This window comes from Prionailurus viverrinus, chromosome B4, assembly GCF_022837055.1.
Source record: "Prionailurus viverrinus isolate Anna chromosome B4, UM_Priviv_1.0, whole genome shotgun sequence".
In the NCBI taxonomy this organism is placed as follows: Eukaryota; Metazoa; Chordata; class Mammalia; order Carnivora; family Felidae; genus Prionailurus; species Prionailurus viverrinus.
In genome coordinates, this window is record NC_062567.1 from 43,715,745 (window position 1) to 43,781,244 (window position 65,500).

A 65,500-nucleotide genomic window follows, 5' to 3' on the forward strand; every position below is an offset into this window, starting at 1 on the left:
TCATCCCCGGCTCATTAGGTTTCCCGGAGTTTCTTGTCCCAGGGAAGACAAGAAAAGGGGAAGAAATCCCCGAAGACACGAGAGACACGTTCTTTCTGATTTGACTCCCTCCTGGACCTGACGGCTTTTTCTGGCCATCACCAACCTCACCTGGAGGCATGGTGATTCAGGGTCCTAAAATGCCTCAGCTGCCACTAGCCACACGGGGCTTCTGAGCACTTGCAATGTGGTTATTCCAAACTCCCAAGTGCTAAGGGTGATATATACACTGAAGTTTTGAAGACCTAGCTTGAAACAAAAGAGTGTAAGTTAGCTTACTGAGATTTTTGTAAAAGCTTGATTATACTGAAATGATGTTTGGGATCTATTGGGTTAAATTATTAAAATCAATCCCCCCTTTTTACTACTTATTTTAGACACAGAGAGTGAGCACAAGCCGTGGGGGTGGGGGAGAGGGGCAGAGGGAAAGAATCTTAAGCAGGCTCCACACTCCATGCGAGCCTGACAGGGGGCTGGATCTCACTACATACTGCGAGATCAGGACTTGAGCCAAAGTTAAGAGTTGGATACTGAGCTGACTGAGCCATCCAGGTGTTCCCCCCTTTTTACTTATTTTAATATGGCTTCTAGAAAATTTTTTATTTTGTATTTATTTTTACTTATTATTTTTACAAACCTTTGTGTGGAGGGTTGACTTTCGGTAGATTGCAGCAATGAAGCTTCTCTGCGTATGAAACCTTGACCCAGAAGCAGGTCCTCCAGGAACGGATTAGCACCAGATTCTTCACGAACGTGGGAGGGGGCAGCCCCTTTTGTGGCTGAGCCCCATTTCCCTGGACTAGGGGCTCTTCACACCTTGGCTGCTAGAAAATTTAACTACATATGTGGCTTGCATTTGTCACTTGAATGGTAGATCTGTTGGATAAGGCTGGTCTAGTCCAACTTCCTCCTTAAACACAAGAAGACAGAGATCCCGAGAGAAGGTCTCACTTAGCAAATGGTACACAAGAAAATACACTGTCATTTCCACCAGGCTCTCAGTTGCCCCTTCCCCTGCCCCCACACCCTGTGAGTCTGGGGAGAGGAGTGGGTGGCCCTTGCAGCCCCCTGGGCTACAGGTCTCAAGGAAAATGTTCCAAGACTCAAGACATTGGCTGTGGATTCTTGGGAGTGAAATTAAACCGAATAAAGTCACATTTTAAAAGCCCATTAGACCCTGGTAACTTGGGGTGTGAGGACAAAGCTGGGGAGCCCTAGGCCTTCCTGTTAATTCACATGCATAGTAACCAGGAGTGCCAATGGGCACCTTAAAAGCACAGAACTTCCCCCTCCCCCAAGGCTTTGGGGTAGAGCCTTGCCCGAGCCTTGACACTGAGGGGTAGCCACTCCAGGATTGTTTGACAAGTAAACAAAGACAAGTTTCAGTAGGATTGGCTTGATAATGGAAGAGGAGTGGGCAGCGAGGGAGGCGGAACCAGACACCAAAGGCAAATTCCTTTATTTCATAATTTTATCTGGCGTCCCCATTCTCATCAACCTGCCTGGTCAAGGCTTTTAGAGAGGTAGTTAGGGAAGTACAGAGATAGTGAGGTCTCCACCCCGGGACGGCACTAACGCTGCTCATCTGAGGACAGTTCGACAGGTGGAGTTTGCGGAGCTGACTCCGGACCCCCGAGGAATCTTCCTTGGTGTCGACCTGGCTTTGGCTGGGGCGCCAGAGAGAGCGGTCACCTCCTTGCCCCGCCTGGCTTCCCATCCTGCACTGATGGGGGAGAGTGATAGGCTAAGCTAAGACGAAAGGTGAGGAAATCGAACTTCTCCCGCACCACGGCAGGAAGGGCCACCTGGAGGTCAGCTCTCCTTCCTATTTAACACACGCGCGCGCGCGCACGCGCCGGCCGTGGGACCCAGGAGCTAACCCAGGCGCCACGCCCTGGCTGGCCCAGGCCCTTGTCGTCGGAGGGGGTGCCCGGCGGGGAGGGCGGGTGTGGCTCTCCCCCACCCCCGCCCCGGACGTGACAGCTTGCGGGACGATAACGAGAGGTCCCCTCTGGCCACTTTTCCCCCTGGGCCTTGGGACCTGCCCGTGAGCGCGTCCCGCAGCACTTTGGATGCGCTAGGCGGGGCCCGGGTGGTTCCTCCTGTCCCCCCCCCCCCCCCCCCCCCACTTCAAGGGTGACTGTGCCGCTGACGTCAGGCGACTTTTGGTTCATACCCTGGCACGGGGACTTTATTTTCATAACAGCATGCAGTGCCGCGGAACTGGAATAGGCGTGTCCTCTCCCCCTGACCCTCTCCCGCCCCGTGTCCCTCTGCTCACCCCCTCGCTTGTTCCCTCCCTCCGGCGACGGCTGCCTTTATAACCGCTCAGCGCTGCGAGGGCGGGATAGCTGCCTGCGGGCTTCTCCAGCAGCTAGAGGTTCCTGTGCCGCCTCCGACGCGCGCGAAACAAGCAGCCCAAGTTCACGCGCCACGGCCAGGGCAGAAGGGTGAGTGAGGCGCGCGCGGCTCGGGGCGCCCTCTGCCTCCAGATTTAAATCCTTGGGGGAGTGCGGCTTTGGGAGGGGTGGGATACAAGAAAAGAGAACCTGGTAATGGACTACAGCTGGCTGTGAGAAAAAGAAATCCCAAGAATGGAATTTCTCTAGTTTGGTTAACTGAACTCAGAATCCCCGCCCTGAGGTTCTCAGGCTGAGAAAGAGGCATAGAGCAAAAAAATAGTCGGGATAATATTTGTGCTCAGACACGTTTACAAACTCCTAGCAGGTGGAATCCTGGCTGGGCACGTGAGCAGCTTGGGGATCACACTTAGGGAAGAGAAAAGGAGACCGATTTTAGAGGATGGGATTGGGGGTGGAGAGGGTTGGGAGTTGGGGGTGGAGGGAGGTAGGAGGAGGGACATAGTGACAGTTGCTACTTCACTCAGGTACTGAAAAGTTTTGATTTGTGTTCTCCTTGCACAACAAGCAGACCCTTGTGAATTTTGGGAAGCCGATCGTTGAAGCCACCCCTTCTCTTGATGAGAGTGTCAGGCTGTCAGTCCCACAGCTCTCCTTCCCTGGCTGTCCTTTGAGTTGCTCAGGAACCTTGGGGCTGATGGAAGTTGAATATCCAGTAACAGCCCACTTTCTGGCAACAACTAGATAGGACCCAGGTATGGCCCCAAAGCTGTCCAAGATACTCCCTTAAACATCTACTGGGGGAAGGGTGTGTGTGTGTGTGTGTAGTGGTGGTGGTGGGGGGGGGGGGTGGGGGTAACATAGGGCTAGTAATAGAGAAAGCCTGCTTAGGACCAAAGAATTGGAAGGCTTTTCTGTTCCTGGCTTCTTTCCAGGCTGATTTTCTCTTTAGAGGGTTTGTAAAGGCCACACCTGTTGAAGGGTTCAATTGAATCAGACACCAATGTGGGCTCACTCCTGAAGGGCAATCCTTGAACCACTTCAGATACATTGGGCTGGGACCCATGGGAGGGGTGAGAATGGGGGACAGATCTCCCCGCTCCAGGTCTGTGCGCTGGCTATCACTAGGAGAGGGATGGAATGACAGAAAGGAACAGTCAGCAGCGGCGTTACCTGGGAAGCAGAAAGGCTCCTCTGAGGATATGGCCAGATGTGTGCTCAGAGGGCAGATAGGAATGAGCGTGACATTTCTGGGAATTGCGCTCAGTCTTGAGTCAGAAGACTGATTCCTCATCCAGGCTCTGCGGGAACCTGCAGCTGTGAGGAGGCCAGGGCCTGGGCCTTGAGTTCCTCCTAAGGGGTCTAGGCAAGGCCCCCATCTCCCTCCCATGGCTGAGATTCTAGCCCCTCTGTATCTGCATGTGTCCCTTTGGGAATCTTCTTTGGAGTTTGCTTCTTAGTATTCCACTACTTAGTGAAAATTGAAGATGAATTTTGACTGTGATTTCATTCTTCTCATTTTGGAAGTTTGCCTTCAGGTCCAGTTCTGTTTAAAACCCAGACTGAGCTGAGGAAATGGACAGGAAATGATGTGCTGGTATATTAGGACCTTAAGAAACAATGAATTGTATAGTATTTTAATCTGAGGGATCTCAGATTTTCTGAGCAGTTTGGTGTCTTTGTTTCTACTTTTATTTCTGTATTTATTGCTTTGTGGTCAGAATACATAATCTGTATGTTTCTTATTTTAGAATTTCAGATTCTTTTGTGGTTTAAAACATGCTGTTTTTGTAAATATTTCATGACCATTTCAACAGAAGCAATCATATAGAAAGGGGTTGGTAAACTAGTTCCATGGCCAAACACAGCTCACTGCCTCTTTTTGCAAATAAAGTTTTATTGGAACACAGCTATACTCATTTTTCTATGCATTATGTATGGCTGCTTTCAGCCCTGCAAACCCTAAACTACTTATTATTTGGATCTTTGCAGAAAATGTTTGCTGATCACAGATACAGACAATCGGAATTATATGATTAACAATGGAGATCTAATAAGAACATAGAGACTATTTCAATTAAAGTGTCCATAGAACATTTATAAAAAGTTATTGTATTATTACTCTTCTATTTCATCTGCTAATGACTGATAAAGAATATGATAGTCTCCTAGAAATATTCAAATCTCCTATAACTATAGTATTTCTTTTAATTTCTCCTTGTATTTCCAGTAGCTTTTGTTTTATGTATTTTGGTGCTATGTTATTTAGTGCATAAAAGTTTATGATAGTTGTATCTTCAATGTGGAGTATCCTTAATGATTATAAAGTAGGCTTTTTGGTTCCTACAATGTCTTTTTGCCTTAACTAAACTTTGTGTGATATTAATACTTCAACTCTTACTTAATTTTCTTACCTTCAGCAAGCTATTTAATTATGTACTTTCTTACCTTCAGCAAGCTATTTAATTATGTACTTGATGCATAATACCTGCTAAAGAAACACTATTTCTTATTGCTTATTTTTGTGTTTATTTACATTTTGCCTTTGTTTTTTCTTTTTTCAAAATGAAAAAGTTACCATTTACATTTATTGTAATAATTGTTGCTTGCTATTGCCATATAATTTTTGGCCACATGGTCTGCTCTCTCAATCTTTTCCCATATTAGGTAGTCTATATTGTATCTTTAGATCGAGTAGGGTGCTAAGTGAGTGATCATGCCATTCTTAGGGCTTAGAAATACAGGCTTCTAAGGAAGGATGAGAAGTTTAGCTTGGGACTTGTTGGATTGAACACGAATATGTTATTTTTATATATAAAATATTTAGAAGAAGGCATCTTTGAGAGCTATGAGCTGGTATACCAGTATGGACTTTACTTTATCCACCTATTTTCTGGAAATTTTATTTCTTAAAATCCTGGGCCTAAAATATTTGGAAGTTTCACTCAAAATATTATTTTCTTTTAAAGATTTCTAGTATTTTATATTCCAGCAATTTATTTCACAGAAATCTAAAGTTCATATGCTTTGTTTAGAATGGAGGGAGATGGCATGGAATGTCTCCAGGGAACTACCCGAAAGTAAAGAAACTGGGATATACACTGTAGTTATGCTTGTTTAGATCTGCCTAAGGTGGTAAGGTAACTTATTTTTTCTCAGTTACTACAAAAGGAACTCAATTCAGTGATGTTATTCAGAGGTTATTCATAAGCTGATGCCATAATCACTTTTATGTCATCAGAATTAGGATGACTACCCAGAACAGGGGATCCTGGAGATTTCCCTGTAGACACTTTCCATTTGTAACTAATCCTTCATCATGGGCGGAGACATTCCCTTGGGACTCCACCCTTGTCTTAGAATTCAGCCTAGATAAAAAGATGAGGATAAGCATCAGCTTGTATTCATCTTCCAAAATTCTTCTTCCCCATTAACTCACACTTGCCAATAAATAACTTGCTTTGAGTAGATATTCAGTGGCCAGTCTTAGTCCAAAACATTTGCTCAGCAACCCCTGTGCAGAGCATATAGTGAGGAGAATACCAACAAATAGAAAGTTTGCTGTTTCCTTTAAAAAGCTTGTTATCTGATAGTTGAGTCAGCATTGATATTAATGTGTTGTATAAAACATATATGTGGAAAAACTTGAGTACCAAGAAATACTTAATCGCAAAAACTATGATGGGAGTTTAGAATACATTTAGAATGAGATGGGACTAATAATTTTTAAAATTATTATTATTAAATTATTATTACCTCAAGATAGGGGTAAGTTTTGAGTTATATTTCAAAGCAATATGGTAAATGGATTGTGAAGAGGAGGGGAAGGGTCTTTCTGGTTGGGAGAACAAATGCACGTGCTGAGGCAAAAAGCAGGACTTTGTCACAATCCCCTTCTGGATAGAAATACTCTTGGAAGATTGGTTTGCCTTGCATGGAGGTGGGGAGGGGAGTTAGGAAGGGTCGGGAGGACCAGTTGGAGAAAAGCCATGAAGCTCTGGAACTGAATCTGTTATAACAGACAAAAAGGAGCTAATATGTTAATTCAAAGATCCCTTCCCAGGCCTTCCCTTCTTTGTTCCCCTTACAGACCACTTTGTTTTTTTTTTTTTTTTTTTTTTTTGAAGCTGCTCCTTGGCTTCTGGGAAACCAGTCCACTCAGGCTTATTATGATGATTGTTTTTTTACCAACCCCTGATCGTTAGAAAAAAAAAATTTTTTTTTTAAATTTTAGAGAGAGAATGAGCAGGGGAGAGGGACAGAGGGAGAGAGAATCTTAAGCAGGCTCCACGCTCAGCACAGAGCCCCATGCAGGGCTCCATCCCACAACCCTGGGATTGTGACCTGAGTGGAAATCAACCGAGCGCTCAACCAACTGAACCACGCAGGCGCCCCAATCCCTGATCAAGTTTTTTTTTTTTAACGTTTATTTATTTTTGGGACAGAGAGAGACAGAGCATGAACGGGGGAGGGGCAGAGAGAGAGGGAGACACAGAATCGGAAACAGGCTCCAGGCTCTGAGCCATCAGCCCAGAGCCTGACGCGGGGCTCGAACTCACGGACCGCAAGATCGTGACCTGGCTGAAGTCGGACGCTTAACCGACTGCGCCACCCAGGCGCCCTGACCTGATCAAGTTTTAAACCATCTTTTGTTGACCTCTGTGTTGGTGAGATGGTGTTCCCCTGGTTCTGCCCTTGGCCCCCTACCCACCGTACTTGTTCCCAGTGTGATCTTGTTCTCCTCCCAAGGCTTCAGATACCTCCTCTAGGCCCACTCTGTACTTACAGCCCAAACCTCTCCGGAGCCTCAGACTTGCATGTCTAAGTGCAGAGGGGGTCAGCACAACCAGGTCCTGGAGCCTGGCTTCTACGCGCCATGAGATCTTGGGCAAGTTATTTTAATTTCTCTGTGCCTCAACTGCAGAAAGGGGACGTAATAATAGGGTTGTTGTGAGAAGGCAGGAATGTGTGGCCTGGAGTAAACTCTCAGGAGGACTTTGTGTTGTCCTTTCTGGATGCCTCCAGTTGCACGTTCCATATTCATCTTAGATTCCACACGACCACGCTTGGCATCGGTCCTCACCCGCCTGCATTTCTAGGCTCCACGCAGTTGCCTAAGCCAGAAATCTGGGAATTAACCTACCTTCCTAAAAGTCTCCCACTCTTTGCTGCTTATCTTTCATGCTTCACCTCCCTGGTCTCTGTAGCATTAAAAAAAAAAAAAAGAAACCCGTTAGGTAGAATGGATCACTGTTTTCCATGTGCACTTAGCATTCTCTGCACAGCCCGTGACTCCTTTTTTGTATGTCACCGTGACTCTGTTGGGTCTCCCAGGGGCAGTAGACATACTTTTGGTCTGTGTGACTTAACACAGTACCTAACACATTTATTTTTAGGCATTTATTTTTTTAAAAAAATGTTTAGTGTTTACTTTTCAGAGAGAGAAAGGGAGAGGGTAAGCGAGCAGGGGAGGGGCAGAGAGAGAAGGAGACACAGAATCCGAAGCAGGCTCCAGGTTCTGAGCTGTCAGCACAGAGCCCGACGTGGGGCTCGAACTCACGAACTGTAAGATCATGACCTGAGACAAAGTGGGACCCTTGACCAACTGAGCCACCCAGGCGCCCCACAGAGTGGGCATTTAAATGCGTGTTGATCAAGTGTAGTATTGCTCACTGTGGAGACTTCTCAGAGCCGGTTTAAGTGGAGAGAGGCAGGAGTTGGGGGGCAAAGCTTCAGAGTTCAACACTGTGATTTCGAGATGAAATGAAAAATTACATTATGATTAAGGCCACTCATAAAGGGATAGTCTTCTCAGCTCTGTGAAACTGGGCACAGTAACTTCTAAGAGTCTGTCTTCTCACCTATAAAATGGGTGTAAATGAAGCAATAAATGTGAAAACATGTAAATGAGAGAATCCATACAAAAACATAAACCCTCAACAGGGTGCCTGCCTCCGGGGAACTCAGGATGTGGCCGGACTCATTATTTTTATTCATAATTGTATTGGGACTCTTGCACTACATTGACTGAGGCAATTCAAGAAAAAGAGAGAAAATTAAAATGCTAGAAAATCACACGTTTTCCTGGCTCAGGTAGAGGGGACTCAGCTTCAACAAACACTAAAGTTATTTGGTATCATTCCCCAGGCACTGCTGAGAGGTAGGTATTGTCTTCTTCATTTTCAGATGAAAGAATGAGATATGCCTCATAAGGAGGAAGATAAGATTGGCTTTGGCTGGGCTCTGGGCCCCAGGTTATTCACGCTCAGATACGGTGGGGGTGGGGTGGAGGGGGGTGTGGCCCAGGCAACCAGCTTGGGCGACCTTCCAGGTCTGGGCATCAGGAGCTCTAGACCCCATTCTCGCCCCCCTGGGAAAAGAGGAGAGGAGTCTTGGGGAAGCTGGGGGACTCATCAATGCTGGCATTTGTTCTTGGGTCTGGCAAGAGCGGGCCCAGGTCTAAGGTCAGTATTGCTCTGCTACCTGGTGGCCTCGTCCTACAGGTGACCCTTTGCCTGGTGGCCCTCTCCTTGCTTGGCCTGCGCTCGGACCCTCAGTCACCTCCAGCCCTGTTTTGGGGTTTGGTTAGGGGTTGGCAGGGCATGTTCTTTTAATGACAGGAGGTGGGGCGAGGAGAAGAATGAGGGGGAGGGAGAAAGATTTGGGAATTGTCTAAAAGGAGTTTTCTAGAGGCATGAACAGTGAAGCTGGAGGTGGGCTCACACCATCGAGTTCAGCACCCCACCCTCATTTTTCAGAGGAGGGGAGGGAGGTTCCTGGAGATAGTGTCCACACAGAAGGCAGCTGAAACCCCTTCTCTCTGAAAGGGCGGGGTGAAGACAGGGCTTGGTCTTGAGCCCAGGAAGTGACTTCCTGCCTCCCCCTTCCTCCCTTCTCTCCCTCCCTCCTTGCCTTTCTTCCTCCCCTATCACCTCTTCCTCTTATTGTCCTTTCCTTTCTTTCTCCCTTTCCCCTCTCTTTTTTCTTTTTAACGTTTCTTTTTTTTTTTTTTTTCTTTCATGCCCTGACTCATGCCAGAAGGGTTTAGGACAGCACCAGGCGACTTCAAGGTCTGCGTGGTAGGTGTTGTTGGATTATTGGACCGTGAGTTGTTAGCTTAGTTAGCAGCTGTAATAAGTGAAGGGGGTCTCACCCTTATGACTCAAGGCCCTTTCCTGTGTCCCAGGTCAGAGGCTACATACTTTAAAACTGTACCATGTTCCTGCCAAGTACAGGGTTTAGTCATCAGGGAGTTGGGTGGGAATGTGGGACTGGATTCTAGTAAATCTCTCTCTGCTTCCTGGGAAATCTCAGGACTCATACTTTCCTGGGAGACACCTGGCGTCATTCACATAGGAGCACGGTTCCAGACATGGCCCAGAGCCCCTAGCCTCGGACCCGAAGTGTGTTTTAGACAGCCCACATGAGGAGGACAGGAGGAAGGGAGGTCGGGACTCGGGACAGTGAACGGGGAGCTAGCAAGGAAACCAGGTACGACCACCCCACCCACGCTGTCCTCTGAGCAGCCCCTCCTCTCCCAGCGGACTCCACTTCTGTCCCTGAGCACACTCGTCCATCCTACTTAGGCATTTACCATCTATCAGGTTGGAGACTGGGGAGAAACACTTAACGACTCAGTCCCTGCCATCAAAGAGCCTTTCAGTCTGGAAGAAGACACGGACTTTCCAATAGGTATTGCAGGGCTGCGTGAACAGGGCTATGGTGGGAAGCGCAAGAGGCAGGCAGGGCTGAGGACGCAGAGCCTTACACTTTTGTGCAGGATTATGGCTCTACCCCCCTGGCTGCTGATAGAGCAGCTCAGAGAGGACAGGCCTGGAGTGTGAGGGGGGGTGTCTTCTGAAGGGGTCCAGGTGGAGGGGACTGCCTTAGGGCTCAGAGGAGTGGAATATTCAAGAGCTCCTGAAGAGATGTCATCCGCAGGACATGAATGTTGGGTTTGCTAACGTGGGATGGGGATTTCTCAGGCCGTTTCCCAGCTCTGAGGTGGATCTTAAATTGGCTTTTGGTGCCTCTGCCTTGGGCTCACCGATGGGAGCCCCCTGCGCTGCCTCCTGCCCTTCTTTCTCATCTTCCACAGCCTTCTCTCCTGCCCTGCTTGCTGCAGTGGAGCGCATGTGGTCAGTGTGCAGGAATCTGAGGGTATTATGCGTAACTTGAACAGCTGGAGCAGCTCACAAGGGCAGGCCGCGTGCCTCGGTGGATTTCATCCGTGCTCAAAGCCTAGCGCATTGCCCGAGTGCTGATGGAGCCCCCCCCCCCCCCAACCTTGCCAATGGCAGGTCCCCCTTGGCTTTAAAGTCCTTACCAGACATAGGGCTCTACGGGTGTAATGTTGGAGTTAGAATTCTGGTTTGAATTCAGAATTGGATTCAGTTGACCCTGCCTTGTCCTAGCGGTGTGACTTTGGTGAGCCAGCTGAATTGTGTCTCAGTGGCTGCAGTTGGAGGACAGGGATAACGAGGGTATGAGCTATAGCAGAAGGTGGTTGTGAGGGTTAAATGGGTAGAACGCATAAGGGCATGCCTCACCCCTGCTGAGAATGAGTTAGTGGTGAGACGTCCTCTCCCTGCTCAGAGCTGTCCAAGAGTAAATGGCTCCTTGCAGCCCCCATTCGGACTTTGTAGGAGGTAGTCTTTTCTTGATGGGACCCCAAATCTCTCTGCCCTTGACTTTGGTTACAAGTGATGGCCAAATAACCCGTGGTCTCATTCCATTTTCTCTTTCTTGCTCCCGCCCTGAGGTTCCTCTCTAGCTCCCGGCGGTTTGTTTTCCCAAATGCTCATTGCTTCCCTTTCCCCCTCAAACCTTGCTTTCTAGAAGTCCTTCGTAGCTTCTCAGAACCCCGTCCTTTCCCCCAGCCACCTTCCTGGTGTCTTTTCCTCATCTGGGCCACTCCCTGGGTGACACAGGGCCTTCCCCATACAGAGCTGCTTGTTAATGAGGCAAGTGAGTTTTATTTTCCTCTGACCAAATTCAAAGTACTTAGGACACTTTAGGCCCATTGCGCAATGCCTGTCGTGCAGGGGAAGAGGTGGAGGAGGGCTAACGGAGGTGAAGTAAGGATAATTCCAAAAAAATTAGTCACTCAGATAAACACGTATTTACTAAGAAAAATTTTAAAAGGACAGTTGTGAGAGAATTGGGAAATATGAACCCTAAGTGGATATTTGATATTAAAGGGTTACTGTTAATTTTTAAAGGGTGGTTAAGTTAAAAAGGAGTTTTATCTTTTAGAGATACGTGAAGTGTTTAAGTATAAAAGGATATGATGTCTGCGGTTTGCTTAAAAACAAGCTAGTGAGGGATGCCTGGCTGGCTCAAGTCAGTAGAGCATGGGACTCTTGTTCTCAGGGTTGGGGGTTTGGGCCCCACGTTGGATGTAGAGTCTACCTTAAAATAAATGGATAAATAAATTTTTAAAAAATCTAGTGAGGGGTACCTGGGTGGCTCAGTTGGTTAAATGTCTGACTCTTGATTTTGGCTCAGGTCATGATCTCATGGTTCGGGTGTTCAAACCCCGCATTGGGCTCTGAGCTCATAGCAAAGAGCCTGCTTGGGGTTCTCTCTCTCCCCCTCTGTCTGCCCCTCTCTCAAAACAAATAAATAAACTTAAGAAAAAATCTAGGGAGTGGGTGGGGATGTGGATGAAGCAAAATTGGCCATATATTGGTAATTTGTGAAACCAAGGGATGAGTCCAAAGGGTCTCCACCATATTATTCTTTTTTTTTTGTGAGTATGCTTGAAAATTTCAGCATCTCTTTAAAAACAGTGTTTTAAAGGCACTTCAGGGACTGTTTCTCTGTCTCCTGTGCGTGATTGGGGGTGGGAGGTGGAGGCGAAGTTGGGGGACATAGGGTTTCTCCCCTCTCCACACCCATGGCCCATTGCTCTTGTTGGACTCTGGTCTGTGGATGCCAGGAGGCCCCCACACAGCATCCCCCACCCAGAAAGCTGCCACCACAAGGGAGGGGCCCGGAGCTCTAAGCTGGGGGCAGGAGGTTTCTGCCTCACTGTTCCTCTGTCCAGCACCACAGGTGCCCTTCAGGCAAACACCTCATCAGTCTCTGATAAGAGTTAGTCATCAGGCCCAAAGTCCTTCATAGTTTTCCGTGATTATGATGACTACCGTCAAGGGACGGCACTACCTTGAAGAGTGGGGAAGGGACAGTGGCGGGGCAGGGCTGGGAGGGTGAGATACCTTTCCTGCTGGATGCACCCTTCTGACTGATCTGAGAGGAGAGGAGAGGTGAGTGAGGATGAAATGCACATGGCCTCGGTCCCTTCCCTTGTGTGCACCGTGTTTGAACTCAACGGGGGTTCTTTCTCTTCCATATTCATGGTGCGGACCAGTAAGTGGGGTCTGCACCTCCTTTCTCCCTACCTCCATGGAGTGGACATTGGTATGCAAGGCAGATCAGACTTTGGGTCCTTGTGTTTCAGGAGTTGCCTATATCTAAGCTCAGTTGCCTTCCTTCTTCCTCCCATTTCGTATTCTGCACTGCCCTGAAGACCCATCCTTTGCTCTGTGCTCTGCACGGTAGGGGCGACTGTGGTATAATTTCCATGGGGTAGAGTGCAGTGACACTCAACTTCCTGAGCCATCCAGGTGCCCCCAGATTTTGTATCTTTAAGGGAAGCAGATGTTGGAATTCTGTCTACACTGAGGAAGCTGCTCATTTGCCCTGGACAGTCAGTGAACAGTGGCCTGTTCTATATCTCACTGTGCTGTTCTCTGACTTGTGGTTTGATCATGAGGACATAAAACGGAAGGAGAAGGGAGGGTTGTTGTTTTTCCATCGGGTTGATCACATAATCCCATAGAGCCATGAAGGGCCAGAGAAGTCTTGTCTATTAAGTGTGTATGGGCATGTGGTGAAGAAATTCTGAGCTGTTTTTTCTGCTACAAGGAAAGAAGCAGGATCCGGTGGATGTTTTATACCTTTCCTGCTTCCCAATGCCAGTGGCTTCCCTTCTTTCAATTCCTTTCTTCACAGGCTCTCCCTACTTGGCATTAGCAGAAGCCGAGATCTTTCACGGGTGATTTTCTGTGTGTGTGTGTGGGGGTGGGGGGGGGCGTGGTTCTCAGTGAGCCTTCTCTTCCCCTACCTCTGTCCTCTGCTCCCTGTCCCGACCATATTTCTCTTTTAGTCAGTTCAGGACTCTTCACTGTTGAGTGAGCAATCCTATCAGGAAAAGAAAAACTAAAGCCCCACCCCCCCCCAAAATCGTGCACAAATAGCGTACAACAAACCAAAAGTAATGGTGTCCTAGAAACTAATAAACAGCCAGATAATTCAGAAAAAATTTTGTTGGCAAACTTTAAAGCCTTAGCACTTTTGAATTTCAGCATCTTACTTGACATTGACTTTGGAGTTTGAGAACCATACATTTTTGGGAAATGTACAAACTCCTTCTCTCTTCCTGTATCTCAATTTATCTTCCCACTGTGCCCTGAATTCTTAGGAATTACATTTCATGAGGTTTGGGAAATCAGCTGGGTCTGAAATTGACATGAAGGTTGTGGGAGCAGAGAAGGAAGCAGACCTGGGAGGTCAAGGAGAGATATGTAGGAAGTAATCTGCTATATAGCCAGTCAACTCTGATTGTCTTTGAGTGGGTGAGCAGATTACCTGCTTTGTGGATCATCTATCCCCTGGGAGCTCCTAGCCTATATGGGGCTGAACTAAGTGGAATCAAGACCATAAACAGAACTGGTTTATGGGGCATCTGATAAGGGAGAAAAAGGGGAGGAGGTAAGAGAGAGAGAGACAGAGAGAATGACAATATCTCAGTTTGCATTTAAGGCCAACTAGAACTCACTTGAGTGGTGGTACCTGCAGTAGTAGAGAGCATAGATCCTAGAATTTGACCTATATTCAAATGCTGCTTCTGCTATTTCCTCATATATGATGTTGGGCAAGTAACTTGACCTGTCTCTGCCTCAGTTTTTTCATCTGTGATACAGGGCTTTTTTTTTTTTTTTTTTTTTTTTTTTTTACCTCCTAGAGCTGCTTTGAAATTAAACTAGTATATATGAAACGTGATTAGAAGAGTTTCGGATCCACAGTAAAAATGAGCATTAGCTATTCGTAATATGTTTCATTGGATTATCCACTGTTTTTTTTGTTTGTTTGTTTGTTTGTTTCAACGTTTATTTATTTTTGGGACAGAGAGAGACAGAGCATAAACAGGGGAGGGGCAGAGAGAGAGAGGGAGACACAGAATCGGAAGCAGGCTCCAGGCTCTGAGCCATCAGCCCAGAGCCTGACGCGGGGCTCGAACTCCGGGACCGCGAGATCGTGACCTGGCTGAAGTCGGACGCTTAACCGACTGCGCCACCCAGGCGCCCCTATCCACTGTTGTTCTGTGTCCATGTCCCTCCTTACAGATAGTTAGTAAAGAACTCTTTCTGACAGAGAAGACTCTTTCTATCGCTTTTTGGAATGAGTAGACCCATCCTTACAAACCTCAAGGAGGGGAAAAACCCTTGTAATATGTGACAGCAAAGCTGAAGTTGGGGATCCCATGGTGGTGAAGGGAATGTTTGGCCTTCGGTAGAGAAATTTACAGGAAAGAATGGGATGCTTACAAATGTCCGAAACAGAGGCAAAGGTGGAGAAAACCTTGAGACTGGCAAATTATGATTAAAGCTTTAAGCTTAGAGATTTTCATGGTCGATAATTCCTGAGAAAATACTAGCCCAAAGTATCAGGATCCCTGGCAAGGTATTTGTGACATATTTTTTTGAAGCGAGACCCTGAAATTCCTCAGCAGAGCACTGAGTCGTCTGGCATCAGGGTACATATTAATATAGTTTAATTGTGGGGAGATTTGTCTTTTCCCTCCATCAGTCTGTAGAACTTGCCATGAGAGGTGGAGAAAAGTTAGTAGCTCCATCTAACGTAGCGAGTTCAGAGGCAAAACCCCGGCCAAACATGTGAAAGTTTTCCCTAATCTTTTGGGTCCCCTGTGCCTGTCCGAGTTTGTTAGGAGACTCACCGCCCCTCCCCCCAACTTTGCGTTTATGCAGGACCAGAATGGCCACGACATCCCCTAGTGGTTGCCGCTCAAGCCTGGACGCCAAGTACCACAGACTTTGTGATACCACTCAAATCTGGGGCATTGTCCTAGAAGCAGTGGCCGCAGTGGGGGCTGTGACCTCGGTGGCCTTCATGCTCGGTCTCCTGATCCTCATCTGCAAGGTGCAGGACTCCAACAGGCGAAAAGTGCTCCCGACCCAGTTTCTCTTCCTGCTGGGTGTGCTGGGCATCTTCGGCCTCACCTTTGCTTTCATCATCCAACTCGATGGCAGTACAGGGCCCACCCGCTTCTTCCTCTTCGGCGTCCTCTTCTCCCTCTGCTTCTCCTGCCTGCTGGCTCATGCTTTCAACCTGACGAAGCTGGTGCGTGGGAGGAAGCCCCTGTCCTTGCTGGTGATGCTGGGCCTGGCCGTGGGCTTCAGCCTGGTGCAGGACGTCATCGCTATCGAGTACATCGTCCTCACCATGAACAGGACCAATGTCGCCATCTTCTCTGAGCTTTCTGCCTCTCGGCGCAATGAAGACTTTGTCCTGTTGCTCACCTATGTCCTTTTCTTGATGGTGTTGACCTTCCTCACGTCCTGCTCCGTCTTCTGTGGATCCTTCACTGGCTGGAAGAGACACGGGGTCCACGTCTTCCTCACCATGGTTCTCTCCATTGCCATCTGGGTGACGTGGATCACCCTGCTCCTGATTTCTGCCCTTGGCCCCGAGTGGGATGATACCATCCTCAGCTCAGCCTTGGTTGCCAATGGCTGGGTTTTCCTGTTGGCTTACGTTGCACCCGAGTTTCAGCTGCTCACGAAGCAACGGAACCCCATGGATTACCCTGTTGAGGATGCGTTTTGTAAACCTCAGCTCATGAAGCAGAGCTATGGTGTGGAGAACAGAGCCTACTCTCAAGAGGAAATCACTCAAGGTACAGAGCACAGCTGGGTGAGAATTCCTTGTAGGAAGATGGGAGGGAATCAGAGGATATCGGTTGTTGTTTTGTTTTGTTTTTACATTTTTATTTATTTTTGAGAGACAGAGAGAGACAGAGCACAAGTGGGGGAGGGGAAGAGAGAATGAGACACAGAATCTGAAGCAGGCTCCAGGCTCTGAGCTGTCAGCACAGAGCCCAATGCGGCGCTCGAACTCACAAACTGTGAGATCATGACCTGAGCCGAAGTCGGACGCTTAACCGCTTAACCTGAGCCACCCAGGCGCCCCAGAATCATAGGATATTGTAACTGTAAGGAACATTCACGATTATCCAGGTCATACCCCTGACAGAACAGACAGGGTCCCCAAGGCTCATCCAGCTGGTTAGAGTTCTAGTAGAACTAGAAGCTGACCTCTGGAGTCTTAATCTAGTACTTTCTACACAATACCCTGTGGGTTTCTCTGAGTCAAAATAAGTTGGAGCAAAGGAATGACTAGAAACATCCCTAGACTCCTGTAGGCGAGATTGTGTTCTTTATGAAAGATAGCTGGGTGTTCCTTCCAGAAACGTGAAGCCTTTATAGATTTGAATGCAGAAAGCCAAGCCATGATTCCTTGCGGTAGGCACAGAGCACAGAGGAGGGAGAAAGCCCTTTTACCACAAACCCGCAGAAATCTCCATAAAGTTACTGAGGGTTCTGATTTATCCTGCACAGCCACATCTTACTGCGTGTCTCTGGGCCCACGGGAGGGAAGAGATTGTATCTGACATAAAAGAATCCAATGATTTTGCTCTTGCCTGAAGTCACGAGTAACCAGGTGTTCTGTTGTTCTCACAACAGAAAGAGGCTACACCGAGAGCTAGAGACTGCCCTTGCCCTTAGGGACCTATCCGTCGGTCTGTGAGGTGTCCACTGCTCTCTGGGCCTAATCAAGAGTCCCTGAGGTTTACACCGACCTCTGGGGGGATGAGTTTGGGAGAGGAATGAGGGACCTCCAAGGCTAGGTTCTTAGGTTCAGCTGACAGTTTCCTCTGCTCTTGAAGCCTGAGGTGCACAGCTTCCTGGTGCTTCTCACGGGAGCTGTGATTCCTCTCCGGGGCGCTTGGAAGGCCAAAGGGAAACAGGGGCGGCTGGAGGGGATGTTTTAGCGCCCATCCACTCCTGTCCATTCTCACGGCTTCACTCTGTCACCGCGCTCCTGGACTCCCTGTTATCATTCCCTAACTGCAATTCCTCCCTTTCATCCTTCCTTCCATCCATTTTGTAGGCCACCCGTCCCCTTCCTCTCCCCTAAAATACTTCTCTGGCCAGCACATGTTCCTGCTCGCAGACATTGCTGGCTGTCTAAGATCCACCATGTTGACCTAGGGAGGCTTTTCCCAGCGAGAACCCAACAACCACGGAAGCTGTGCTCTCCATCCAAACAAGCCAAGTCACTCAGTGCCTTTCCCTGCCTGTGTGTCCAGGCTCCAGGCATGCCTTTGTGCCCTGTTCTTGCCCTTTTCCAGAGCACACATTGCCCAGTCTCCTTATTCACTCCTCCCACATGCTGTAGAACTTTGAAATGCTCTTATCAGAGTCTGTCTCATTTCATAGCTATTTGTGTAGCTGTCGTATATCCCTTGCTCTCCAGTGTCAGCCTCAGGCCAGGAATCCGTCTGGTTAATCCTTATATTCTCCACAGTAACACAGAGAAAGTATTTGAGGTGTTCACGGAGTAAACTGAATAGGTACACTTGGTGGGAAATCTCAGTAAACTGGAACAGGTGAATGGATTGCTTTAAATTGTATTCACGACAACTGTATGCGTTTACTCTTCTGTTCCAGAGTTTAAATCCCTCTAGTGTTCCCCAAATACCGAGGAAACAATTGCTTATAAGTTCTGCCCCCTCCCAAAGAAAGTAATAAAAATTTTTTTTCTTGCCTTGCTGGTGGTTAAGGAAGCAGGTAAATCCGTAGTGAGCTTCACTGTAGGTAACTGACAGCGCTTGGACAGCTCTGTCTGAAAAGACTGGTTTCAAGGGTGCTTTTCAAGTGGTCCTGGATTGAGGTGGGCCACCCGTGAAAGTTTTGGGAAAGGTGCTTCCCTAGTGACCCTATGTTGGTGGTTATTCATTTATTCAACCAATATTGTGCTTATTTTGTGTTTGGCCCTGGGCTTGGGACAATCTCTCCCCACATGAAACTCGCATCTGCTGGGAAGATAGATGCTTAGATAGACCGAATTGGGGTAGGCACAGGCAGAAGCATGATGTGGTGGGGGGGACCCTAACGCTGTAATCCCCCCTCCCTCTCTTTCAGGCCTTGAAGAGCTAGGTGATACACTCTATGCTCCCTACGCCACCCATTTTCAGCTGCAGGTAAATGGTTTCTTTCTCCTGTTACACCAGCAGCGTCAGCCCCCCTGGAATGTCTGTCCTTTGGGAACACGGGCTGTAGCCACTCTCATGGCCCCTGGAAGGCCGCCTTGAAAGGGTGCGGTGTCTTCCTTTCCCGTGATCTGCCTCAGGGGTTACCACAGGACCCTGGAATGCAGGGCTTCAGGGGGAGGGTTGGGAGAAGGGGAGAGAGTTAGATTCCCACCCAGATTGGAGCTCTCTGGAAATATCCGGGAATTGGAGTGGGTTTAACGATATGGTTGCTGCCTTTTCAGAATCGGACCTCCCCAAAGGACTTCTCCATTCCGCGGGCCCAGACTCGGAGTAGCCCTTACAATGACTATGAAGGAAGGAAAGGCGGCAGTTAGCTGTTCCGAAGAGTGGGGCGAACACAGCAAGTCAGCCAACCAGGGGGGTGTTCAAAGGGATGTGGGCTACACCCGGAGTCGCCTAAGGAAACCGTACAGAACCTTTGGGGACGAGCTTTCCTTCCCTTCTGGAGTTGCTGGGGGGCTAACAGGACGGCAGGTCACAGCACTCTAGGGTTTTTCCTTCGTCCCATACTTAGGATCCGTCTTTTAAGCGGGAGGGAATCTCAGGCAAACTCAGGGTGTGCCCCTCACTGTGCCCAGTCATTTCACAAGCCATGAGAGCTCTGCCCATCTGACCGCTTACTGGCACGGTTAGCCGCAGGTTCCAGCCTTTCTAACTCAAGACGGGTTTTGTGAGGACCGCTTGGCCCAGAGCAGAATGGCAAATCTGGGCAAAAACAGCCAAGGCCTGTCCCTGCTGAAATCTACACTGGAGACCAACTCACTGGCACCCTCCCTTCTCGCCTGGGTAGGAGAGGCTCAAGGTCACCCTAAACGTTCTCATCTCTGGTGCTACCACAGGACCCCTGTGGGTCCGCAGCACCAATTCACAGGTCACCATTCCCAAACATGCTGTCCATCCCCAGACTGAAGCTCCCCTGTACGCTTCACCAGAAGTCCCTCTTCTGTAGCTCGCCAGCGGGGAGAAGCCCGATTTCTCTTTGGCAGGAGAATCTGTGCACTGTTCTTGCTATAAACTCCTGGCACTGATCCTTCTCTGGGCGCCTTGCTCCTCAGCTTCTGTAAATAGCTCTGCATTGTGTTCACCACCTGTGTCCCGCAAGTGGACATTGTCCTCCAAAGGAGAGTGTTCCGTGTGTAATAAGTTATTCACTGTTCCTCACTTGGAGATGCAATAAAGATACGGTGGCAACTCTTTGACTGTGAGAGCTGCGGTGGGACCTGAAGGAGAGACGGCAGGCTCTTGTCTTCATCATGTGGAGCTCAAGACACGGAGCCGAAGTTCAAGGTTGAGTTCCGTTGGGTGAGAGGCAAGGGTGAGAGGGGGAGCCAAGAACGGCCACGGACTCTGAGGTTTTGTTCCAGGAAGGCAGAGGAATGGCAACCCTGGGATGGGCTTTGGTGGCCCCAGTAGGACCGGGAGGAGTCCTCAAGGCCAGCTTCCCGATCCACAGGAGGTTTAATTGTAGGAGGGGATGAATTCAGATCCCTGTTTGACACCATCGGTTCATAATATCCCTTGGAAAATGCATAGTGACTAACAATTATTATTTAGTTACCTCGAGAAGCAGCTCTGTGGGGTGGGGCAATAGGAAACACTCTTTGGTGAAGGAAAAAGAATAAATCCCCATATGCAGAAAAGGAATGACATTTAGAAATTCGTAGCTGAGTTTGGGAGTTATCTCCTAAGAGCCTGATGCTCCGTTTTTCATCAGAAGGAAAAACCCTGTTGGGAAGAGGTGAGGTGAGGCTGGAGAATCAGTGACACTCTGAATTAAGGATGTTTACATTCCACCAAGATTTGGTGGTTTCCCACATGGCTTTGTCCCAGCATCAGCCTAGTTTTGTATTGAAAAGGGGGAATTACAAATAATGAGATGGATCCTTCTAGACCATTCTAATCTTTCTTAAGAGGTTAATCTTTTCTCAGTGAGGTTGTTGTCAGGTGAAGACAATATAATTTCACGTGTATTATCTACCACGGTGTAGGTACTCAAGAAATACATATTCCCTTCCCTCTTTTCTTTACTCCTCTGGTGGTTAGCCCATCAACCAAGCGAAGGGGGCTGAGTGAAAGGCAAAGCCACAGAATACCCTGGATCTGCTTTCTTGTTAGGGGCAAGGATCTGCCGGGCTTTTGTAATCCCATGACGGCAGTCCTCATGTCAGCCTCTTCAAAAACAGGAGAAAACATGGAAATGGCGCCCATTGCTGGCTTCTCTCCCAAGAAATACAGAGTTTGGACAAGTAGACCATCACCTCGCCGAATCCTTCCTTGTTTCTTCCTTGTTTCTTGTAGATAACTGCTCCCCGTTCGAACAGATCTTGTCAAACCCTGTCCGTGGCTGCTACCCTGTCTTCAGGTCTTACGTGTCCAGGCCATAATTAAACTCTTCTGTTAAAATAGGGACATCACAGGAACTGGAGGTTTGGGCAGCTGACAATTACTACGATATTGGACAAGAGGGTTTCAAAGACTTCCTGTAGGTTTCCATCTTCACTGGGCTGAAATAGAAGGTGCAAATTTAGCCCAGCTTGGGCCTCGAGTGACGCCGGTTGATTGATGGCTGGGAACCAAAATGGCATCTCCTTTGAACTAAATGGGTGATAATGAAGTGAAACTCAGCAACCTTCCTCTCATCTTTCACTGTCAGAGTCTCCTCTCCACCTCTGGCGTCACGCGGAGGCTCTTCTGCCGCTGCCATACCCCATGCTTCCACTTGATGGCGGTAAAACCTCAGAGATCAGCCTCAGGGAGTGCCCGGTGCAGAGGCAGAAGGAGAGACATTCAGTGGGCTTGAGGCAAATGTGACCCATTTTAAAAGGCTTGTATGTATGAGCTGTTCGTGTCCTCCCTCCCACCATCATTAAAGGACCCATGTCCTCTGCCAGACGTTCATTGCCCGATGTGTTAGTTTTGTGAAACTCTCCAAGGTATTCTAGCAGCCCATTTGCATGCAATCTGGCATCTTTACAGATAACGGTGTCAGATGCTGTTGTTATTAATGTCGACGAATATTTATGTGGTGAGAACATTGACTTTTTGTCAGGGAATGCGTGCCAAAACAAAGAGTACAGCCTGGCCCTGGAAAGGCAGCAGTAAAGCCCATCCCTCCCGGTCCCCTGCCCCCATGCATTCTGGGTTTCCTTCCTTCATTTCTAGCCTTGTCATTATTGCTGAGAGCCGAACTGTGCCCAGCTGATCTTTTCCTTCCTGGCCCACTTCCTTCTGTTGCTATCGGGGTTTGCAGGTTTGCTGCTGTTCCAGCCCCGATCTGAAGCATGGAAGTATTTTGGAACTGGAGCGTCAGAAAAATCTTTCTCAAGTGTGGACTGCTGAAACCTGGGGTCTGGGAGATCGGCCTCTGGGTTGTAGATTGTTGGCTTTGCACATGGGATGGTCCAGCCTGTGGTCGTCTTCTAGAATCTCTTCCATCCAGGGCAGACAATGCTTTGTCCACCCCCCGCCCCCAGCCGTGGCTTCAGGACGTTCCAGGTATGCAGATGGGTCTGTGTGGCAGGGATCAGTGCCTGACCCTCACTTCTGCCACCTCCAGATCGCTAGAACTCTCTGAACCCTTCAGAATGGAACACTCCAGTGCCTACAATGTTGGCGTTTGAGGTCACAGACCTTCTTCAGTTGGGCCCCCCGGCCTTCATTTTACAGAGGAGAGAACTCAGGCCTAGTGGACTCAATACGACCGGGGCCAGATTTCGGGTTCTGTGTTTTGTCTACTGGCAACACTTGCGTGGCCAGTTTTAGATCCTTCCCCGCCCCCCCCCCCCCCACCCCAAAGTGGGTGTTTGAATAAAGAATCCAAGAAAACGGCCATGGTCACTCTGTATTTTAAGCTTCCTTCGCATTTTACTTTGCCTCCCGAATTGCCTTTTCTTCCCCTGACTTCCTGTCTAGTGTCTCCTCTCCCTTCTGCATGCAAGCCGTGGAGAGAAGGAGGGGGTGACGATGGGCATATTGTGGTTAACCCCAGGTCACTCCCCGACGAGCCCCAAGCCAAGGGAACATTTGCCTCTTGGGAAAGTAGAGTGTCAGAGGAGGACTTGTAAGACAAGACAGGATTCTTCATTTTCCCTGCCAGCATGATAATCCTTCCTCTTCCCTGACTCCCATACTGAGTCAAAACCCATCCCCAGCACCTTCCTGTTTTCCTGGTTGTATGGAGTTATCTGTCCCCTCAGGGGGCTTTGTCCCAGCCCTCTGGAGTCTTTTACTCCCGTGTAGTTCCTGAGGGCACATTTCTGAGGCAGCCCTTGAAAAACCTTTGAAAGTAACAGTTCTGTAGTTGTGACCTGACCCACGTGTCTCAAGCACCAGATCCAAGCATGACGATCTCAAGAGAAAAGAAAGTGGGGGCATCTGAGTGGCTCAGTCGGTTAAGCCTCCGACTTCGGCTCAGGTTCGTCGGTTCGAGTCCCGTGTCGGGCTCTGTGCTGACAGCTTAGAGCCTGGAACCTGCTTCAGACTCTGTGTCTCCCTCTCTCTCTCTGCCCTTCCCCTGCTCTCGCTCTGTCTCTCAAAAAATAAATAAACAGTAAAAAAATTGGAAAAGAAAAGGTGAAATTTTGATGGAATTTGGTTACTGCATGTGTACCAGCCACATCAGTTCATATTATTGTCTATCATTCCTGCGGGATTTCTATCAACTCAAAAAAAACCTCTGACAAACCCATGTAGCTTTGCCCTGAGCTCTGCGGCGTGGTAGGAGGGGACTAGCACCGTATCCTGTGATTACGTAAAACGACTTTCTCTCTCTTTCCCTAAGAAGGAATAAATCCAGATCAACGTTTTTTACCCGTAAGAAATTGAAGCGGAAAGAGCGTATATTGATTTTGGCACCATATCTTTATGAACAAGATGGAAAAAGGCAGGGGTAATGGTAATAGAGTTAGGTGCAATCATAAGGCAAACATTCAAGAAGAGATCATTTAGAGATGGAGGTCTCTAGCAGTTTCCCACAGGGCTTTGTCTTTCGATCTGTTTGGGTAACACTTTTATCAACCACCCGGTTAAAAACAAAGCATGGGTATGGGGCGCCTGGGTGGCGCAGTCGGTTAAGCGTCTGACTTCAGCCAGATCACGATCTCGTGCTCTGTGAGTTCGAGCCCCGCGTCAGGCTCTGGGCTGATGGCTCTGGGCTGATGGCTCTGGGCTGATGGCTCGGAGCCTGGAGCCTGTTTCCGATTCTGTGTCTCCCTCTCTCTCTGCCCCTCCCCCGTTCATGCTCTGTCTCTCTCTGTCTCAAAAATAAATAAACATTAAAAAAAAAAACTGTATGAGTTATTATGACCATTTATCTCCCTTTTGCTTCATACCTGCAGAAATGGAAGCCCTAAGATACATACCCACCAAGTGATAGGGCTGAGGGTCAAAGATCCTGGGCTGTCTCAGGATCTCTTACGCATAACCCCTCGCTGCCTCTGATAACGACAGCATAACAGGTGGCCGAATGGTTAGAAATTTCAGGGCTGCAGCTCCCAGAAGAGCTTCCTGCAAAGCGGTGGGTTAACTCCTGCTGGATGTATTCAAGCTCAATGACGCTCTGTTGAGGATGATACGGGGCGTCCCGTGTTGCGAGTAGGCTGGACTAGGAGGCTCAAGGAGTCTTGGAACTGTTGGGGTTTTGGAGTTTTACTTGGCATGTTGTTGTTCCTGGCATTGGATTCTAAGGACCGTGGAGGGGTTATCGGTTTTACTGTGCAGTTTTCTTCTCCCACACCTGCAACCCCAAACACTCCCTCAGCCCTCAGGGGAAAAGGAAAATGCTCTTCATTGGACACACCCTCACCTGTTAGTAAGTGTGTTATTTTTGGTTGTCATAATCCATGCCCTGGCCGGTAGTTTTATTTTACAGAACAATTCCTCGCAGCTTTGCTTTGGAATGGAAGAGACCATGCGAATACTTTGCATCTGGATTTAATAATGCTGTATTGTCATACGATGATCAATCCTGTGGACTCCTCTGCAAAGAGACTTGAACTTAGTAGAAACTAGCGTGCACCCCCTGCCTCAGGAACATGCAGTCAATGCCTGAAGTATAGCCCGATGGAGTTCTTTGCACAAAAGCTATCATTTTTTAAGTACAAAAAAACAGGTCCATGTTGTTCTTTGAGGGCGATGAATCGCATAAGAAAGAAACTCATGGTTTGTATTCTCAGCAAAATCAAAAAGGTTTGTGGGTTGTGCTTGCATAGCCTGAGCTTAGTCATCTGAGTCATAAACCCGTGAACTCGTCGAACACTTTGGGAACCAGGGAGCGGGTCAGAGGGAGCATCTGAGTGTACTTAAGTAGCTGCCAGAGGGGGAGGCAGACAAAGCTGAACTGGGGAGGGAGTGTGGGAGTGAGGGAAGGGTGGGGAGAGAAGGCCCCTAGGTAGGAAGGAAGGGTTAGAAAATCAGGGACCTGGCAAAATAAGGAAGAAAAAGGTATCATGAGGTGAAATGAAAGTTAAGGCCTTGAGAACCAGAAATCCAGGAAAACATGAAGGGACAATTCCCAGAGTGTCCTGAGCGGTCCATGCAACTGGGCAACCGCATCATAGAACGGCTTAGTAAGAGAGGTTATTTTTGTCTCTAAGTTCCCTAAGCCCTCGCATCATGAATGAGGGGGATGATGTGAGGAGAAGCAGCCTCCAAAAGGCGCGGACCCTGGCCTGCGAACAAGGTGGTTCTTTTTGTGGTTCTTTCATTTCATACTTATAAAAACCGTATGAGTTATTATGATTACTTATCTCCCTTTTGCTTCATACCTGCAGAAATGGGAGCCCTAAGGTGACATAGCGACCAAGTGATAGGGCTGAGGGTCAAAGCTGGGTGGGCTGCCTTGGGATCTCTTACACACAACCCCTTGCTGCCTCTCTGCTGTCTGCGGTAATGACAGCAGAACAGGTGGCCCAATGGTCCCATAGCCCCCTTCAAAGGCATTGGTTAGGCCTTCTGTTCCTTTCTTTTCCTGACACACCCGGTGGCTGTGACATACCAAATGGGAACCTGAAAACTTTGCCCGCCCAGGGAGCTGGTATGTATGTGTGTGTATGTGTGTGTACGTGTGTGTATGTGTGTGTGTGTGCACGTGTGTGTTGCATGTTATTTAAAGACGAAATAAGAGGATAGGAAAAAAGATCGTTCTTTTTCGTTAGAATAATTGAAAAAAATTTTATTTTAGAGAGAGAGAGAGTGCTCAAGTGGGGAAGAAGGGCAGATGGAGAGAGAGAGAGAGAGAGAGAGAGAGAGAGAATCTGAAGTAGGCTTTATGCTCAGCAGAACCCAGCTCGGGGCTTGATCCCACGACCCTGGGATCATGACTTGAGCCAAAATCAAGAGTTGGATGCTCAACTGACTGAGCCACCCAGGTGCCCCAAGAAAGATAGTTCTTTATCAATTCTGCATAAAGGATAAAAGGAGTTTTCTGGCTCTCCAAGTATCTTTTCTGGCAGTCTGTGAGAGTCTCGGAGATCCCTAGTATGGGTGCGGGGTGTCTGCACGTGTGTGACTCACCTACACAGCACATCTATGCGTGTAGCCAGAGATCAGATGTAATTGTAAGGTACAGAGTCACTTCCACAGTGAGGTGAAACCATTGTCCTTAATCTTATTCACTCTATGTATGCAAATATATCATGCCGGTAAAAAAAAATCATTCCATTCAAATCAGTAACAAAACAGAAGTTGATTGCAAAGTGGAGAAGTGATGCATGTCACCAGGTGTTGTGACCGAGGACTCATGACCCACCCCTATGTCCTGGCTTTCCACGACCTTTCTCATATGCCCTTAGGGTGGGTGATGTGACAAAGAGCATTACCTCGCTACCTATGGCCTCCCACATCCCTGCTTTTCTCAACATCTTTTCTTCCAGAAAGGCATTCCAGTCTGAAAGGCTTTCCTATATATAGTGAAGAAATTTGAGGAGATAACTTATGTATCTAGACGACGTTAATCCCACGTAGGTTTTCACGAGGTTTAGGTTTGGCCTAAACCCTTAGGCAGGACCTCTCGTTCATATTCACCTATTGGGACACCTAGGAAGTGACACGAATATTTTAAGACACACGGGGGTAAGCGGATGCTGCTGCTCATTGCCAAGACATGGCCAGTCTGGGGCTCTGGTCACCTCAAACCCTGCCCGGCTGCCCCTGGGTCTAGGGAACTGACATTTCTCCATCTTGTGATCCCTTCCAGGACTCCTTGCCTCTCTCCTGTCTGGTTTGCCAGTCCTTCTTGGGTCTGACCCTGCGAGTTAGAGTTCTCAATGGTGCCAATAATTCCCTTCAGAGACGAGTTTTTCTGTAAGTCCTTCCCTTGAGGGGCCCAGCTCTACATGCCTCCCACTCAGGTCTTGCCCCGACTCTTCCCAAATCTCCCCAAACTCTTCTTGACAGCGTTTACACCTCAGTCCAACGTGGCATCCTTTGTGAGGCCTCCTACCAGTTGAGTAATGCTGGTCTCCCACGGTAGCTGGTCTTCAGAGGACCAGCCTGTTTGTGTCCGAGTACTCAAAATTTGAAGTTATATTTACTGGCTGGCTTACCTGCTTTTCTCCTACTCTTCTGTGTGCTTCAGGAAGACAGGAACTCGTTTTGTTTCCTTCTGTATTTCCCAGGGCCCAGCACAGTGTCTGCACGTATAGGAGCATATTGTATGAACGAATACAGTTTTGGGGAGAAAAGTGTCTTTTTGCTTGTCACAGGCTAATTGGGATTATAACATCTCATTTAGAGAACACCACTGTCAAATTCCCTCTGCTCTGTTCTGGTGTCTCCATTTCTTCTGAAATAATTTTGATGGATTTCAGCTGATCAACCATGAGGTTCTTATTTTTTTTTTTATTTTTATTTTTTCATATAAGAACACTTAAATCCAGTGTGATAAAAGCTACTTACAAGCCTGAGGCTTGGAGGAAAGAAAGGAAATTCTTTAGTTTTTGGGCTGAGTGCATTTCATCACATCCAAGTTTTATTTCCCTGAGGCTTTTCTTTGTCGAGCTTGGGAAAGTGCTGTTTCCTACGAGAACCATACAAGAACCAACTTCAAATATAAACGAGAAAAGCATCCCCAAAGCAAAAATCAGAGAGCCATTTTAGATTGATCCCCCCAAAGATCAATTGCAATCTTCTTCTTCTTTTTTTTTTTCTTCAAGTGCATTACTTTTCTAAACTGACTCGAACCAAATAGATGAACAAGGACCTTCCAGCCTGTATAAACCAAACTGGAAATCGATGAGCATATGCCAGCAGGTAGGCTCAGAAAGGATTTATCTTCCTAAATTTAAGGCAGTAAGCTGCTTCTGGCAATGTTTTCTCTTAGGAGAACGGGGTGAGTGTGTCCTGGGCTGAACATGACTCTGGACAAGGGGAGGAGGGGAGGTGCAGATTGGAAGCTGAATGTTTCCAGTGACAGGACTGACTCATAAAATCTTTCCATTGATTGTGCCATATCAAGCCAATCACTTCCTGCCTTCCTGGGCCAAGTTGGGAAAGCCTGGACAGTCTTTGCTACAAGCCAGAGCAAGGAGGGAAACCTCCCTTGTCAACAGAGCGGTGCTTGCTGAACTCACACTATCTTTTTTTTTTTTAAAGTTTATTTATTTATTTTTGAGAGAGAACGGGGGGGGGGGGGAGGGGCAGAGAGAGAGAAAGAGAGAGATAGAATCCCAAGCAGGCTTCACACTGTCAGCACAGAGCCTGATGTGGGGCTCGAACTCACCAATGGGGAGATCATGACCTGAGCATAAATCAAGAGTCCGATGCTTAGCCCCTCACACTACCTTCAGAGTCACACGGGAACTTGTGAAAAATGCAGTGTCCCAGGGCCGTCTCCTGGAGGTTCTGATTTAGTAGCTCCGGGTCTGACTAGGAGAATTTATATTTGGAACAACTGTCCCAGCTGATTTGTCTGATTCTGCAGGTTTGAGGAAAGGCATTGGATAGGTAGCCACGTTCGTTCTTCTTTGGCAGATCCACCAATTTTCCAGGCAAGCCCTGGTCGCTGCCGCCTCAACCTTTGAATTCCAAGCCAGAGGAAGACTCTCAGTACGTTCATTCAGCGTGTCATGTGGTTCTGTGGACAGTACTTAGGTCCTCTCTCTGGAAGGATCTTGGTGGAGATGTCCCAGTGGTTGAGGTGGGACTGGGCTATCAGGAGACAATCCCTTTAGGGATGGAATGGCCTTTGCCAGCACTAGGACCCCACTTGGGGCCCCCTCCTTATGCTCCTGGTACAACCACACCTTCCCCCCAGTTTCCATCTTCGCCTCTAAGCTCCTTCCCAAGTCTCTCCCTGTCTCTATTAGAACTCCATGGCCTCCAGTGCATCTGCGCATTTCCATTTCAAACTCCGCTCATGCAAGACTACTCATCTCTCCTCTCCACCCCCACATGTGTTCTTCCTGGGTTACCTCTCCTACAAAACAGAATCATTATCCACCTAGTTACCCCGGCCAGGATCCCGACTTCTCCCCCTTCCTCATTCTTTGCATCTAATCCCATATATCTGTTTAAGGCAGTGGTTTGCAACCCTGGCTGCAAAACATAATCATGTGGAAAGATTTTTTAAAACATACCCATGCCTGGGCTCCACTCCCAGAAATTCTGATTTAATTGGTCTGTGGTGAGGTCAGTCCCTGGAGAGCTTTTTTTTTTTTTTTTTTTTTTTTTTAATGTTTATTTATTTATCCTGAGAGACAGAGAGTGAAGCGGGAAAGGGACAGAGAGAAAGAGAGAGAAAGAGAGAGAAGAAGAAGGGGGAGGAGGGGGAGGGCAGAGAATCCCAAGCAGGCTCCATGCAGCCAGCGTAGAGCCCAATGCAGGGCTCGAACTCACAAACTGTGAAATCATGACCTGAACCAAAATGAAGAGTCAGATGCTCAAATGGTTGAGCCACGGGGGTGTCCCAAGCCATGGAGAGCTTTTAAAACTTCCCAGGTGATTCTAATGTGTAACCAGGGTTCTCTCTCCCCCAGTTACACACTTCCTTCCACAGGAGCCAAATCTGATCAGCTGGGGGTGGGGGAGGCAGGGGGAGGAGGGTAAGGCACTTACCTTGGGCACAAAATTCAAGGGAGCACCAAGACCCGCGGTAGTCAAGGTAAATAATATGTTTGAAAATCAAAATGAAGGCAAAAAAGACCACGATAAACAACACATCAACATTTTATGAAAACAGCCTGTTGCGGTTTGTTCGTTTTACAACCCTGCGTTATTTCGCAACGGGAGCAATTGTTTCCAATCGGGCCGTGGTTCCCAGGCTTGTGTGGCTGTCCTGTCCCTCCCGTGGGTTTATGAGGGTTGACAGAGGCGTGTGAACAGATTAGACAATGGACTTAGATTTTTTTTCATTGGAGATTTTCTATTTGGTTCAAAGTACGGGAGGTATTTTGGTAAGTATAAACAGGAACGCTCATTTTGCCAGTTTCCAACGCGGCACAATACAGCATGGGCTGCTCCCTTTGGAGCTCCTCCTTCCCAGGGCTACATTCCTGCCTTTGGGATAGAAGCTCTGTGTGAGTTGACCAAGCCCAGCTCTCCAGCCCCATGTCCGGTTGCTGCCCCTGTTGTGCATTTGTGCTCTAGCGGTAACGAACGCCTCGCGGTTCTCTGGATGTGTCTGCATTTTCCTCGCAGCTACACCTTTACACGGGTATTGTTTTCTGCCCTGCAAATCTGGGTCATTGCAGTCAGCTGAGTAGTTTGTTGTTGATTTTTGTACCGCACAGAGACACCTGGCTGAGATGGTGAGCAGGGTTGGAATTTAGCCTCGTTCCGCCTACCAAGCCCTGTGTCCTGGCATGAGGCTGCCTCCCTGGGGGTTGGGGGTGGGGAGGCACCTTTTCTTTTTTTTAATTTAAAAAAAAAAATTTTTTTTTTCAACGTTTTTATTTATTTTTGGGACAGAGAGAGACAGAGCATGAACGGGGGAGGGGCAGAGAGAGAGGGAGACACAGAATCGGAAACAGGCTCCAGGCTCTGAGCCATCAGCCCAGAGCCTGACGCGGGGCTCGAACTCACCAACCGCGAGATCGTGACCTGGCTGAAGTCGGATGCCTAACCGACTGCGCCACCCAGACGCCCCTGGGGAGGCACCTTTTCTAATTCATCCACCCATAGGGGGCACATTTTTCTGGTTTGCACAAAGACTCCTTGTTGGTGGCTGCTCTGAATATCATTCCCTGTATCATCTGCCCCATGAATTCCTGCCTACCATTTAAGACAGAGCTCGAGCTTTTGACCTCCACTGTGAAGTCTTCCTTGCCCTCAGTCTCTCAGACAGAGTGACTCTGTGTTCTAAGTCACCACCTCATCCTCTGCGTGCTTTTATGATGGCAGCTTTCTCAGTGAATTGTAATTATGGGAACAACCATGGAGCCACCTGGCTGGCAGATTCGTCTGGCATATATCAGTCAAGAACAGGGTGGTTCTTCTTTAATCTAAGGATGTCTTTGAAGAGCACTAGAACAATCAGTGGTAAAGTAAAGCATCCAGACAAGTAACTCCTTTCCCTTCAGGACACCAGACAACTGGTTCATGGCTTAGTCGGAATGTGCTGGGCCAGCTAAGGCAACAAGTCCGACTCTGGGTGAGTTAATACCAAAGTCTTATTTCTTGCTTAGACTACATCTTCATCATGGAATCCAGATGGATGGAGCTTGCCACCGTGGAAGAAAAAGAATCAAACTCCCGATGGCCCTGCGCCAGCAATTAATTGCCTCTGCCTGGCTTTGACTTTGCAAATGACATTATCTCTGCTCCAACTTATTGGCCAGAATTAGTGCCATGGTTCCACCCAACCTCACAAGGGCAATCCCACCATATGCCTGGAAGGCAGGAGAGTTTGAAAAACGTTTGGCAAACAGCACTTATGACTACCGGAGTTGACACTTTCCATAGAGTTGACGGAGTTTCCTTATTTCCTAAATGCTCCTAGCATTTGTTTTGGTGTTTAGAAAAATGGGTTATCAACATCAGAACATGGTGATAACAACTGTAGCTAAAAACCAAAGCACAGTCTTTTTTGGAAATCTTTCAGTGACATCTTTGCTCATAAATAAGGATTCTCATGGGGTTTGTGTCTGTTGCAGTTTACAGCTGTAGTTCAGATTATACTGTAAAAAACAGCAGAGTGGTAGTGGCCCAAATGCACTTTTAGAAGAGATTCTTATTATCTTAGAAAGATTTATATATATATATGTGTGTGTGTGTGTGTGTGTGTGTATATATAATATGATACATATTATATAAATATATAAAAATTAAATGTATATAACTATCACATGAATATATAAAAATTAAATATATAAACATATAAACAAATGTATATATAAATACATAATTGAAATAAATTGCCTCATCCATCCAATTGATCAAACGAGATAGCGGATGTGAAAACCGTTTGTAAAGTGCTAAAACGTGAAGGGCTGTTTAAAAACAAATTATTATTAGCCTAAAGGACCAGTCATCCCAAAGATCCATCTATTCTAAGATCTTATCCTGCTATAGGCATCTCCTTGTTTCTTTTCCATGGATTTTCATTTGCTTTTAAAACAGGCCCCTAATAATAACAGATCTAGCAAACATTTTTAAAAATGTGAATCAGCTGTAAGTTCAAATCAAAACTCAAAAAGCTCAGTTTTTCAGACTGACAGAAAGTTTCCAGACAGAAATTGCCCTGGGAGTAATGCCATTTGGAGTTGACATTAAGGAACTTAAAAATGAATTGCAGATGAAGTCTACACAGAGTTCTACATACCAATAAAGTCCAGGTGGGAGCTACGACAAAACGTTCCCTTTGTAGAATATATTTTTAAAAGTTCAGCCCTGTTAGTATGTTCAGGTGGGCTCTGTTTTTGGAAGATGTGCACATCTATAAGACTCTTAAAAACAGAATAACTAAGCAGTGAATTTCACATTTAAAAAGAATTTTATTGGAGGGCCTGGGTGGCTCAGTCGGTTAAGAGTCCGACTTCAGCTCAGGTCACGATCTCACGGTCCGTGAGTTCGAGCCCCGGTCGGGCTCTGGGCTGATGGCCCAGAGCCTGGAGCCTGCTTCCGGTTCTGTGTCTCCCTCTCTCTCTGCCCCTCCCCTGTTCATGCTCTGTCTCTCTCTGTCTCAAAAATAAATAAACGTTAAAAAAATTTTTTTTAAAAGAATTTTATTTTGTTTTATTTTGTTTTATTTTTTGTTTTAACTGTTTATTTACTTTGAGAGAGAGAGGGAGAGCACGCACCTGAGCGCATGGTTGGGGGGGAGGGCCAGAGAAAGAGGGAAAGAATCCCAAGCAGGCTCCACACTGTCAATGCAGAGCCTGACGCAAGGCTCCATCTCATGAACCACGAGATCACGACGTGAGCGGAAATCAAGAGTCAGATGCTTAACTGACTGAGACACCCAGGTTCCCCTAAAAGGAATTTTAAAATCCTGCTCCCTTGGTACATTTATATCACATAAAAGAACATGTTGGTGAGTTAAAAATGTCAGTCTCGTCAAGTAAAATATATATGCAGTACTATCATTTATTTTCTTTCCCTGTGTTTTACACCTTTTTTATGGATAGCTTCCTCTCTATCTGCTTTACTGCGTGTACTCCATTATCCTATAGTAATTGGGCAATAACAGATATGACTGAAATCCCTACCAGTTTAGTTTATCTTGAGCCCTGTGATGACACATAGTTATCTCAAGAGCTTGTGACTATAATCATGTGAAAGTCCTGTCGAAATGAAAAATTACGTCTGACCTCAAATGAAAGGACTTGTGTAAAATAAAGTGCGAACACATCTCCTACCAAATGCCAATCTTGTACATGTGAATGTTTTTCTCCGGGAACATATAAAAGTCAATAAAATCCGCTTACTTTTCATATTAAAAAAACAGTCTGCCTAGAGGATTCATCCTGTTGGAGATCTGGTGCAACGTTTCCAAACCCGGATTTGATTTATCTACTGATTAAATGTGGCTTGAGTTCTAATAGTTCCACTCTCTTTAGAAAAATCCAGAAAGATATCCAATGGCATTTCCGAAGCGTACTCGGTAGTTCTTTGAGTGACGGATGAGATCAATATTGGAAATTCCTCATTCAACTCACCTCTCCGATCTGACAGCTGGACTATCACAGTAACCCAATCACACTGATTTTCTTGAGACTTTCTTGAAAGCTCTTCCAGGAAAAGCATTCTAATAACGTTGTCAGCAGTGGATGCATCCTCATGCTTCCTGAGTCCTCCACTTTGAAGCCCTTTGAATAAATAAATTCTGATATGTGTTAAAATGCAAACTTAATTTTAACTCATCTGTCTGTGAAAGGCAGCCAGTATGATCTCTCACAGAAGACCGGGAGCTTAAAACTAGCTTGAGCCATCAAGACATTTTCAACGACTCCAAGGAGATGTCTGGGATGTCAAGCATGTCTCCTTAGAAGTCGAGGTCTTCACGATTGCCCCCGTTGAATGTTAATTGAGAAGCGCCTTCTTCTCGTGAAAAATACAGAGGCTTTTGTACCAAGGAAGCACACATACGTTTTCTAGTTTATTGCTCATCAATTGTGTGCTTATAAAGGAGATGAGTAGGCTTAATCTGAGGAAGATGCTACAGAAATATCTTCTTTACCATCTGAGCTTGAGGCAAAAAGAGAACTTCATCCTGCCACAACTTAAGGGCTTGGTATGTGACACCCCTGGATCCTTATATTATCAGAGAAAGCTTCTGGGAAAAGGTAGACTTGGAACTGATTGTGGGAGGAGAAAAAGAGGATAACAAGGCATGAATCTGGCCAATCTGAAGGAGAAAGAATCCTGGAAAAAGGGGTCATCTGTTTAAAAGAAGAGAGAAGAAGGGCCCCTGGGTGGCTCAGTCAGTTGAGCATCAGACTCTTGATTTCGGCTCAGGTCATGATCACAGGGTCATGGGATTGAGCGCCGCAGGGGGCTCCGTGCTCTCTCTCCCTCTGCCCCTCTCCCCCACTTGTGCCATCTCTCTCTAAAAAATAAATAAAAATAAAAAAACAATAAAAGGAGAAGAAGGAATAATGGTAGAGAGCGTGAGAGAATTTAGCCTGATCAGATCACAGCTTGAAATAAGGCATGCTAACTGGAAGCCTTTAAGCTTACGGGGAGAGCATGAAATTTAATGTGGAGGGAAACAAATCTTTGACGATCTTTAGGTCAGGAAAAATCATCAAAATGAAGGATATATTAACTCTACTTGGCAGGTATTTTATTAGCATCATGCTCTAACTGAGCTAACCAGCCACATTATACCAGGGAGATATTTTATAACAAAGTTTTTCACCAATACCCTTTCTTCTGGATAAATAAAGTCAGCAGAGGATTATCTAAAATACGTAAGAGAATAAGCACCTTTTAAATGATACAACCTGGTACATATAAGTAAATGAGTTTAAATCTTCACATAATACCTGTTGAATTGACTAATTGAGTACAATATGGTAATCATAAATAGTTTTATCATTTTTTTTTAAGTGGTTCCTCATGGATCTCGACTTAGAAGGCTATTGGGGTTTTTAGCTTTATGTGAATTGCTGCACTAATTTCAAAGAAATGATATTGTACTTTCATTAACATATTCTTTAACTTCATAAACTCATACTTTTCTGGATTAATCTCTCCTGTGTTGGCCACTCATGGTGCATGCTATGCCTTGCTGTCTGGAGGTGAATTTCCTGCCCATAGCCTCTTGCTGAGGGAGCAGACATATGTGACCAAGTCTGTCCCACATGACAAAGGCAGGCACAGCTGAATGGACCAAGGATGGGTACGAGACCCATGGGCTGGCAGTCCAGAAGCTGACTGTAAATTAACAGGAGGGCCACTTCTAAAGAGCTCCCTGTCAGAAGCAATGATGGTTAGTTGGACCGCTCAGACTTCCTTTCAGGAGTCTGAATATGATACTTGGGGAGAGAACCAGTCAGCCCATAGTGGGTGGATACATGAAAACACCTCAAAAGGAGACAGTGAGGAAATTATCAAAATGGCTGAGGGGCATTTCAGGGCTGGGGTGGGGACAACAATCTCCTACCAGTGCCTGACAGTATTCCGTCTCCACGAAGCTGACTGCGTGGCTATATCTGCTCTCAGAGAGTTTTGTCTCCCTGCTGCCATATGTAACCTCACAATCCAACGCCATTCCTGAAACAGCCTGAATGAGGCACTTGCCACCGTAGAACCCCCACCCCCCAAATCTAACTAACATGTAGTCCAAAATTTGGTACAAAGATGTTCAATTTTACTTTTACTAATTTTAAGAAAGACATTTGGGGAAACAATATTAGCCACCACATACGGTTTGAGTGGGCTTATTATTAAAATGGGTTGGCCAACTCAACAGAAGCATCTGCCAAACCAACCAAACAACAAAACAAGACAGAATTATGTTGAAGATGCCACTGTCATCATTTTGAGGATAAAAACTAGGAGGATCAGTGATGATGATTTTCTTCCAGAGCAGATGTAAGGTTGTGGCTTGTTTATCCCTTGAGTTGGGTTCTTTACGTGGTTTGTTAAATAGCGTCTAATCAATAGGTCGGAGTCTTCATGTTTAAACATTTTCCCTCAATTTTTTATTACCGATAAAAGCAGAGGGCGACACTCTTTGGTCATTTACCTACATACTTGTTTGTTCTGAGAACATTGCTCAGGGCACAGATTTCAAAAAGGACCAGCTATCTGAGGGCAGCAGAAAAATATATGACATGTTGGAACATTGTGTGGAGGGTGAGCAAGCCCTTGAACCGTAGCTGGGGAACCTGGATTCTAGTCAGTTCTGCCGCTGGCAAGCCATGTTATTCTGGCCAAGTCCCTTTCCTTGTCTGCAAAAGGAGGGAGCTGTGATCCTGAAATTCTCTGGGTTGCGTTATCTCCCCTACAAAAACCATAAACTCCGCCAAAGCAGCATTGTCTGCCTTATCTGCTTAGGGCTCAATCCAAGAACAGTTCCTATTCTTGCAGGTGCTTAGGAAATACTTGGTGATCTTGAGCAGTTCACGCTGTATGTTGCTTACTAAAAAGGCTCTTTTTCATGTATGGAGTCTTAGCTATCCTTCAAATTGCTTTCACATAGCAGGCCCTCAACACTCACTGGTCTGAGATATCACATTTGGTTCTCAGGGGGTCCACGCTTACTTGTTAATACAGAAATACAGGCATGGAGAAGCCGTATACACTGGGAAGAGGGGTGGCCTGTGAGTCGAGAGACCTGGCCCACCACTAACTACTGTGTGACTTTGGGCAAGTCTTTCTTTTTCTCTAAGGTTCTGTTTTCTGGTGGCACACCTCTGGTCCTGTTATACCTGTTATGTACAACAAATGGGTGTTAAGAATAGAAGAATCCATCAGGAAGGATGTGGAGCTGTAGGAGGAATGTAGTCAAAGTAATTAATGCAGAGGCATCAGTCCATTAGAAACATCAAGACAGGCAGACTCTGTTTTTTATATGCACCACCTAAAATCCTTTATAAGCATCAACTAGGGTGGTTCTTCCTTTGCTCTTAGTGGTTCATCAAAGCAGGTCACTGACCTCAGCCACATCTGCCACCATGCTCGCTGTCATGGGGTGCTAAAACCATGGGAGAAAGCTGCCAGTTTGCTGACAGCTTGCAAGCCCATGAAATGTCTGTGTTATTTAGCATGCCCAATTGTGGGGATCCTGAGGATTTTGCTATAATTTTTGTTGCAAATTCTGGGTTACTCATCTAGGGTCCCTTTATAAAACATGACTAGAGGATCAATCTAGTAGTAAGTTGCTACTGACCTCTCTCTCCCTCTCTCTCTGAATCCTAAGCAGGCCCCTGGCTGTCAGTGCAGAGCCTGATGCAAGGGTTCATCTCACGAACATGAGATCGTGACCTGAGCTGAAATCAAGAGTCAGACGCTTAACCAACTGAGCCACCCAGGCATCCCTGGACCTCTGTATTTTGTCACGTTAATATGGCCCTATTTTTTTCAGACCAAGGTCTTCTGGCCCCATTAGTAAGAGGTGCCAATTTGTTTTTGCATTGCTAAGGAAGGGAATCTTTCAGTTGCACAAAGGAAGAAAGAGACACATAATCAAGGTAGGGTGGCCAGCAAGATTGTAATTTTGCTTGAGAGTGTGGTCTTCTGATGATGGGTCCCAGATGGATGGAATGGGCTAGGAAGCAGGGGAGGAAGGATGAGCCCATACTCTGTTGATAGTGTGACTCAGGACTACCCAGCAACCCATCAGGGCTCCATTGGGATGATCTTCTGAGTTTTCACTGCACATGTTTCCTATGGACTTTGTATTTCTGCATCTTCCTGGGAGATTGGTTTAGGCAGTGGGATGAAACACTCTTGTACGGGATCAACAGTCTGGAAAAGAAGAAATGTCATTGTCAACTTTCTGAGCCAACACAAGGGATGATACTCTCCAGAGCTACGTTTGAAATACCATTCCAGCTTCATTCAGTCCTTTGTTGATAAAGAAAAAAAATATTGAGTCTACCCACATCAGAACTTTGTTTTACCATCTTCCTTCTTAGCCAGTAACAAGAATCTTTTTGCAAGATTCTTGAAGAGCTGGTCACTGGACATCGAACCAATCCAAGAAATTCTTGGAGAAGGTATAATAAAGATCTTCTCATCATGTAAATGCCCTCCAGAGGGTTAATGACAGAAACGATCTATCTGTATCCTGGGCTGTGTGCCATTCCAGGAAAAGGCAAAGTCTCAGATAACAGACCAGAAGGATTAGGATTAGTTAGAGTTGCCGTGTACGGTCCATCAAACAAACAATCTGAGCATGACTTTCACCCTCAGATTTCAGTTACGGGGATCAAAATACAAGAACCGTGTCCCAGTGTGGTATTTTTGGCTGCCTGCGTCTGTGTGCCCTCAAGCCATGGTGACACAAACGCAAGTTGCCTCCCCTTCTACTCAGTAGCGCTCCCTCTGCTTTTGTCTGAAAGAATTAAAATCGGTTACACCCATCTGGTGATGGTGGTGACAGACCTAACCCAGTTCTTGGGGGCAGCCTGAGCTGCGGGAGCTAGACGGTGACTCAGAGAGGCAGCCAGCGGGGCTCAGGGGATCATCTAGACAACTGATAGATACTAAAAGCAGATGTGACCTCATTCATATTCACAAGTCCCTGTTGTCCCCAAGGCAAAAAGCAGCGAGCTTGCTCCTCTTCACCCTCACACGAACCCTTCAAGCTGCCTTTTCTTTCCAGCGACATTCACCTATATTGGAGTACATCGTTAATGGAGGGGCCATGGGGATTTGGAGGGGCTCGGGCAGAGACAAAGGCATTGTATCTGGATGACTCAAGCTGCACAGACTTGGAGGGACGAGTCTGCCCTGCCTCTCCTCTCTCAGGTCAGTAAAGACATTGGAAATGAAGCCTGACAGCTCTCCTGTGGAAGGTGGGCTTGCTATATCCCTCCTTGGTGATTGTAGACGAGCACATTTACCTGCAGCTGAATGGGGGTACCATATGAAGTTAATGCTACATCCTCCTCAGCTCCATCACTGTCTCGGGCTGAAAGCCAAAGGAGGGAAGGGCCGGGTTAGTGTCAGAGATTCACGTGGAGACAGCACATGAGGACTATGAGGAGACTCAAGGGCTTGCAAAGAGGTTCTTGGCCTTTTAGAAAGGAATTCTCAGTCGAGGCTGATTTTTTTTTCTTTTTCCCCTGAATCTATGATTTTAAAAAAGAGTGCTTGAAAGCTTATGAGGAAGGTTGGCTATGGATGGTGTACGTGTGTTCAGGACATAGAATAATCCCATGCGCGGTTATGTGTTTAATGTCGGTCCCCTCAACAAGACTTTTGAGCTGTGTCTGTCTCCGAGGTCAGAGCCTTGCGCATTACGTATCTGTTGTTTGACGGTCACAGACATGGCCATGCCCCAGTGTTCACACTTAGGGCCTCTCTCGCTAGCTGTGTGACCTGGGGCCAAGTTTCTTAACCTTTGGTTGCCTTTGTTTCCTGATGTGAATAAAAGGGAGATCATGATGATCATAGTAGCAAATGTCCTTCACAGGATTGTCTTGAGGATTAAGTCGTTCAATATGTGTACGACCCTTGGAATAGGGCATGATCATCGAAAACACCATATTACTGTACTCTGCATATTATTACCCACGGTGGTGCTGGTGGTGTGGTCATACGTGATGCTCTGACATTGTCTTCCCACTGTCATTTTTTTCTAGAGGGTTGGACCCTGTGAAATATGAAATGCTATTCTTTCCTTCATGGCAGAACACACTGAATTCTCGGTTTGACTGTGTTCCTTGAGGTATAACGAGACTCCTTCACACTCAGCTCCTTAGGGACCGACATTCACCCAACATTCTCATCACACTAGACACCAGAGAAGCTTCATTATCCAGAATTCTCCAGGACTGGCTGCTGTTCATGGATTTACCAAAGGAAAACACCAAAGTGTTTTCCTCTTTCTGTTCATCCTGCAGCCACTTCATGCTGTGAAATCTGAGTTGAGTAAGGAAGACCTTATGTTTATACAGGGAGGAGGCAGAGACATTGTAGCCATCATTTAGGCAAGGAGCCTGAGCTTCTAGACGTTGAGGAGCTTGGTTTGGTCTCAAAGTTGGCAGGAAGCAGAGCTGAGCCTCAAGCCAGGGCATCCAGATTCTGCATTCTTTCTGCTGCCCCATGCTGCACAATTATCTCACGCTCTCTGGATCTTTAGGAATGTCACACCTGTGCCTTATCCGTCCTCAGACCAGACAAATCCTGCCCAGACTCACTGTCTTCTTCCCTACTTTATACCACAACTCTCTCTGTAACCTGTAGCTCTTGAAGGTGATAAAACAGCAGTTCTGAGAGTTGTTCCTGAGAAAGAGCAAACAAAAACGACACCACTTGGGACCACTGAAATTGGGTTTCTCCTAGGAAGGGGGGGTGCCTTGAAAAAAAACATGCTGAGAATTGTCAAAAAGGGCCGTCCAGGGGCGCCTGGGTGGCTCAGTCGGTTGAGCGTCCGACTTCAGCCCGGGTCACGATCTCACAGTCTGTGAGTTCGAGCCCCGCGTCGGGCTCTGTGCTGACAGCTCAGAGCCTGGAGCCTGCCTCAGATTCTGTGTCTCCCTCTCTCTCTGCCCCTTCCCCGCTCATGCTCTGTCTCTCTCTGTCTCAAAAATAAATAAGAACATTAAAAAAAATTTAAAAAAAAAAGGGCCGTCCAGCAAAAGCTCGTATTTACTTATAAGGCAAACAGCCCAATGAATGGGCTTAAGTTTGTGGGAACATTCTCTTGGTTCACATCATTTTACAGTCATTGAACCACTTTTACACTGCATAGACTCATTGTTTTTATCTTAAAGGCTTCAAAAAGAATCATGCTAGGTTTGTACACCTTCAAACAATGAACAGAAAAAAATGCCCACAATAATGTGATATTTTAAAATATACATGGGTCTTGGGGTGCCTGGGTGGCTCAGCTGGTTAGGCGTCTGACTCTGGATTTTGGCTCAGGTCATAATTTCACAGTTTGGTTTGTGAGATGGAGTCCTGAGTCAGGCTCTGCGCTGATAGTGTGGAGCCTGCTTGGGATTCTCTCTCTCCCTCTCTCTGCCTCTGCCCTGCTCATGCTCGTGTGCATGCGTGCGCCCTCTCTCTCTCTCAAAGTAAATAAATGTTTAAAAAAAAAATATATATATATATACATGGGCCTTGCTTATAGCAAACTTGATATAACAATACCCTAAGTAAACTAGGGCAGATGAAGTAAGCAATACTTAGAACAGGAGCTTTCCCTTCACAAAAAAAATTTTGATGGCTGATATTCTATATTTAAGATCTCCACAAATCATATTGCATTTAAAATTCTCAGTTAAAAGGGGGCGCCTGGGTGGCTCAGTTGGTTAAGTGTCTGACTTCGGCTCAGGTCATGATCTCGTGGTTTGTGAGTTCAAGCTCCGCATCGAGCTCTGTGCTGACAGCTCGGCCTGGAGCCTGCATGGGATTTTGTGTCTCCCCCTCTCTCTGCCCCTCCCCTGCTCATGCTCTGTCTCCCTCTGTCTCTCAATAATGAATAAACGTTAAAAAAAAAAATCTCAGTAAAAAGGACAACTGGTTTAAAAAATATAATCAATATACAGCTTTCTAGGAATGCATTTATAATAGAGGGCAAAGAATATTTATAACCATTTGTTTGGTGTCCTGTGGTAACATGCTTGAGTGCATTTTTATTCTCCACCTGGATGTTTTTAGATCTCGGAATTAAGTTCATAAGCCACTTCAGAGAGATAAAGCCTAATCTTCTTTTGAAAGAATCCCAGGGAAATAGAGTCCTTAATCCCCTTTGCCGATCTATTTCAGTGTTTGCTAACTCTTATTTTCACAGTTAATCTAAATCCTTTGTGCTTTGGTTTGAGTTCACTTCTACAGATTGTCTTTAGTTGGAGACAGAAAACAGGACAACAGCCTCTTGGAGAGAGGTCTTCATACTTGTGAAATTCCCTGCTCATCTCCTCTTGTCTTTCTCTTCTTTCAGATGAATAATTCTCATCTCACAACCCAGTGGTCAATCAAATAATTATGTGACTGGAGTCACAGCTACAGGCAGTATTAATCAGAAGAGTCTCATGACAAACGCATGCCTCATGGGCTCACACCAAATGTCATGTTTTGGTATACAGGATTTAGAGAGAGAACTGGCATGGTCTGTGAGGAAGGCACCTTAAGAACTACTGTCTAGTCCATTGTCTTAACCTTTCCACATGGGTCTGATGTTATAACCCTTTAACTGTCTTTGTGGTTTTCCCTCAGCCTCCCCGAGTCCCCCACACTTCTCATTGGTGGATCCCAGAACTGGAATGGGTATTCTTGTTGGCGACTGGCTGACTGACGCCCAGCACAACAGCCTGATTGTTCTTGCTGACCACACGTCTATTTATATAGCACTGTGTTTCTTGAGCAAAGGAAAACAAAGGCAGTGGTAAGCTGCTTGCCTATTGCTAGCTTGTGACCTATAATACGTACGTAGGGTTTCTCAAGTTCTTGTTATCGTACTCTTCTAGTCTGGCTCTTATCTATTTTGTGTCTACTGGCATGTTTTCCTGAGCTTGGTGGAATCCTCTATTTTGTACTGAGTTTTAATTATTCTTCTAAGTTTTGATATTTGTAATTTTTTCCAGGTGACCTAGATTCTGATTCTGTTGTCCCAGTTTAAGTTTCTGGTTATTCTGACCAATGTGGAGAGCAATCTGTATGTCCTTTACTACACTACTGATTTATTATTATTATTATTTTTAACAAAACATTCAACTGGGGGCACCTGAGTGGCTCAGTTGGTTGAGTGTCTGATTCTTGATTTCGACTCAGGTCATGATCCCGGGGTCATGGGATCAAGCCCTGTGTTGGGCTCTGAGCTGAGCGTGGAGCCTGCTTAAGACTCTTCTCTCTCTCTCTGTCTCTCTCTCTCTCTCCCTCTTTCCCTTTGCCCCTCTCTCCCACTCATGCTCTCTCTCTGTCTACAATAAAAATAAACAAAACACCAAACTGCTTTGACAGTGACTGTCACTGGCAGGCATTTCCTGCTCAGAAATGGATTTTCTAACCATGCTCGAGTAACAAGGATAGTACCAAGCCCTTGGTCTTTCACCAAACCCTCCTTAGAACACTTAAAACACTTGTGTTTGGGGGTATGGACTCTTGATCATTACAACTCCCAGTATGTTTGGGGTATTATACCATTCTAAGAACCCCTCTCTCTCTTTCTCTCGGCTTTTGTTTCTTGGAAATGTACAACGACAATAAAACAACACAAGAAATTTTATCTAATCTTCTGGTGAGAACTACAAGACGTAGTTTCAGGGATTGACTCTGCAATTCTGCCATAAACCTTAGTGATCTGATGACGCACCATCAACAAGCAAGGAAAAACTGTTAAAGGAAGGATGTATAGCATCAATTTCCGACTCTCGGTCAACTGAACTGAAAAGAATGAATGGCTGCATCTCTCTGAACAGGATTTAATTTGAATGTGTAATTAGCCATAGATGACAGCTCAAAAAAGTGTATGCACTTAAAGGGAAGGCTTCTATTAATTTTTTTGAGCCTGGTGAACATTATGTGTGATATACAACATTTAAAATAACATCATTTTGCACATTAGAAATAAATTGTGAGGAATCAGATGCCTATTAAGACACAAAAATTGATGTAAAACTATGATATTGGGTTATGAATAATAGGCCAGATGTTTCAGAAGGGAGTGAATGGGGTTTGACATATTTCTAGACATTCAAAATTAGCCACTATCTCCCAGGTTGTTAGGGTCCAAGCAATTTTGTTGTCATGGTTAATATATTTTATTCATTAACCAAGTATAGACAGGTGGCTTGGTCTTACATAAAGATAAAAACAAAATCTGACCAGAAATTTTTTGAAAATGTCACATAAGCAAGTTGCTTTATTTCTGTTAATGATTACATATCTGAGCCTTTATTAGAATTCTGATTCGATGGCTCTTCTGGTCACTTTTTGCAAACTTTGAAGGCTTTCGAGCAGTGAATGGTTTCAAAAGTAGAGATTTAGAAGTTATTGGGCTTTGTGACGTTAATGAAGTGATGAGTCCTATGAATCAGTTTATTATGATGTTTGGGCAAATTAGCTTCAAGACTTAAATTTTAAAAAATGTCAATCACATGTTACCTGGATTGACTTTTGCATCTGATGGCCCAAACATCTGGACTTAGCATCGTATGCCATGCAACTGCATGGTCCAAGCCTAATTTGGTGCTAGTTAACTCACTTTATAGTGGGTGCCTTTCTTTACCCAGCGTGAGCACTCAGTCACACCCTCTTTATTTAGGGCCTTTGATTCGTTTCTGTCTTGGCCTCTCCCCCATAAATCTCTGTATTTTGGAAGAACTGATTTTTCGTAAAAGTCTAACCTTGATTCCGGGTATCTTTACCTCCTTTTTGGAAATAGTAAGTCACCCATCTAAATTGTTCCCTCTTGGTTCATCCTATTTCTCAATTTCTCTCCTGTTTTTCCCACAGGAAAGCCTCCCTACTCCCTGAATCCCCTGGGAAAGTACCTCGTGAGAGTTCCTGGTTCTCCACTCTGAAGCTGCATTGGTAGGCTGGGGCTGGGCAGGCATTGCCTGGTAAAGGGCAAGTCTGCTTGCTCGATCTGTAGAGAATGCAGAGCTCAGGTATGATGTACAGCAGCAGGAAGACCCATGCATTGGTGACCAGGGCAATACAGATGACAGGGTCATCCCACTGGGGCTGCCGCTGGAACTGTGGGTTGCCTCTCAGGAGCATGGAGATCCACACTACCCAGATAATGATGGAGATGAGCACAGTGACGAAGATGAGCCTTCCATGTTGCTTCCAGTTCTCACATGGGCCACAGAAAGTGGCTTTGGAGACGAAGAATGTGAGGGCCATCAGGAAGAGGACATAGACCAGGAGCACAACAAAGTCCATGTTGAGCTGACAGGGTGTCATATGCATGAACATCATACCCCTGGTCATCATGAGAGTCACATACTCAGTGGCAATGATTATCTGCAGCAAGCTGACACCAATAGCAATGCACAGAATTGTTGTCCAAGAGAAGGAGACTCTGCCCCGGACCAGCTTCACCAGGTTGGAGGCATGAGCCAAGAGGCATGAGAAACAGAGAGCAAAGAGAACCCCAAAGAGAAAGTAGCGTACAGGGGCAGTTTGCTGATTGAACTGAGTGATGAAGGCAAACGTGAGGCTAAAGAGTCCCAACACACCCAGGAGGAAGAGGAACTGAGTGGGAAGGACATTCCACTGGCTGCAGTCTTGAACCCTTCGCATGAGGAAGAGAAACGCCAAGAGTAGGATAATCGTAACTACTATGCCAATTATTGCCAGGGACTCTAGAACAGTGCTCCATGGCCCCTCGTTGTCACAGAGGAAATAATAGTCCTCAGTGGACTTGACGCAGTCCTCATACATGGTGACTTGTAGGTGGACCTCACGAGAATGGACTTCTGTTTCCCTGCGGAAGAAAGATGAGACAAATTTCTGACTACATCCGCCCATAAGAGCGCCCGTCGGGTAGTCCTATTTGGGCACTATAAGGTCTCTCATTCCCAAAAGAAGACACCTGGACATACTGGATAAAATGTCCCCAAACTATCAAACCCTGAAATCTCGCCTGGCTCCATTCTGCTGGGAAAAGCAGAACAATATCTACTTCCCGATGCTTCATCCATTTTCACGTCAGTTTCCACCAAGCCTTTTTGAAACCGGAGGCAGGATCATTTTCACAAAATAGGGTACGGGACAAAGGTTGCATGGTTGATGAGATTCCGGTTAGGTCGGACTCCAGAACGAGCGCTGTCAACGTTAATGGATCATCGGATCATTCGAGACACTGATGCACTGCTTGAGGGAGACAGGCAGATCTTTCTTCCTAGTAATTCTAATGGCCGTTCCTTCTTTTAACGTAAGTCAATCCAACAGAACATGTTATTGCTAAATACCTACTATTTGTTCATCAAAGTCTTATGCAAAATGGTCCCTGCTTCAACTACCTTTTGGGACCATTGAGCACCAACATCTATGTCGTCACTGAGGCTGCCCAGGAAAAAAAAATTCCACACCTTCTTTAGGAAAAAAGTACTTGGCAATTGGATACTTCTAGCTCTATTCCCCTTCAGTTATTCCCAAGCCAGATGGCTGGAGCAATCCTGGTTTATAGCTAAGGACATGGCCCCTTCGTTCCCACTTACCTTCTCTGTGTCCACGCTGGAAGCTGAGGTGATAGTGGCTGCGAGGTTGTAACTGCCAATGAGTAAGAAGGAGACAATCGCAGCTTCTTTAATCTCTCCCCAAATGGGCGGAAGGCCCTCACTCAGGTTCCTGCAGTGCCTATAAAAAGAACCGGAAGGACACACCTATTCCAGTTTCACGGCAACTTTTCTCCAGAGCTTTCTTTGGTGAGAACAATTATTTTCTTTTTTTTTCTTTTCTTTTCTTTTTTTTTTTTTAAACGTTTATTTGTTTTTGAGACAGAGAGAGACAGAGCATGAACGGGGGAGGGGCAGAGAGAGGGAGACACAGAATCTGAAACAGGCTCCAGGCTCTGAGAGCCCGACGCGGGGCTCAAACTCACGGACCGCGAGATCATGACCTGAGCCGAAGTCGGCCGCTCAACTGACTGAGCCACCCAGGCGCCCCGAGAACAATTATTTTCTATGCTGTTGCTAACTTGAGGCACGTTGGCCTTAGGGGGTCCTGAAGGTGACTTTAGGAAGAGATGGCTTCCTCCCCATATACTCCACTGTGTTTAGGAAGCCGCAAGAGGCCTTCAGTTGGCCTTACGTGAGGACACTTCACTCTCCGTCTGACCTCCTCCCTAAAGAGCCATCTGGATTCTTCCCCACATCTTGATTTTGGTTGTGAGATCCAAAATAGTATCCATTTAATGAATAAGAGTTTTACTGGGCCCTAAAGAAGGGTTATGTGCATTAAAAGGGCCTGCGGTTGGCAAAATTGTGAATTAGGGGAAATTTGTCTTCTCTACGACTCTTCCCTATCCAGTGGAAGTCTTTCCTCAGGCTTTGGCTGTCCAACAAGTGTGGGCCCCTACCTTGACCAGCTCTTCCTGGCAATTCCGAAGCCTTTGGTACAATTTCCCGTTGTCCTTCCTCTCCTCATTCCTATCAGAAGACACCTGTTCTGGGTTTCATTCCATCAGGGCATCCCAAGGCCAAAGATGGAACTCACAGTTGAATTTACCAGCCAATATTGGTGTAACAAATCCCTTTTCTCCTGTGACAGTGTATAATGGAACACATTAGTAGTGTCCAGCCTATACCGACCGCACCTCTACACCCCCCAGTTTACTCCTTGGTTCTTTCGCTGGGTATTTGCATTTTGATAGAGGACTTCCAAAGACCCCAAGTCAGTACTTGTTAGTTTGGTTTCCAGTCACTCTGCGATCTGGCCCTATCTTTCTCATCCAACTGTATTTCTTTCAGGTCTCCTGGCCCTATGGTTTATCCAGGTTGGTTTTCCCACTGTGCATAAAGAAACAAACTCCGGTCTGATTGCCTTCTCTTAGATGTTGTCCATGACCTGAATTGCCTTTTGCTTTATTTCCACTGATCCTGTTCCCTAACCAAATACTTTCCCTACCTCTAAGATTTATCTCTTATTTCCTCTGTGAGCTTCCCTGACTCCCTTAATCCCTGGAGCCCTCACCACTCACCTCCTACCATGAACTCCAAGGCATGCTGGGGTTGGGTCTGTGTTCTTCACAATTAGTGGAAACCATATTTTCTGTCCATTTTATTTGCATCAATCGATTTTCAATAAATAAAATAATGAATTCAAAATAGTAATAAATAATAAATGTATTAATTTATTTTCTTTGTATTGGCCTCACCTCCTTGATTAGAGTTATAGCTGCTTGGTGGGGGGTCAGTCTCCACATTTTATGCCCCCATAGCACCTGGCCATCCTTGGTGATGGGTGGATTGTTCAGCTGGGAGAGTCTAATGATAGAATTCCTGACCTTGTGAAGGCAGGTCTTAGCAGTGTGGTTTGCCAGCAGAAGCTTTTTAATGGAAACTACCAGCAAACAAGTCAGGACCTTAACAAACCCCAGACAAATTCATTCTGAAGTGGTGCTCTATCTTTAGAGACTCTTCAACTTTAAAGAGCCATTCCCCCCCCCCCCCCCACTTTGAGAGAAGAATATTCCAGGGAGGAGAGTCCTCTCCTTTACTTGCTTTAGGCATAATTGTGGTTTGTCAGAAACTGTAAAAGCTAATCTAAAGTTTACTTTAAGGGTAAAGAGATTTTTCCAGATGATGAAATGGGACATCCATGAGAATTCACTCAGAGAGCCTCGTGAGTAGTTACATTGCTGTCTGTAGAACAGCAGAGGATTTCCCATTTAATTCTTCCAAGAAAACTGTTTCTGGTGACCCTTCCCTTCCCCCCCCCCCCCCAAGCTAGTTACTCATGGCCACTCCTCACTGTGGTGATGTTTCCATTTCCAGCATGCTTGTCTTCTAAGAAGATTCTTCCTGAGCTCCTGATGGCTTCAGGCAGGTGAATTAATGGGTTAATGACCACAAAGCCCTTTGAGAATCTTAGATAAAAGAGCTTGTCTCAGGTACTAATTATTGCCATTCAAAAATCTGGGGTCATGGAATTAACCCATCTGCTGCCAGGCCTTAAGGAAACGAGGGCCTTCTTTGCCTACACACGTCCACATTACTCACATCTCCTTTCTTTTGGCTTTTATGCGGCAACGACATCTCACCAAACAGTTCAAATGTGGCTTTGATGAATCAGAGTATATTGATTATAACAAGTCCAATAAAAATGAAGAAAAAACAGTCAAGAGGCCAAACGCCTTTTGCCAAACACCGATTTGTGTTGCCTCTTTCTTCCAGAAACAGACCTGGAGGGAATGTTAGAGGTCACCTAGTCTCACCCTCTCATTAATAATTAATAAGTACGAAGCCAATAGTATAACATGAGAAATTGCATAGCAAGGAGGCAGAGGCCCAGAGAGATGAAAGGAGGTACCGAAGGTATGGAATGTTAGAGGGGATGGCCAGGACCATCTGATTGCTGGCACATTCCTGCTGCCATATTGGCTGTCCCCCTGACACTTCCCACCTCGGGAGGACAGGCCTCGGAAGAGAGGAGCACTCAGACATGACACATGGGTCATGACCGGAAAGAAAGAAAGATAAAAAAATAGATTACGAGAGTACGTCAGATGTTCGGCATCCTGCAGCACACCCCGCAGCCAGGCGAGGGCTGGCCGTGTGGCGCGGGGTGCTGGCCAGGACTGGGTCACCTGCTCATTTTGCTCACTGGCATCTCCAGGACCAGCTTCATGGTGGTGCCACCAGGGCAGTTGCTCAGGGACTCCCATTCAGAAGGATCCCATGCTTCAAATTTGGCGCCTTGTGGTCACCATCTCGAAATTCTTAATTTTGTCTTTGTGTGATGAACGTGAAGTCAGATGAGACAATGGAGCAGGCACTGAGAGCTTGGAGTCTGGGGTCAGGTGTGATCCTGCCTCCCATTGTCTCTCTGCTTCCCTGAGACAAGTTCTTTGTCGCCTACTCCCTACCACCACTTGGCGCCCTGGGTCACTTGGCTTCCCCATTTCTGGTCCTGCCCCATGACTGCTGGCATACTCCATCAGGGGTCACCTCTCCCCTTGGATTGAGGTGGTGGGCTCTTGGAAAGGGGGGACTGACTTACCCATGGCCAGGTAGGGTGCCACATTTTCATTTTGCACTGGGCCCTGCAAATTACGTAGCAGGCTTTGGGCATCTCATTAAACTTTCCCATATATGGTCAATTTAATGCATATAATATCAGGATGTTACCACTGTACAGTTTAATTGTATATTAATAGGATGTGCAGTTAGTTGCGAGGAACCTACAAAGTTTTATCTGGGTCAGCAAAGTGTCAAGACTCAACTGAGTCTCATTTATGAATGAGCAGGGTAGGTTTTGGAAAGGAAATTATCCAAAGTTGGTTTTTTTTTTTTTTTTTTTTTTTTTGCAGTTTGCAACTACTGTAACATTTTAATTGAACTAGCATACATTGCTTTCATATTGGGTTGTTTTATCCTCATTAGAAGAAAAGAGATGATGTGCAAAATATAGAGGTATGTCAGGTTTAACTGCTGCATCTGGAAGCGTAAACACAACAACATTGAGAAAAATGTTGACTAAGCACTATAAAAAGGAAAAAGCAGAGGCAGGACCTTAAATATGAAAATCACCTAAACGTGATTTAATTAAATACGCAGAGCTTAGCAAAAACCACAGACTTGACACATAATTTTTAATGAAATTTACAGTCTGCTGACTTACCGGGGTTCAGCTTCCAATTTTTGGACTATGGTGGTGCCAAAGAGTAGAAACTGAGCTTCAAATTTGAATTTGATCTTTTTCCGGGCTAACTACGTGCTGAGCAATCCTCTCTCCTGATGTTGGGTGGTGGCAGCCGACAGCTCCCGGTCAGCCACAAGATGATGGGGCTAAACACCTCCATACACTTAAAATCACTCTGCCCCCATCCAAGCATTCTGTTTTTCAGCATAGTATTCAATAAATTCTATGAAATAGCCAACACTTTATTATATGTATTAGATGATTTTGCCTGACTTTATGCAAATGGAAATTTCTGAGCACGTGAAAAGGTTTTTTTAAAATGTTTGTTTAGTTTTGAGAGGGAGACACACAGAATGTGAGCAGGGAAGGGGCGGCGGGGCGGGGCGGGGTGCGGACACAGGATCGGAAGCAGGCTCCAGGCTCCGAGCTGATGCGGGGCTCAAACCCACAAACCATGAGATCATGACCTGAGCTGAAGTTGGACGCTTAACTGACTGAGCCACCCAGGCGCCCCTGAGCACACTTAAGGCAAACTAAGCTAAGATATGATGCTTGGTAGGTTAGGTGTATTGAATGCATTTTAAACGTACTCTATGTTCAACATAAGATGGATTTATCAGGATGTAACCCCGTTGTAAATCGAGGAAGATCTGTATACCATAATATCTCATCAAATCTGTCTTATTGCAGAGCATAGAGAAGCTATGTTTTAGCATAATTATAGTCTGCTATAAATTTTGTGATTTAACTCGATAACATCACTGATCTAAGTTGCCAACACTTTTGATTATATCAGATACGAGCGACAAGACAATTTTTATGGAAGATTTTTTAAGTTGTTTACATTTCATTTTACTTATAACTAGATTAAATATAATCTCTGAGTTGGAACAATATGTTGTTGATTCAAGGTTTATTTAATCTGGAAACATTGCAAAGAAATTACAAGCTTGGACAACAAATATGCGCAGAAACAATATCAGAGTTATTAAAAACTGATTAGCAATCATGGTTTATTCATCATGAATCTTTGGCACCTAAATTTCTTGAACCTCATGGATTCATTGAAACCAAGTGAGATGCCAGTGAGCAAAGCCTGTAGAAATATTTTGTTCAGATGTTGGAGCTGACCACATCTACTTACTATACATGGCAGAATTTCTGGTCACCATAAGATACAATATTAAGCAAAGCATGATACATAAACTCAGAAATAAGATTTAGATTTCTTGAACTGGGAAAATATCTCATTTGGCAAGTCCTTTCGGACATGATACTCAGATAGTAAAAGTGCATATTAGGCTGATTTGGGGGCATCCTTAATTAACAATTTTGGAAGAAAACTATAACATGTCACACACATTCAAGGATTCCAAAAGACAGGGCAGTTTTAAAAGATGGCTGTCGTTACTGGACATTCCTCCAGTCAAGAAACGGGGTCGAATTCCCCACCACTTGAGGGGAGATCTCACTTGGCTGACTCTCTTGTAACCAATAAAATATGGTGGAAGTGATGATGTGTGAATTCTGAGGCTGGGTCAAAATGAGACTTGTAGCTTCTGCTTTGGTCCCTTGGAATACTTGATCCCCAGATGATTTCTCCTGAGACACAGCTACACAGCTGTGATGCTCTGAGAATCCCAAGCCACTAAGAGACCACAGGTAGGTTCGCTGGTCAACAGCACCAGCTCCGTCTTCCAGCCATCCACACCACAGCACCAGACATGGGAATGGAAAAGCCATCTGGGAAATGGATCCTATTGTTCCAGGTGTTTCACTGACACTACACTGAACAGAACGTATGTACATGTCTATAGGTAAGAATTGTTTGCATCGCTATGAGTTTTCTATAGCTTAATGTTTATTTCTACAGAGTTCTAAAAAAGCCAAGCCAGTACTGGGTGACGAAATCCACTTTGAAGGCAAAGGTGACATTGGCAATTACTACTGAGTGGATTTGCAGAATCAAGTCTGAGTTGGCAAGTTTAGAGAGATCAACGCTAAAAGAGCTGGGTTGGTCTTTTTTTTTTTCCCCCCTGATTTGCCAATGTGCTACTCTCCTGTTTTTCATTTCCAGAGGTGAATACCTACCTACTTACCCACTGAGTGGTCAAATGACCAAAAAAATGAGCATCTGGAAGACGGCACGGTACTCAGCAAGATAGCAAATGTTGGCTTAGCTAATATTGGAAATAATGAATCCCTATGGAAAATTTGTGGACAATACCAGTGCCTGCCCACACGAGAAATGTAACTTTCATAAACTGTTGGATCCTGAGAGAAGGCTCTGTATAACCCATCGACAAAGATGTCCCAGTGACAAATACGCTTTTTGTGTAGTAGAAGTGCATATAATATTTTTCAAGGTTGTAGTTGTCCTGGTCTGAAACACATGCCAATTTCACACCTAACCTCTAAATCTTTGTTCCTGTCATCAAGCTTTGAAGTGCGTTGAAACTTCATTCAGTGCTCCAAATGAAAACTGACATGTTTTACTTGGGTGGGTACGTGGGGGTGTAGTCTAGTTAACGCCTCAGGCCCACATCCCCATACGATCAGAGAGCGACCAGCACTCCATTGAAACGATGTTCATTCCAGTCTTTAAATTTTCCTTAAAAATGTAATAATTCCAGCTGCTGTATGTTCCCAACATTATTGCAACACATAGAAGGGAACATTATAAAATTTTTTTTTATGTTTATTTTTGAGAGAGACAGAGATAGATTGTGAGTGGGTTAGGGCAGAGAGAGGGGGAGGCACAGAATCGGAAGCAGGCTCCAGGCTCCGAGCTGTCAGCACGGAGCCCAACGTGGGGCTCGAACTCACAAGCTGTGAGATCATGACCTGAGCTGAAGTCGGCCACTCGACCGACTGAGCCACCCAGGCACCCCTAGAAGGGAACATTATAAAATCAGCTTGAATGAAATAAAATGAGAGTTACTGTTACACTTCATTTTTCTCTCAAAGTCCCAATCATTCCTTTGTAGAGGAAAATCTGAAGCTTGCAGGGAAAACATTGAATAAAAGATACATTTGCTTTTCACTGAATCTGAATCAATAACTCTGAATCAATAATTGAATTAAACTTCGTGAACAGAAAAGAGAATAAGTAATTTCATTTCATTCTGATACTGAAGAATGATTAAGAGGTATTATGTTTGTTATTTAGATTGAGATTTTAATAAATTTCCAGTTCTACATAGAGAGTATTACTATATTGCCAATCACAACAACACATTTGGGTGAATTTTTAGGGTTTTCAACTTTTACTGGATTAAAAAAGGCAAAGAACCAGGTTCAACAGTGTATTAGATGTATATCCTCAGGTGTACACTTTGTCCAGCAGCTGGAATTATTACATTTGTCCTCAGGTATTCCACTGGAATGAATTTACAAGCAGGTAAGCACATCTGTTCACTAAAGAAAAATCATGTCTAAATTTTTGTTTATTTTCAATTTTGGATTTTTATCCTCTATGTAAATACCAATAGAATCGTATGCAATGTGAACTCTGCTATGTTTTTATTTACCATTGGTAGTAATGGGAAATATCGTTTCATATTTTCATATCATTTGTTTCATCAGTGTGTGGGGGTGTGCATGTGCTGTTACTGGGTTGAAATGTAAGATGTATTTCTGACTGTGGGCTGGGGTTAACAAAAAGTTTGAAAAATTCTAGTTTCATCAAATGGGCACTGGCCTGGAATCCGACTTGGGTTTGGATACCAGCTATGAACTAGCTCTCTGATCTAGACAATTTTCTCGATTTCTCTGAACTTACGTAAATGTTTCCTCTTTCCTGTGGGTATATTTACTTAAAGAAGAAAACATCAGTGATTTGTGTGATAATTTGGTGTGGGCTGGGTTAAAGAGTCTTGAAAGCAAAATGATGATATAAACTCTATGAAAGTTTAAATAAGACTGTTGAACCTAGGAATACTATTAATTTTAAAGGACTTTCGTAACTTAATTGTCAACATGCAAACTATGATGCTAAATTCAAATGTTAGGTCTACAAAGGAAGGTAGTCCATTTGTTTACTTCTAGAGTCTCTCTCTCTAGAAATGTATTATCGGCATTAATTCATTCATTTGCTCATTTGTTGTTCTTTTTTTAAAGTTTATTTATTTTATTTTTGAGAGAGAGAGAGGGAGAGAGAGAGAGAGAAAATCCCAAGCAGGCTCTGTGCTGTCAGTGCAGAGTTCCGTGTGGGGCTTGAACCCAAGAACTGTGAGATCATGACCTGAGCTGAAACCAAGAGTCAGACACTTAACTGACTGAGACACCAGGTGCCCACTCATTCATTCTTCTGTTTCTGAGCATCTGTTTTCGCTTGAGCTGTCACAGCTAATGAGACCTAGGGCCCATTGCTGTATTCAAGTTGCTTATAGACTGAGGTGGGTGGAGAGCGAGCGGATAATGGAAACATTAGGCATTCAGTAAATAATCTGTGGGTACACCCGATGGGGGAATCCGAGAAGACCTATCAGAGGAAGACATGTGCAAGCCAAGCTAAGCTACGTGAAACGAGGAATCAGAGGGCTCCAGATGGAGGAAACAGCCTGTATGCACAGTGGCTGAGGCCAGGAATGACAAGTAGGTGAGTGGGGGGTGGGGCATGAACAGGTGAGAGAGGAGGAGGGGCCCAGAGCCTTGTATTTTAAAGGATATAGATGCTATTCCGAGGGTAATTTTATTTATGGCATTTAAGCTTTCTATTGCATTACACTTAATATGATTCATTTGTTCCCATACCCACACATGGCTATGGAACATCCGTAACTACTTCTTGTGTCAAATGCCGCGGACGTAGAGAAGAAGACAGACATGTTTCTGGCCTCAATGAGCCTGCAGTTTGGTGGGAGAACAGGCAGTAAGACAGCAAATAAAATATATAAATATACATTATTTACTGGTTGTGGAGAGTACTATAAAAGAGCCTGTACTAGTGAAAAATGGGAGTGGGGAGTGCCTCTGTTAGGGTGGCTTAGGAGGGTCTCTCAGCGAAAGGGACACTGAAGCAGAGATGGGATGGGACGGGACAGGAAAGAGCCAGCCAGGACCATGCAGAAAGAGGAAGAGCAATCCAGGCAGAGAGGTAAGATGAGCAGGAGCACGAGGCTGCCAAAGAGTGGAGTGTTTGGGAAATTGAAAGAAGGCCACTGTGTCTGCAGCAAGGGCTGAGAGTGGGACAGGAGGTGAGCATCAGACGGTGCAGGCGCTTGGGACCCAGGGAACGGAGTCCGGTGCCACAGAAACCACTAAAGGGCGGTTAGCAGGTTAGTGATGCGATCCAGCTTGGGCATCAGACTGACCCGCTTAGGAACTGGGGGGCAGGAGCGTGGATCGGAGAGGATCAGGACAGGAAGCAGGAGGCCACCTCCAGCCCAGACGGGCCGTGATGGTGGCTGTCTGTTTCCTAGGGCTGGTGGGGGCGGTAGGTGGGAGCCAGCGGGATTCGAGGGACCCTTTGGAAGAGGAATCTGACTTGCTGGTGGTTGAGAGACAGAGAATAAAGGAAGACTGGGCCCCTGAAACCCCCAACCTGCTTCACCAGTCCCCCCTCCACATCTCAGTTTATAGTAACTCCATCTTTCTAGTTCCTCAAATCAAAACCTTGGCATCATCTTGACTTTTCTCTTTCACGCCCCATATGCAATTTAATGGGAAATCCTATTGGTTCTGCCTTGAAAATACATACAGACTCTGATCGCTTCTCACCACTTCGGTGTCACCCGTTGGCCCAAGTCACCATCACCCCTTGTCTGCTTGGCTGAAGGAAGACGCCTAGCTGGCCATCTGCTTCTGCTCTTGTCCCCACCCCAAGCCCGACCCTGTGCCTCTTATAGTATGTAATCAGTACAGCAGCAGAGTGATTCTTTCAAAGGACGGCTTTGATTATGTATCTGCTTAAAATACTGCAATGGTCTTCTCCCTTTTGTGCAGAGGGAAAGCCAACGTTTTAAAGTGGCCTCTGAGCGGCGCCTGGGTGGCTCAATCAGTTGAGCGTCCGACTTCGGCTCAGGTCATGATCTCACAGTCTGTGAGTTCGAGCCCCGCGTCGGGCTCTGTGCCGACAGCTCAGAGCCTGGAGCCTATTTCGGATTCTGTGTCTCCCTCTCTCTGACCCTCCCCCATTCATGCTCTGTTTCTGTTTCAAAAAAATAAATAAAGTTTAAAAAAAATTAAAAAAATAAAATAAAGTGGCCTCTAAGGCTTGACAGGATCAGCCCTTTTCATTACCTCTCTGAACTCGCCTTCTGTGCTCTGGCCTTTGCTGTTACAGCCCCATTGACCTGCCAGCTTGGCCTCAGTCACACAGGCTTACCTTGTCTTAGGGCTTCACATTGGCTATTTCCTCTGCCTAGAATGTGCTTCCCCCCCCACCCCCCCCCACCCCCCCGTCCCTCCCGCCCCACTCCCGATATCCACATGGCTAGCTCGCTCACTGCCTCAAGTCTTTGTTCTCTATGGGGCCTTTCCACACTAGTAAAAATTTCACACCATCCTCTAACATTGCCTATTTTCTATCCAGCTCTACCTTCTAATTTCTATTTCTATCCAGCTCTACCTTCTATCCAGCTCTACCTTCTAATTTTGCCATAGCATTTATTATTTTCTAAAATATAAGGTAGTAAATGATTTATTATGTCTACTGTTTACTACCTACGTACCCAACTCCACAGGGCAAGGATCTTTGTTTCGTTCACTGATGAATCTTTAATTTTTTTTAATGTTTATTTATTTTTGAGAGAGAGAGTGAGCAGGGAGGGGCAGAGAGAGAGGGAGACACAGAATCGGAAGCAGGCTCCAGGCTCTGAGCTGTCAGCAGAGAGCCCAATGTGGGCCTTGAACTCACGAATTGCGAGATCATGACCTGAGCCGAAGTCGGACGCTCAACCGACTGAGCCACACTGGTGCCCCTTCACTGATGAATCTGATCGCCCACAACAGTGGGCATATAGCATACAGTGGGGGCTCCATAAATATTTGTGAAATGAATGAGCGATGAGAAGGAATCAGGAATGTGTTACGCCCAAGAGGAGAGCCTAACACCACAAGCTATAAACATAAGCTAAAGCATGGTTAATAGCGAGGACTCAGCAGCAGACAGTCAGCAACATGTATGTGGTCCCCTGGACTGTCACTCTTGGCCAAGCTTGCCTGGAGGCACCGTGGGAATGGTGATCCAGGAGAGGGCCTCCACTCTTCCCTACCCACCCCTCCAGTCTCTGTAAGAGAAGTTGGGAGGAGACAAGAAACAATTGGCCGACTGGTCAAGTTAAAATGGGGGTTTTCCAAGGAGAATGGCCTTGTTGGCAAGAGGAATACTCTGGTATCAGACGATAGCCACACAGGAGAGGGAGAAGCTGCTTGAGGACCACCCACCAACTAAGGGTTTGTCTCTTACCAGGCAGATTTCCAGGTTTTTGCCTCAAGCTAGTAGGGGGATGGTGTGCTACTTAGACAAGGAAGACTGAGACAGGAAAAGGTCTTGGTGGCTGGACCGAGAGTTCAGTTTCAGACACATCAAGTCCAAAGTACCTGTGAATTGTGTGTGTGAATATGTCAGGTAGTCTGTTGGATAAATGCAATCTGGAGCTTCTAGATTTATTTTTGCTTTTTTGTCCTTTTCTTCATGTGCCAGGTTCCAAGCTTGGTACCAAGCTGGATGACAGGGAGACGGGACACCCCTTCACCCTCACTTTCCAGCTGTCTCTCAGCAGCTGCATAAATTGGGAGGCACATTCTTTCATTTATTCATCCCGCAATCAGACACTGAGCCTTTGCTAAGAACTGGTATTCTGCTGGGAGCTGAGAATACAAAAACAAATAAGCCTACCTATCAGCATTCAAGAAATCACATGGAATTGGTGAGCTATGCTGACAAATGTGGAGATGGATGCACTCGAAGGTGTAACTTGAAGAATAAATGAATACATCCACCTCTCTTCCTACCGGAAAGAGACTCCAGAAAAGGGCAGGCCTTATCAATTACCTATTAACCCCCCACAAGTGGTTATTTCAAAGGTCTTATGTTTTTGCATCACTGAGAGGGGGTCTGTTCAGTGTAGGTCTTAGCAATGGACTCATTTCGTAGTTCCACATGCCTGCAGGCCACCTTTTGAAAGGAGATGGGATGCATACAAAAGTTAAGTCTGGGCTGGAATCGAACACTTGGGAGTCACTGGCACACGGATGGTCACAGAACCCAGGCACGTGATCTGTGACATCATGGATGGGCTCCCTTGGGAGGGTGTGCAGAGCAACTGATGTGGCAGAAAGAGGGTAGAGTATTACCCGACTCTACCCCACCCCCCCAAGAACCACAGCAACCTAAGGGCAGGGTGGGGAGTGAAGGCAGTACGGAGTAGTCTGGGGTAGGTGCACCTCGAGAATGACAGATCACAGGTGTTCAAAGGAGGAATGCAAGGGAGAAGGTGGTGTCTCTATCAAATGGTACAGAGGAGCCATTTACCCTGATAAAGACCAAAATGTGCCTGCTGGACTTTGTGAAGGAGGATCACTTTCAGAGAACGCAAATGTCTATCAACAGAGTGAATGAGAGGCAAGGAAATGAATACTCTGTGTGTAATTTGTTTTTATTTTAATTAATTAATTAATTAATTAATTTTCATAGGCAGAGAATGTGAATGGAGGAAAGACAGAGAGAGACACAGAATCCAAAGCAGGCTCCAGGCTCTGAGCCATCAGCACAGAGCCCAATGCGGGGCTCAAACCTATAAACTGTGAGATCGTGACTGGAGCCGAAGTTGGGATGCTCCACCGACTGAGCCACCCAGGTGCCCCTGTGTGTAAAGTAATTTGTAAGGCAATTTGTGGAGGAAATGAAATGGTACCTGGAAAACAAGACAGGACCAAGGGAAGTTTCTCTGTTTTAACTGGAGGGTGTGAGATGATCATACGTTGGAGAGGAGAGAGCCAGCGAAGAGGGAAAGATTGAAATCATAAGGGTGGAGTAAGATAGTCCAGAATTCTTATGGAAGTGAGACCTGGCCCCAGCAGAGGTGACAGGACAGGTCTCGACAGACAGTGGGACACCTCATTTTCTGTGAGAGGGAAGGAATCAAGGGCAGTATTGTCCAACGACCACCAAGCCCTTCTCCTAAGAATTACATAGATTCCAATAACTCTGTTTCCTCCATGGGGCCTTTGCAGACACAACCAAGTGCTGAAGGTTCCTCTTGGTTTCTAGAATGGCTGAGGCTTGACGGGGCTCTGCCTCTGGTTGAGGCCTCTCCGTTCATGAAACACACTCCGCTCACCCTGCAAACACCCTGTGTGAATGCCCCCATTTGGTGGCCCATAAGAAAGGACTCTAAAATGAGAGTGGAGACAACATGATTACAGACACACATGATATATTCAAAAGTACGTTGTGGACATTGTTTAAGGAGGGGCAATAGTCCTGTGTTTGCATTGGTGGTATATGAACTCCTTTTAGCTGAATTAAAAAAAATTTTTTTTAACGTTTATTTATTTATTTTTGAGACAGAGAGAGACAGAGCATGAACGGGGGAGGGTCAGTGAGAGGGAGACACAGAATCTGAAACAGGGTCCGGGCTCTGAGCTGTCAGCACAGGGGCCCGATGCGGGGCTCGAACTCACGGACCGCGAGATGGTGACCTGAGCGGAAGTCGGCGCTCAACCGACTGAGCCACCCAGGCGCCCCTCTTTTAGCTGAATTTTAATCTGTAGAGGGAGAGAGAGAGACGGGACAGACCAAGGCTGCTGGTTTGACAGGTAGCGAATAGGTTGCTGCTGGGTATCTGTGTTATTTCTGGAGTTTTAAGTTCCTGGAGTTTGGTTCACCGAAATTTCAGGCCATGCCATGCACCCTAGGGATACAGGGATTATATCATTGCCACTTTGGCTCAGCCTCAGTATAAATTATACAGGGAGGGAGCGTCCACCCAGTATATTCCCTCCTGGCCTCCTTTCCTTCTTGCCAGATGTTGAACTGAATGTTAAGGAGTATTCGGTCCTGGAGTCAAACTTCCTGAGCTCCCATTCTAGCTCTGTCATGTACCATCTGTGCAGCCCGGCGCATGTTAATGAACCTTCCTGAGCTGACCCAGTTCATCTGTAAATGGGGTAGAAATGGCGGCGCCTGTGACTACCTCACAGGGTTGTTGTATAGAACAAATAATTCACATAATGAGTTTGCCTAGGGACATGCCTGGGACATGACGAACGCTCCATAGATGTTAGTTACCAATAGCCCTCATTTTAAAATTCAAAACAATCTACATTAGCAAGACTGAGCATCCACCGTGCACATATCCTTATACTCTGGGGGTGACATGGGGAAGAGGGGTGTAACTGGGGGAACCAGAGAAGAATGTGAAGTCACTTCAGCCGGGATGTGAGGGATGGATAGGGAGCAAGGGGAGGTTCTAGGTGTGGGAGCAGTGTGAGCAAAGGCACGGAGTGGGGAAAGTGAGGGGTACCTTTGGAGAACCAGCATGTATTCTCATGCTATTGGAGGATAAGGAGCCCAGGAGAGGAGAAGAGGCAAGACATGAAAAGAAGCTGGGTTTGAGCCAGCTCATAACATGACTTTCTGATGAGGGTCTAATGAACTCATTGCCAAGGAAAACTTAAGTTTTATCTGAAGTTTGATTACGAGGTTGCTCTATGCAGCCCGTACCGATTCCTGCCACACTTTCAGTCCTCTTTGGCATTTCCACCTCACACAGATGGATTCTCCGTTCTGCATTTGTGCACATCGCTCGGGTCTCTCCCCAAACTTCTACAGAATGATCATTGCTAGCGAAACAAAACATCTCTAAAGAGAAAGCCTAGAGCTAGTCAAGAATATAAATTCAATCAAAGGCAAGATCCATGGCATTCAACCAAATGCTATGAAGCTTTAATTACTGTGCTCAAGATCAAAGTAATTTTACTCAAGAGTGAAGAAGCCAAATGTAAATGAAGGAGGTCTTCCTTAAACAAGTGATGACCAGTTCCCTGAACTCAGCCAAATGTTCCACTGTAGTCACAGCCACAATCACCTGATGGCCATTAAGCACTCGCGTAAGCAGGAGAGTGAGGTATCGTGCTGGGTTATGTACAGGACAAAGCTTACTGGGTGGTGCTCACAAAACATACAAGGGTATTAATGCCACAGGAAGATGGCTTCTGGCTGAAGGCAGAGACAGCATCCTTATATATGCAGTTCCAGGCTGTGGTCCTAAGCATCAGACCCCGAGCATAGTTTAGATAATTTGTTAATATCTGGACTCTACAGTTTCCTGGTTTCCAACTTCATTACACAATAATCTCAAATGTTAACTATATGCTCTACTCCAGACCCCAGGGAGAGAAGGAGGGAGATGGGGCCAGAGGGCCGTTTCATAAAGTTCTATTTTGGGAAAGATACAGATGAGAAGGACATGGGAGTCAGGAAAAGATGTTACCTTCACTAGTTCACAGATTGGCAATTGGAAACCCTGGTTTCTGTGGTTGTTTTCCATTGTTAAATCCAGACTGAAGATAAACATTTTATTTCCTTCGCTCCTGTCCCTCTTTTTTTCTTAATTCACTGTATCACCATCCAGTCACCCCATGTCCTCACTGTGGGGTAGGGGGACTGAAAATCAATCCCTTCTGCACTTTGATGGCGCTCCACTCTTCTGGGCTTTCAAAGGGGGAGAGAGGAGAGATGGGGGAACAGGAACCACCGACAGAGGAAGGCAGCCAAGTGCAAAGCCATTTGCACCAGCTCAGAAGTGAGAATGTAGAGGGGGCGCCTGGGTGGCTTGGCTGATTAAGTGCCTGACTTCGGCTCAGGTCATGATCTCATGGTTTGTGAGTTCAAGCCCCGCATGGGGCTCTGTGCCCGAGCCTGGAGCAGATTCTGTGTCTCCGTTTCTCTCTGCCCCTCCCTCTCTCCGCCCCCTCTCAAAAATAAACATTAAAAAAAAAAAAAAGTGAGAATGTAGAATTAAAACCTTTAAGATCCTCTGCAATCTGGCCTCCACCCATCTCTTCAGCTGTCTCTCATTTCTCCCTGTCCCAAATTCTTGATTCCAGGTAAATAGCCCTACTCACTGTCCTCTTGCAGAAACCCCTGTAGATTAGCTACTCCGAAGCCATTCTGAATGTCATTTTCCCTTGTTGCTCCCCACTCCAGAGGCTGGAAAGTTAAACACACACACACTTACCCCATCTCTGTTGCAGGTATGGGGGCTCTATGTCAGTCCTGGCCCATTAGATATAAGTGGAAATCTGCTGGGGGAGTGTCTGCTTGTTTACTCATAAAATTAGATGATACTACTGATACAGCCTTTCCTCCTCTCCCTTTTTTCCTACCTTGAACATGGACGAACGTGCAATGGCAGGAGCTGCGCCAGCCATCTTGCAGCCATGAGGGAAACAGCAAGGCAAGTGCAGAGATGTAAGCATTGAGCTAATGAACCTACCACTAGATTTCTCGCTATGCGAGAAAAAAAAGAAAAACGTATTAGTTTAAGCTACTGTTGGTTCAGTTGTCTGTTACTTAAAGGTTAAAGTCATCCCTAAATGATGACCCTGAACTAGGTCAGGGGATATAATGGAGAACAAACCAGGTATGCGGCTCTTCCTTATTATCAAGAAAGAGAGAGGAAAAAAAGAATAAGTCCCCAAATCACAAATATTGGCTTGCATTAAGAAGGAAAACAAATACAATGCTATGATAGAAAACTGTGGGGGACCCTAGTTTAGACAGAGGGGCCATTATAGACTTTTTTGAGGATGAGGGGGTTAGGTTAGGGCCTATGGGAAAAGAAGAGGGCCCAGCCACTTGAAAAAGAAGGTAGAAAGGATTTCTGGCAGACACAACAGCTAGTGCAAAGGCTCTGGGGATGATAAAGAGCTCTCTGTGTTCAAGGAAGCAGAAGTTCACCAAGGCTGGAGGATAGAAGGGAGAGATTATAAAGAAAGGAAGGGGAAAGAGTGGTCAGGGGCCAAATCACACAAGGCCTGGCAAGACATGAAATGGAACACACATTTCAGTCTAAGGGCAAAGTGAGAGTTTTAAAGCAAAGTCCCTCTGGATGTTGTATAGAAACGGACCAAAGGGAGGTGCGACCAGTCAGGAGGCCGCTGCGGGAGTCCAGGGAAGAAAGATGGTGACGTGCCCTAGGATGGTCCCGGTGGAGACAGAGTTGCCTCAGTGGCACTTCCTGATGTAGTAATGCTCGCTGGCCACGTCCTCCTTGCTGATTTTCCCATTTTCTTCCTGCACCACTGACCATGTCTTTGTCAGTCTCTTTTCCTCCGCTCTTCTCCAAACATGGGGTTCCCCTGGATGCTTACCTAGGTTCTCGCTTCTCCTCCGCAGCCTTTCCCTGGGAGAGTCCGTAGTTCATCCACTCCATCTGTATACTGACGGCCTCCGCACATACGTCCTACGTGCCACTGGGAGGCAGCCTCCCTCAGGTGCTCCCGCACGACCATCGCGTGGACGCTGCTCTCGGTCACCTGCTTCTCGCCTGGGCTCCCTGCCACAGAGAGTGGCAGCTCCATCCACCCCGCTCCAGCCAACATCCTGGGCACTGCCCTGGACCCCTTCTCCCTCACCTCACTCACCCGGTCGCCTCCAAGTCCTGTCGATCCTGCTTCTCTCGAACTGCCCGCTTCTCCCCACCCCCACGCCACCATCCCACCTTAGGCCCCCGTCCTCTGAGAGTTTCGTGACTGCTCTTCACACCTCCGCTTGCATTCCCTTCCGGTCTCCCTTCCACAGAATTTTCCCTTTAAACCACGGCGGTGTCGTGTTCCTGCTCACAGTCATTCACGTGCTTTTCCTTTCTCTCCGGGTAAAGTTCAAACGCCTTGCCGTGACCTAAGGCCCCTGGGGCCGCGCTGGCATCTTGGCCCTGAGTTCAGTGTGTGAGCCTGTGGCGTTCAGCTGTGTGTGAGGGTCACCACAGTTCCTCCCTCCCAGAGCGTGTACGTGGGGTACGTGGGGTTGCACGTAAGGCACCCAGCACGGTGCTTCCAGGTGGCCAAGGCTCCAGGGTGCTCTCTCACTGGTCTTCAGAGAGGGGCCCGGCCCGGCCCTCAGAAGAGATGGCCGTTCTGAATGGTTGCCAAGAAAGGCGATGGCATAGCTCTTACCCCTTTCCTTAGCAAATCCCGTTTTATCCTGGTGAGGATCCAAGCTCATTTTGGTTTCTCTCCTCGCTGCTCACGTTGTAACTTTCTGATGGGTGCCGAGGTGGGTTTCTCCCAGAAAACCTTTCCAGCTGTCCCCGGGAGGGCTGTTGACAGGGCCGGGCCCTGGGACCTGCCCCATGGCCCACCAGGCTCTTCTGTCCTCTTGCTTCACCCACACGTTCTGTTTCCGCTCAGTCGCTTTCCCGCCTGCCCCTCACAGCCCCCGGAAGCAGGGGGTCGAGGGGCCCTGTCCTTCTCCGCAGGCCAAACCGCACGTTCTTCTTCAGCTCGTGAAACCAGACCTGCGCTTTTTCTAACCTCATCTCGTCGCCATGAATACATCCTCCAAGCAAATTTCCTGCCTTCAGGGATGTGTAACAGAATGTGATGATTTTTCTCACTGGTCTACTTTGGTGACTCCCGGAACCCTTCGTGGACCACAGCTGCAAAAAGGATCGTCAACTCACGGTTGTAGAATCATCACAACACAGTCAAAGTGAACGTCTCTGATGTAGACACGTTCAAGCACATGGCACATGTCCTTCTACCCCGGGATCTTTGGCTTTATATTCTGGAACAAAACTTGGGGATTCCTGTAACGGTAAACATCATCACCAGTACTCATAACGGTGTTATTTTAAAAAAAAAA

At 46.3% G+C, this 65,500-nt stretch overlaps 2 protein-coding genes across 6 annotated transcripts; one reads left to right on the forward strand and one right to left on the reverse strand.

Annotated features, from left to right (window-relative positions):
- The first annotated feature begins 1,672 nt into the window (after positions 1 to 1,672).
- Positions 1,673 to 20,013, forward strand: GPRC5A (G protein-coupled receptor class C group 5 member A). Of its 4 annotated transcripts, none has more exons than XM_047868626.1 (4): positions 1,673 to 1,800; positions 15,452 to 16,380; positions 18,689 to 18,747; positions 19,041 to 20,013. In XM_047868626.1, the coding sequence occupies exons 2-4, from the start codon at positions 15,459 to 15,461 to the stop codon at positions 19,131 to 19,133; spliced, it is 1,074 nt and encodes a 357-aa protein (XP_047724582.1). In that variant the 5' UTR covers positions 1,673 to 1,800; positions 15,452 to 15,458; the 3' UTR covers positions 19,134 to 20,013. The 4 variants fall into 4 exon arrangements, with proteins under 4 accessions (XP_047724582.1, XP_047724583.1, XP_047724581.1 ...); XM_047868627.1 differs by lacking the exon at positions 1,673 to 1,800 and adding an exon at positions 1,836 to 1,850; XM_047868625.1 differs by lacking the exon at positions 1,673 to 1,800 and adding an exon at positions 2,355 to 2,489.
- Positions 20,014 to 38,079: 18,066 nt separating this feature from the next.
- GPRC5D (G protein-coupled receptor class C group 5 member D) lies at positions 38,080 to 45,801 on the reverse strand. 2 transcript variants are annotated; one of them, XM_047868226.1, is made up of 3 exons: positions 44,868 to 45,801; positions 39,270 to 39,337; positions 38,089 to 38,169 (listed from the first exon to the last, which is right to left on the reverse strand). In XM_047868226.1, exons 1-3 carry the CDS (start codon positions 45,760 to 45,762, stop codon positions 38,089 to 38,091), a joined length of 1,044 nt encoding a protein of 347 aa, XP_047724182.1. In that variant the 5' UTR covers positions 45,763 to 45,801. The 2 variants fall into 2 exon arrangements, 1 of the variants encoding a protein (XP_047724182.1); XR_007154193.1 differs by lacking the exon at positions 39,270 to 39,337 and having other exon boundaries at positions 38,080 to 38,169; positions 44,868 to 44,965.
- Between the last annotated feature and the right edge of the window lie 19,699 nt (positions 45,802 to 65,500).

Excerpts from the sequence above, each read along its gene's own strand:
- GPRC5A (XM_047868624.1), top strand. The coding sequence starts at position 9,823 with ATGAGGAGGACAGGAGGAAGGGAGGTCGGGACTCGGGACAGTGAACGG. Across the intron at positions 9,891-15,451 it reads GGAGCTAGCAAGGAAACCAG|GACCAGAATGGCCACGACAT; the intron begins GTACGACCACCC and ends GCGTTTATGCAG. Across the intron at positions 16,381-18,688 it reads TCAAGAGGAAATCACTCAAG|GCCTTGAAGAGCTAGGTGAT; the intron begins GTACAGAGCACA and ends CCTCTCTTTCAG.
- GPRC5D (XM_047868226.1), bottom strand. The coding sequence starts at position 45,762 with ATGTATGAGGACTGCGTCAAGTCCACTGAGGACTATTATTTCCTCTGT. Across the intron at positions 39,338-44,867 it reads GAACCAGGAACTCTCACGAG|CCCGAGACAGTGATGGAGCT; the intron begins GTACTTTCCCAG and ends TTTGGCTTTCAG. Across the intron at positions 38,170-39,269 it reads GTACCCCCATTCAGCTGCAG|ACTGTTGATCCCGTACAAGA; the intron begins GTAAATGTGCTC and ends CTTCTTTTCCAG.